At 44.5% G+C, this 60,743-nt stretch overlaps 2 protein-coding genes across 3 annotated transcripts; both read left to right on the forward strand.

Moving 5' to 3' along the window:
• The first annotated feature begins 6,189 nt into the window (after nucleotides 1-6,189).
• On the forward strand, nucleotides 6,190-11,496 carry IGFBP6 (insulin like growth factor binding protein 6). Its single transcript, XM_043967818.1, has 4 exons — nucleotides 6,190-6,720; nucleotides 9,687-9,826; nucleotides 10,197-10,316; nucleotides 11,117-11,496. The coding sequence occupies exons 1-4, from the start codon at nucleotides 6,393-6,395 to the stop codon at nucleotides 11,237-11,239; spliced, it is 711 nt and encodes a 236-aa protein (XP_043823753.1). The 5' UTR covers nucleotides 6,190-6,392; the 3' UTR covers nucleotides 11,240-11,496.
• A 421-nt stretch (nucleotides 11,497-11,917) lies between these two features.
• SOAT2 (sterol O-acyltransferase 2) lies at nucleotides 11,918-28,758 on the forward strand. Of its 2 annotated transcripts, XM_043969401.1 has the most exons (15): nucleotides 11,918-12,598; nucleotides 12,939-12,994; nucleotides 13,338-13,474; nucleotides 13,657-13,716; nucleotides 13,966-14,073; nucleotides 14,931-15,207; nucleotides 18,210-18,279; nucleotides 18,986-19,070; nucleotides 19,333-19,378; nucleotides 19,615-19,744; nucleotides 20,026-20,123; nucleotides 22,137-22,235; nucleotides 24,676-24,808; nucleotides 27,752-27,897; nucleotides 28,295-28,758. In XM_043969401.1, the coding sequence occupies exons 1-15, from the start codon at nucleotides 12,523-12,525 to the stop codon at nucleotides 28,343-28,345; spliced, it is 1,572 nt and encodes a 523-aa protein (XP_043825336.1). In that variant the 5' UTR covers nucleotides 11,918-12,522; the 3' UTR covers nucleotides 28,346-28,758. The 2 variants fall into 2 exon arrangements, with proteins under 2 accessions (XP_043825336.1, XP_043825337.1); XM_043969402.1 differs by lacking the exon at nucleotides 11,918-12,598 and having other exon boundaries at nucleotides 12,943-12,994; nucleotides 13,330-13,474.
• Nucleotides 28,759-60,743: the final 31,985 nt, after the last annotated feature.

Genomic DNA, 60,743 nt, shown 5'->3' on the forward strand with positions numbered 1-60,743 from the left:
AGCAATATTGATTAATGAAGAATTGTGAATGACTTAACTATTCTCAACAATACAATGATTCAAGATAATCCCAAAAGACCATTGATGAAACATACTATCCACTCCAAAGAAAGAACTGATATTGATGGAACACAGACTGAAGCATGCTATTTTTCACTTTCATTTTTTTCTTTTATTCAAGTTTTCTTGTACAAAATTACTAATATGGTAATGTTTTACATAATCATACATGTACCCATATCCGATTGCTTTTCGCCTCAGGGAGAGGAGAGGGGAGGGAGCGAGGGATAAAAATTGGAACTCAAAACTATAAATAAAAATGTTTATTACTAAAATATATATAGGGGGCAGCTAGGTGGCGTAGTGGATAAAGCACTGGCCCTGGATTCAGGAGGACCTGAGTTCAAATCCGACCTCAGCCACTTGATGCTCACTGGCTGTGTGACCCTGGGCAAGTCACTTAACCCCCATTGCCCAGCAAAAAAATATATATATATATATATATATATATATATATATATATATATATTGTGCACATCCTCAGAATTCGTTTTGCTTAGGACTAATCCCTCCCCTAATCTATCTTCCTTTAATTCCCCCTACCTCCTCCTCCCCTTTTCCTCCTATTTCTCTGTTAAATGAAATGTATTCCTGTACCCAAAAGCGTATGTATTTTCTTCCTTCTTTTGACTAGTTCAGATGCAAATGAAGTTTGAGTGTCAAGCACTCCCCCATAGCCCCTCCTTCTTGTGTGTGTATATGTATGTGTGTATATCTATATACATACACTTATGCACCCTGATTATGGGAGATAATTATCCCTAACCTTGCCTTCCCTCTTCCTGCACCCCCAGTGTATTTTTCTCTCCCCCTCTTTCCATTCTTTCCTTTAGATCATCATGATATAAGAGAACCACTCCCAGGTCTTGTCTAATTGGACTTCCTCTATGCACCCTGATGATGGTAGTGTTCAGAGAGGACACACGTATAATCTCCCCATAGTTGAATGTAAGCAGTTTATCCTTATTCATGTTTTATCCACATTTACCTTTTTATGTTGCTCTTAGCTCCTTTTTACACTTCAAAGTTTCTTTTTAGCTCTGGTCTTTTCATCAGTAATGCTTGAACATCCTCTATTTCATTAAAAATCCATTTTTCCCTTTAGAGTATTATACTCAGTGCTGTTGGTTAAGTTATTCTTGACTGTAAGCCAACCTTCTGGAATATTATAATCCAAGTTCTCTGCTCCTTTAGTGTGGTGGCTGCTACATGGGTGGCTTTGGTGATCCTGACTGTGGTTCCTCAGTACTTGAATTCTTTCTTTCTGGCTGTTTGCAGTATTTTTCCTTTGAACTGGAAGCTCTGGATTTTGGCTATGATGTTCCTGGGAGTTTTCACTTTGGGGTTTCTTTTAGCATTCTTTCTATTTCCATTTTGGGCACTGATTCTAAAAGATGTGGGTAGTTTTCTTTTAAGATATATTGAAATATGATGTGTAGGCTCTTTTTTTGGTCATGGCATTCAAATATTCTTAAATTTTTTTCTCTTCAATCTGTTTTCCAGATCAGTTGTTTTTGCTATGGATAATTTACGTTTTCTTCTATTTTTTCAGCCTCTCTTTGTTTTAATATTTCTTGTTGCCTTATGGAGTCATTGGCTTTTATTTGGTCTATTATAATTTTGAGATAGTTTATGCTTGGGCAAGGTTTTATACTTCTTGTGCCAAGCTGTTAATTCCCTTTCCAATTCTTTCTTCCATAGTTCTCATTTCCAAATTTTTCCTCAAGAACTCTCAAAACAAAACAAAACATTTTTAACTCCTTCATCTCTTCTAAGAATTCTAGTTAAGCTTCTGTACAAGCAATGTTTTTTTCCGAGGCATTGTTTATAGATATGGAGTCATCCTCTTCTTTGTGTCCTAAGTACCCCTGCCACCATAATAATTCATTTCAGTGGGTTTCTTTTTGTTTGTTTGTCCATTCTTTCAGTCTGCTTCCTGACTTCAGACTTGATGTTAAGGCTACTACTATTCTGGAGGGAAGGTCTGGGCTGGTTCTGTTGCCACTTCCTTGGGGTATTGTGTGTTGTGTTATTCCAAGAGCTCAGAGATAGTCTGGGGACCTGCAAGCTTTCAGTGCTCCCAGAGTGGTCTGATCCAGGCCAAAGTCTGATTGCTGCCCCCCTTGAGTAGAGCTCTGCAAGTTCTTGACCTGGATTTGGGTCTGAGCAAGAATAGATGCTGCTGGATTCAGTCCCTATCAGCCATCTGGAAAGCTCTGTTGGTTCATCAAGGCAGAATTATTGGCTCACCTTTGGTCTGGGTTTCCTGCCTTAGTTATTCCTCTGCAGGATAGGCTAGACAGTAGAAGTTAGATCCTACTCTGACTGTGGGATCTGAGCCACACCACCGCTACTGCTGCTAACTGGCTTCTGAACTCCCTCCCTCCTCCATATACCAACCCAGTCCTCCCCACTCAGCAACACCACTGCTGTGGATGGGTCTCCTTCTCACTCTGCCGTGGGACTGGGTAGTGAGTGACAAAGCTGACAGTTGGCACTTATATCTTTCATATATAAGATATATGGGTCCGAGGGTGCCCCAGTATGGGTCTGAGTCCTCTTGCCCTAGTACACAAATCTCTCCCTCAGCTCTGGAGTACTCCAGCTTAGAGTGCTTCTGGCCCAACCCCATCCTCAATATCTACAGACCTCCCCATTTGTCTCTCTATGCCAAACTGGGCTGGATTAAGGACTCGCTGTGCCTTTTTCTAGATTTCCCCATCAGAATTCAGTCTGGTGCATTTCCTAGATTTATTTAGAGAAGTTTGTGAACAGGAGACCACTTCACTACTTCCTACCACTCAACCATCTTGACCCAAGCTCATGTGCACATCAGGTTGGATTGGGAAGTAGTTTACACTCAGGGAAGCTCTCAGTTCCTAAGGTGGCAACAGTGAAATGGCAGTGGTCACCACACAATGTTCCCATTCTCCAACCATCTTTCACTCAAGTCTTTTCCCTTCTGGACATCTCTAGGCTCTCTTCTCCTCCTGGCCTTCCCCTCACCCTTTCTTTCCCCAGCTTTTACAAGTTTTGCCCAGGTATTACTCCCATCTCTGCTTCTGGCTCTGTGCTGTAGCTGTAACCGAGTTGTGGGATGGCTTGGAGTGATGATCCCATAGTCCTAAACCCTGATCCCCATCACTGGGCTGAGACTGTATTCCTGAATGAATTCTGGCACAAAGGCAAGAAGCCTCAAGGACTGGAGCCATGTCACAGAGTAGAAAGCCTAGACCTCGACTTCACTGGTTCTGTGAGCTGTGTGGACTGTGTGAACTGAGAGAGTCAATTCTTTAATCAACTTTGGGTTCCTCTTCCTTTCCAGAAGGCCCCATCCAGAGTTGTACTGTAAATCTGGAGGACTATCCAAGTCCCTGGGAAAGTGGGGCTCACCAGGAGGAAGAGGGGTTTGACTCTAGCAACTCTTAGTGCTTTTTCTTTCTGAGAGGTGATGGAGTGGGGTCAGACCTAAAGTAGTAGTATAAATCTGGAGGGTCATATAGGTCCCTAGGAGAGGTGCTAGTCTACATGAGAAGAGAAGACAGCTGTTTTGATCATCTGTGGACTTGGATGTGAGCTCTTGGAAAGGCTCAGTGGTGCAACGTAAACAATGGATTGGGAGTCTTGGAGAGCCTATATTAGAATACCACCTGTCACTTATTACCTCGGACAAATCACTTAGCCACCCTGGGCCTCATGTGTACGATGATGATGTTAGATTAGATCACTGGGGCAGCCAGGTGGCACAGTGGATAGAGCACCGGCCCTGGAGTCAGGAGTACCTGAGTTCAAATCTGGCCTCAGACACTTAACACTTACTAGCTGTGTGATCCTGGGCAAGTCACTTAACCCCAATTACCTCATTAAAAAAAAAAAAAAAGATTAGATCATTTCCATAGCTCTTTTCTCTTCCTAGCCAATGATCCCATGGTCTTTTGGGGTTGCTGGGAGGTGAAATAAAGCCTGTCCTTTAGTCTGTGTCTTTCTAGGCTACATGAGACCTGAGGGCCCTTTTCTGTCCTGTAACAGAAAACCAAGACATGTGCCAAGTTCTGATGTTTCTCAGGTAGGGGTCACGTCCAAAGAGAAATTTCTGTAAGAAATCCCCAGAATTGAACCAGGTCTGTGGTTCTGGGCAAAGCCTACATCTAAAACAAACAAATTTTTTAAAACCTTAATTTTTTAGTCAGCAGCTGGGATCCCAAGGGGGACATGGCCATTTCTTGCCCAAACCCCTCCTCTAACTTCCTTTCTCTTTCCCTTTCTCAGGGTCAGAGGGTGGGGCTGGAGCTCCCCGGGGGTGGGGGGTGGGGGGGAAGGCCTCAGTAAAGAACATAGGAAAACAGAAATAAATAATGTTGAGCATTTGGGAACAAGAACACAGCTCCTCCCTCCTCCAGTACTGACACCTGGGATAAGACAATTATTGGGGGGAGCAGAAGGGATAGATGAGAAGCGCTCAGGTTTCAGTTAATGCCATTTGTTGAATTGAATTGAATTCCAAGTTGATGACATTGGCTGTTTCTCTCTGGTTGGGTTGGTGGTGAGTGACAGCTACCTCCTGAGCAGCTGACCAGAACTCACTTGTAGGTCAATACAAAATTGCTGAGGCCCTGTGTTAGAGTGGAAAGAGAAAATCTTCTGCAGTCAGAATACGGTACTGACAATCATTGCACCCTGGTTCTGTTCCTGTAGGACTTTGGGGAAGTGACTTAACCTCAGTTTCCTCCTTTGTAAAATGAGGGGTTGGCCTGGACTCTTTTTGGTCTCTAAAGTCCTTTTCAACTCTTTAAGCCTCTGGACCACATCTTCAGGCCTCCTCTTCCTCCATCCCTACACTCTTCCCCAAACTTTGGGGAAGGGTGGGAGAAGCGACTTCTCCAAAGGACTTCTTTTGTGATTAAGGAGTACTTTGAAGGCCCTGGCTGACATTCTTGCTTGGGGGCCCAGAATTTAAACTTAGTCACAGCCCTGAGCCTTGTTTTAGGAAAGAATGAGGTGGCTGTTGCATAACCAGGAGCTGGGAGGGTGTGGGCAGAAGAAGGAAATGATCCTGTCTTCCTGTGGCCTGGGCAGTGAGTGCTGAGGGTGTGTATGTGTGAGATTCGAGAGGAGGGAAGCCAATAGAGGGTGGGGAGGGGGTCGAAAAGGGAATATGAATTTCTGAGCTGAGGCAGAATAGATGGGCTTTTGACTAGTTCTTGCCCTGATCGACCCCTAGCCCCAACCTTCTCCCTCAAAACAAATCTTCATTTCTAACGCAGTTAGTTCCAGAAGTTCTCTGGGAAATAAATGAAGTGGAAAGCCGATGAGTGAACTTAGGGAGCTGGTTATGAGCAGATGCAGGGGAAGCTCAATTATACTGGATGGTATGAGATTCTCTCTCTTGTCTATCCATCCCCTAACACTCCCCCGACACACACACACACACATACACACTTCAGGGTATTCCCTCAACTTCCATCCTAGGCTCAGATTCCCAGATCCTCCGCCCCCCTTCCACATACTCTGGCTCACTGCCCTATCCCAACCCCCACATGAGATGAGCCTTCCTATCCAGCCCACAACTGTCCCCATTGTATACCCTTTATCCCCGACAAGCTCTCCTCTGCCCTTTCTGAGATAATATACCTCCTTCCCATGGACACTCCTCGGAGTCTCCGTTCAGCCCTGCTATCTCTTCCTTCCCTAACCTTTACCCTCCAAGCGTTTCTCATTCCTGCTTAGATGGCTCACTTGCCTCTCTTTATTCTCCATCCCCATCAGCCTTTTCCTATTCCAGCCTTCAGCTCTCTCGTCCCGTTTAGCCCTATGCCCTATCTCTACTCCCGAGCCTTTTTCTGATTGCCCCAATTGTCCCATTCTTTCTCTTCAGAGCCTCAGCTCTACCTTTTCCATTCTTCTTTCTCTCCTTCAAAATCCCCACCAACCTTAGGCTGTCCTCAGTCTCCCTCCATACACGCACTCTCTCAGGTCCTCGCCCCTTCATCCCAATTCCCCGCCTCCCCTTCCCCCACACCCTCCTCCCACTCCCCCAACCAGCTGCCCTGTTCCCAAATTCCGGGCGAGATTCCCAGGAACAAAGCAAAAAAAAAAAAAAAAGATAATTTGGGAAGTAAACAGAGAATGGGAAGGGGAAGGAGGGAGCGCCCAGGTGGGGGGGGCCTCTCGAGTCCCACCCAGTTTGGGGAATGCCCCTGCCCCCCCCCTTCACCTGGCTCTTAAAGGGGCCGGCCCGGGGCTGGTCGGCTACTTAAGGCAGAGGGGCTGCGGGAGCTTGCAGATGCGCTCCGACTCTTCCAGGAGGGTGCGAAGGGGTGGAAAACCAGGCCATGACCCCCCGCGGGCTCTTGTTGCTGCTGCTGTCCCTGCTGCTGGGTACCCGTCTGGGTACCTCGGCACGGTGTCCAGACTGTGGGCAGGGGGCGCCGGCGGGCTGCCCCGGGGGCTGCATGGAGGAGGAGGAAGGGGTAGTGCAGCCGCAGTCCGAAGGGTGTGCAGAGACCGGAGGGTGCGTCAGGCGGGAGGGGGAACTGTGCGGGGTCTACACCCCTAACTGTGGCCCAGGGCTACAATGCCATCCCCCAGAAGAGGATGAGACACCACTCCGAGCTTTGCTGCTTGGCCGGGGTCGCTGCCGAAGGTCCAGGGGGCCATCAGGTGAGTTCCAAAGCCCGGCCCCACCTCCTTCCAGGTGCCCTCCGAAGGAGGGCCAGAGAGAGTCTGGCCCCCTTCGCAATTGTGAGTCTGCACCCCCCCCCAACTCTACCCCCTCATTCTTTGCTCTAATCATTGTCTTTGCACCCATTCTCCCGGCCCTGGAGTCTCTCCCTACCAACCAGCAGCACTCCCTTCTCCCAGGTTGAGTGCTGGAGAACTAAGTATAAAGGGGAACGTCTAGGGAGATGTAGCTAAAGTGGGGGCAGAGCTAGAAAAGGCAGAGTCCCCCACCTTACTACCATTACCTACAATCTTCTACTACTCCCTTGTCCGCATGGAGTAAGGGAAAGAGGAGGGTGGAAGACTCAATGTCTGAGCCCTGGGTGCCCAGAAAAGAGTTGAGAATACATGCAGGATTTTTATTTCTTTATTACGAGGGAACTCCTAATGTCAGAATGCCCAAGTCCTAGGAAGTTACCAGAGACACCCCAACCCCCCCCCAAAAAAAAGTTGTGCCTTGCCCAGTCAGATGGCCAGTAAGTACCAGAGGAGGAATCTGAACCCAGGTCTTCCATGACTGAGCTCCAGCACTCTTCATCTATCCACTATTTCACATTGCTTCTTTAGGATCACAAGCCCTCATTCCTTTCTCCTTGTTTCACTGAGAAATTGGGATGGCTGGTTGAGTTGGGGGTCTAGACAACTACAATATCCCAGCTCAATGTGACTGAGGACTCAGGAACCAGGGAAGGGACCAAAATTCCTGCTTCCCAGTTTCCACTTCTCTGGGATGGAAAGAAAGACAAAAAATCCCTAGTATTTTCATAAGTGTTCTCCTTCCCCTATTCCCTGTGTAGTCAGTCACCCTAGGTATGGAAGAAAACAAGAATCAGAATAGCAGTCCCTATATTTCCAACTTCCAGAAAAACACACTTGGAAATGGCATGGAGAATAAACCCAGCCTGCAGGTTATCTCTATCTAATAGCACTGAACAGAGAAGGTCTGTCAGTTTATAAGCATTTTTTAAAATGCTTACTAGATGCCAGGCACTGTGCTAAGTGTTGAAGATACAAAGAAAGGCAAAAAACAATCCCTGTTCTCCAGAAGCTCAGGGTAATGGGCGATACAACATAAAAGTAACTGTGTACAAACAAGATATAAACAAGATAAATTGGAGATAATCGACAGAGGGGAGGCACTAGCTTTAAGGGGGATCAAGAAAGACTCCTTGTAGAAGGGGAGATTTTAACCAAGATTTAAAGAAAGCTAGGGAAGCCAGGAGGTGGACATGAGGAGGGAGAGAATTCCAGGCCTGGGGGATAGTCAGTGGAAATGTAGTGTCAGAAGATGGAGTGAGTATGTTGTTCTAGGAACAGCAGAGGAGGTCAGTGTCAAGATCAAAGTAAATGAGGGTGAGTGAAGTTTAAAAAGACTGGAAAGTTAAGGGGCCCCAGGTTATCAACAGGATAGAATTGAGTCAGAACTTTAAGGAGCATCAAAGGGAAAAGAATAGAAGAAAACTTCAGGGAAAGAAGGATAAAGGCAAGGGTGTCACCAGGTTGAGTCAGGGGGTTGGACAGAAGGATAGAGTCAACCCAAAGAAAGTCAGAGGGACAAGAAAGTGATGGAGAAGAAGATAAGAAACCCTCCCCTCACCCCAAGTACATGTGAGCTTTTAGTGGGTGTTAGGACAAAGTTTGCAATTACTTCATGATACAAACTGGTTAGGTCTAGGATGTCCAGGATCCAACCAGAAACTGACTGCAAGACTTGGATTGAGCTGATCACCCAGTAAACCTAGTTAGCTGTTTGGGGTATTTGGATCCCAAGGAAGTAGCAAGGTAGACTACTGTTTGCCAAATGCCAGCATTATGCAGTTCAAGAACTTTGAGATTTACAAAGAAAGATTTAAGAACTAATGCTGGGAGGTAGAAAAGGATGGTGTTCCACAGGAGGCTTTCTTATTGGCCACAGAGAGATGGAAGAAAGGTCAGAGAAGAGAAATAGATTTTTGTCTTGGGGGCAAGGGGGACATAGACCTTTCTGAGCTAGTGAGGAGATATAACTGACTATTATTCTTTTACCTGGGATAAGTTCCAAGAAGTACACAGTACCCTAACTCTTTGTCCTCTTTTGCCCAGTACTCCAGTGCTGCCCCCCATCATCTTGAGTATCCTGTCCCCCATCACTTAAATCCTTTCCCACCAATTTCCTTTCCCGGACCCTTCCCAATGATGAGAAACAAGTCTACAGATCAAAAGGCATTCCCTGCACCCCTTTCTTCCCCATTCTATTCATCCAAGAGCTACTGTACCCCTCTTCCACCCCCTGGGGACTGGGCTAAGGGACCAGACAGAGATCCAACGGGGACGCCTCCCCCACCCCCTGCTGGATTTCTGAGAGTAACCAAACCTCAGGCACCAGGAGGAGTAGGGGTGAGTCACAAGCAGGGTCAGGAAAGGGACACACATTCCTTTTCTGTCCCTGCTGACCCCCTCCTCTCTCCCCCGCAGCATCCCATTAGCTCCTGGGCTTGGGACTCCCCCTTCTGGTCATTTGTGGAATGCCCATTAAGAAATTAGCCGAAGTGAGAAAGTTCCCATGTCAAACATAGGAATGAGAACAATCTCTCACATTTTTATAGCATTTTACATTTTTCAAGATTGGATTACATCTATTTCCTCATCACTTCAGCCTAATAAGGTAGTTAAGGTAAATAGTATTAAGCACCATCTGACAAATGAAGAAATTAAAGCCCTGAGAGTTATTAGGACCCAGCATTTCTGGTCCCAACATTTGAGCTCTACCCAACTCAACTAAAAGCCTCTCTCTTCCTCCCATTTAAGAGGGAGCTAAGTACTAGGGGCCTCCATCTCTTTTCCACATCTGGGAGGAGGGGTCTCCTCTCACCTCCCATCCTGGTTATAGATCTCCCCTCCTCACCCTCCACCATGTCTATCCACAGGGGAGAGTCCTAAGGGGACCAAGCCCAGTCCAGGGGGCTCCCAACAACAGGATGTGAACCGTGGAGGTCGAGAGAAGAACTTGGGCACCCCCTCCACTCCTTCCCGAACCAGTCCTGGGGGTGGACAAGACAGTGAGATGGTGGGCAAGGGGAGTGGCAAGGGGTGGGGTGGGTTGATGACAACCCCATGGAGAAAGAAAAAAAATAGTAACGATAGAAAGACCCTGGAAACAAGCACCCCTGAACCTGCCTCTTAGGGGAGGGCTCCTCGGGTCAGCTATCAGCTAACCCCTTAACCCATAACAGGATAAGCTTAAAGGGTAGAGGTAAGCCCCATTGGTAAGGAATGAACCCCTATCTAGGACAGAGTGGTACCAAAAAGAAGAGATGGAGGGAAGCTGAGCCTATGCAGGGGTGTTAGGGAGGAAGGGGCAGATAAAACTCTGGGATTTAGTCCAGTTCCCAGAATCTTCTTCTCTCCCCACCATCACACTGACTATGTTCCCCCAGGGTCCATGCCGCCGCCACCTAGACACAGTGTTACAGCAGCTCCAGGCTGAGGTCTACCGTGGGGCCCGGACTCTCTATGTGCCCAATTGTGACCACAAAGGCTTCTACAGAAAGCGGCAGGTGAGGACTCACTTTTTGTGTTTTGTGGGGGTTTTTTTGGGGGGGGACAATGAGGGTTAAGTGACTTGCCCAAGGTCACACAGCTAGTAAATGTCAAGTGGCCGAGACCAGATTTGAACCCAGATCCTCTTGAATCCAGGGCTGATGCTTTATCCACTGTGCCACCTAGGAGGACTCACTTTTGTCCCCTTCCCCACTTTCTTCAATCAGCCCATAGATATTTATTGAGCTTCTATTACTATACATGCAAGATATGGCATTAATCACTGGGGGTGAGTGCATATGACAAGCACAGGGCACAGTGGCCTCTCCCAAGGAGCTTATCAATTAGTTAAAGAGATTGGAGATTACATATGTGTGTGTGTGTGTGTGTGTGTGTGTGTGCTCCCATATATGGGCATGAAAAGAGAACTAATGAATCAAGGCAGCATTGATTAATTGCCAAGTGACTGATCAACCTATTAAATACTAGGAAGGAGGGAATGATCACCAGGGGGAATCCTAATGGTCAGGGGACTTGAACTAGGCCCTGAAGGACAGGAAGAATTCAGATAGTGAGAGAGATGGAGAAATTAAGGCATGAATGGAAAAAACGGAGGTCATGGGAGAACCTGGAGAGCAACTTAGACCCACTAGCAGATCTGCCCTCTGCCTTGCTCAAAAGCCTAAAACAGGAACCAGGAGTCTAGCACCCCCTTCCCCTGACTACCCTCCCCACTGGCATACTGATAGTCATCTCCTGCCAGCCTCCCCTGTGTGAGGCAAGACCCATTCACTTCCATCTCTGTGTCTCTACCCAGTGTCGGTCATCTCAAGGGCTGCGCAGGGGACCGTGCTGGTGTGTGACCCGAATGGGACAACCCCTGACTGGCCCCACCGAATCTGATGCAAACTCCCTCTGCCTTTCTGAGCCCAGTGGTTGAGGCAGAGGCAGGGAAGAGCAGCTGGGGCCACTGATCGAGCTGGTCAGGGGGGGGTGTCATCATGGGCTATTTATTGAGTGATGAAGAACTCAAGGAAGAAAGCCCTGGGTTCCCCCTCCCCCTTCCCCCAGCATCTCTATCTCCCCCTGGTCCTTCCTCCAACTGGGCTGTGTGTGTGTCAGTGACTCAACTACATGATAGTTGGGAAGACTGTTGGTGTTGGCTTGGGTTGTTAATAAAGCTGAGTTGGAGTCTTGGTGTCTGTGTGTGATTACCTCTTTCTCCTACCCGCCCCCCCACGCACATATCTGTAGCCCCCTGGCTTATTCTATCATCATTCCGACCCACTCTCCAATTTCTTACTACCCCACCCCCAAGCTGGTCTTTAGACTCTTCCTGTTGCCTAACCTCCATCCTTCCCAAAGCATTTGGAAGTCCTTTGGTTGATGATGTTCCAGACCAACCCCATTCCATCCCCAGTGCAAAGGGAGATAGGGTCAGAGGGAGGAACAATACCTGCCTTCTGTCATGTTCTCTATCCTACCTTGGGGACTTTGTCCCCAACAATGATCTCTGAACACCGTGGCGAAACAGAAAGGTTAATAGTTAATCTCCAAAACTACCTCCCCCCTCCCCTACTCCATCCTCACAGAAGAGAGGATACAAATGGAGTCCAGGTGTATCTCAGGGAAAGTGGGACCTGCACCCTCTGGGACTCAAGCTCAGTGGCTTCTTTTAACTTGCTTGAGGGGGTGGGAGTGGGAGAATAATCTCTTCCCTAGAGAATATCCAAATATTCATATCATCTTTAGTGTTTCTAGTGCCACAAAACTAAGGCAGGGGAGTTGGTACGTCTGGGGAGCCGTGAGTAAGCAAGGAGACAGGCATCGGTCTCCTACTGATTTCACAAACACGCTTCCCGTCTTTTCTTGACCTTCAGTCTTCTGCATGGGAGGCAGCCGGGAGGCAATCAGGTTAATAAAGGCAAATAGATAGGCAAAGTCCTATGGGACCAACACAGACACCATCAGCAGACAACATATAGAGGGGTGGGAGAAAGTAGACAAGACAGGCAGCTGAACTGGAGTGGGATGGACTCCTAGATCCCTCTGACAGGTGCAAAGTTCATTCTTAGGAACCCTCATCCTCATAAGATAACCTTATCAGGGGCCTGACAGGCCCCCTCCTCCAGAGAGGACTTTAGTCCACACTAGTCACACAGTGCACGGGCACTGACTGGGGCAGGTACTGTGAGGGGAGCCACTTATCTGCTCATACACATCATGGAGTCAAATGGGGCCCGACTTCGGAGGAGAGAGGGACTGGGAGAGAAACGAGGAAACAACTCCCCCCTCGATGGTGAGTCCCCAAGAGAGGACAGGAAGACCTATCGGGGACAGGACAGGGAGGGACTAGGCAATGTGTTGCTGAAAAGGATGGAGCCTATAGCTTCAGAGCTTGTCTGCCCAAGAGGAGAGAAATAGCTAATATTGGAATCTTTACCCAGCTAGTCTAATCCCATCTTTGTCACTGGCCCTGAACTCCTGTGGAAGGGAAGCTGGGGACGGGAGCAGAGAGAGAGAGGGGGGAAGGGACACAGGGATCAGTGTAGGTGTCTGAGGCTTCCCTCGGATCAAAGACAACACAGCCCTGATACTTCCTACCTCTCGGATGTGGCCAATGGCCCTCTCTCTCCTAGAAAGTACCAAAGGACATGAAATTCCTGACCTGGTGCAATTGACAAGGCACATGGAGGTGAGTGGGCTGGAGTGGGGCTGGGTTAGAGGTCAGAGATAAGATCCCAGTGTCAGAGCTCCAGTTGTACAGGTCCTGAGGTGAAGGGGAAATGATGAAGACTGGTTTAGAGGTGAAAGTCTTGTATTGGGGTTAAAAAATCAGTCGTGGGTCAAAAGGTCAGTAAGGAGGCAGCCTCCAGTAACCCTGAAGTTTGGATCACAGGGTCAAGAAGGAGGATGGGGGCGGGGCAAGGATGGAGGTCCAGAATCAAACTGTGAGGAGTCAGAAGTCAGTGAACAGCCAGACTGGGAAATGAAGGAATCTGGGGTGGTCTGCTTTACTCTGGCTCTAAGTCCCTCAGGCTGTGAAGGCAGAGTTGCTGGAGAAAGCCCACCAGCAGCTGGCTGAGCTGTTTGATCGGGCCATGTGGGAAGCTGTGCAGTCCTACCCACCTCAGGGGAGGGGCCTAGCCTCCAACTCCCCGGAATCCCCCAAAAGGTAAGGACCAGAGGGGTCCTGGGAGACTGGCGGACAGCTGGAGCCCTCCCATTCTGGGACCTTAAACATCTCCCCACCAACCCTTTACCCCATCTTGGCGATGAATGCCTTCTGAGTCTTCCTTCTGTTCCCCGGCACCAACTCTGTCCTCTGGAATTTCTCTGTTCCCCAACTTCATTTAGAGCCCGGGAACCAAATCTGGACAGACGGAAAGTTTTCATTCAGCGCAAGTCACTGCTCGAGTGAGTGAGGGTGAGGGCAGGAGTTAGGGGTAGGGGAAGGGATGAGGGCAGCTGGGAACCAGGAATCCTGACCTCCAGATGTAGGTGGACCAGGGGAGATGCTCTCAGTCTAGGTTTTCCCACATATCCCCCCAGAGAGGAGAGGAAGGGGAAGAAGGGACGGCAGGATGAGATATGATCGAGTCAGGAAGCGGTTTGGACAGAGCAGTGACTGAACTCCTTAACCCCACCCAACTCTGGTCCTTCCAGCGAGCTGATGGAAGTCCAGCATTTTCGAACCATTTATCATATGTTTATTGCGGGATTATTTGTCTTCATCATCAGCACACTGGCCATAGACTTCATTGATGAAGGAAGGTATGGATGCTCTGGGTACCACACCATGGTAACAGCCCCTACTCCCTCCAACACCAACTATTTCAACCCTTCCTTCAGCACTCCCTCCCTCAGATGTGTCCCATTCTGTCTTCAAGTTCTTCATGATTTATACCTGGAGAGAGAGAACACAAGGGCTAATTAGGTTGGGAGGGGCATAGGTGAGAAACCAAAACCTTGGGGAAGATAGCTTCAGTGGGAAAAACACCTGACCTGAAGTCAGGAGTCCTGGGTTATAATTCCAGCTCAGTCACTTACTATTTGTGTGACTTGTCATTTTCTTAAATGTAAGTTTCCAAACGGGTATAATAACACTTTCACTAAAGGGTCAGTATAAGGAAAACAGTATCATTAGAAACATCAATATCTAGACAGGGGATATCTGGGAGAAGATAAATAATACTCGTACAGTCTGGATAGATCATTTCCAAAGTGTCCCTGGTGAAATTCTCCCTCTCCCAAGAGCCCCTACTTAAGTCAGTCCATAGGCATTTGTTAATTCCCTAACTATATGTCAGCCACTGTGCTGAGCAATAGAGATAAAAAGAAAGTCCCTGCCCTCAAGGAGTTTACAATCTAATGGAGTGACAGCATGCAAACATCTATGTACAAACAGGCTATATGCAAGATAAATTGGAAATAATCAGTGGCATTAAGAGGGAAGGCAGGGCCATGAAACACACAGTATTTCATGTAGTCCAGGTTGGATCAGGATGATGGGGCAAGTCAAAGGGTGTCTCTGAGGTCCAGGTCTTGTCGGGGCAATATGCAAAAAAGAAAATAAAGGATGGCTGTTGACTAGAGTGTACCCTCCCTATATCTCCTCTTTCTACCCCAAGGCTAGTGCTGGAGTTTGACCTCCTGATCTTCAGCTTCGGACAGCTGCCCCTGGCCCTGGTGACCTGGCTGCCCATGTTCCTATGCACACTCCTAGCCCCATACCAGGCTCTTCGGCTATGGGCTAGACCCAGGGGCCAGGGGACCTGGTATGCAGGGGTGGGGCTGGGAGTGGGGCTTCTAGCCATCCAATCCATGGTGTTGGTTGCCCTCCCAGTCCACGTGGCCCTTGTGTACCAGCTGTCTCCTGCCTCACGCTGTGTTCTAGTCTTTGAGCAGGTGGGGGCTGAACCTGGGGCATAAAGGGGTGGGGTGGGGAATTTGGGTGGGTGGGTAAGGTTCCATAGGGACAGTTAAGTCTGCAAGGGTTGGGGGCAACCTTGAGAGAGAAAAGGAAGATTAATGAAGGAGAGGTCAGACTGAAGTCACTTCCAAAGAAGTCAACTCAGAGGTGGCCCAACCAGCCCAGGGACACTGGGAGGCTGCCTACTGAATGATTAGGTAGGACTAGAGAGAACCCAGTTCTGACCTGCAGTGCTCTGCCATCTTCACCCCCTGCCTTCCCCCCAGGATCATTCAGTGTTTTAGGTACTATGAAGCACAGTATAAGCTCAAAACAGTGTGGCGAAGAGGAGAGCATTTTGTATTTAGTGTCAGAGAACCTAGGTTTGAAACAATCTATTAATCAATCATTATTTATTAAGTCACTGCTGTGTTCTAGGCACTGTCCTAGGTGCTGGAACCAAGCAGTCCCTTTCCTCAAAGCACTTACATGGGGTGGAGGGGAGGGCTGGAAAGATGTATATAAATAGACACATATAAGATAAATCAAGATTGGGACAGCTAGGTGGTGCAGTGGATAGAGCATCGGCCCTGGAGTCAGGAGGACCTGAGTTCAAATCCAGCCTCAGACACTTGACACTAGCTGTGTGACCCTGAGCAAGTCACTTAATCCTCATTGCCCTGCCAAAAAACAACAAAAAATAGGTTGGGAAGGAAGATAGGGGCCAGGTTGTGGAGCACTATCGAAGAGCCAGAAAGAGAATCAGTCTGGAGCTATTGGAGTATTGAGTAGGAAAGTCCCATGGTCAGATTGAACTGTAGAAAAAATCACCTTGGTAGCTATTGAGGAACAAGGACTAGAGAGAACTAGTTGAACCAGGAAGATTAATTAGGAGGCTGTGGCAGGAGACCCAGGGATAGGGGCACTAAAATAATGGCTGTTCAAGTAAGGAAGGGAAAGAGAATAAGAATTTTCATAGAGCACCTACCACATGCCAGGCACTGTGCTAAGCACTTTTCTTTCCCAAATATTAACTCATTTGATCTTCACAACATCCCTATGAAGTAGATGCTATTAATATCTTCATTTTATAGTTGAAGAAACTGAGGCAAATAAGTTAAGTGACTTGCCCAGGGTCACACAGGTAAGGAAGTATCTGATGTCAGATTTGAACTCAGGTCTTCCTGACTCTGGGCCCAGCACTTTATCCACTGCACCAAAAGCTGTCTTTAAAGAAAGGGGGGCGGGGCAGCTGGGTGGTGCAATGGATAAAGGACTGGCCTTGGATTCAGGAGGACCTGAGTTCAAATCCAGCCTCAGACAATTGACACTTAACTAGCTGTGTGACCCTGGGCAAGTCATTTAACTCTCATTGCCCTGCAAAAATTAAAAAAAGAAAGAAAGAAAGGGGGACCTGCTGTCTGACCTTGGGCAAGTCACTTAACCCTCATTGCCCTGGAAAAAAATAAAGAAAGGGGAACCCAATATGAGATATATTGGGGAGACCAAAAGGACAAGATTTGAATCCTGTCTCCAATACTTAATAACCTGTATGACCTAGCACAAAGCTTCTTAAACAGTGGGTCTCAATCTCATGTGGGGGTCAAAAAAATTTAGCAACAGTAAAACATTATGCATAACTATTTTATACACCTATAAACCCGGGGTCACTCAAAAATTTCTTGGACTTAAAGGGATCATGAGTGGAAAAAGTTTAAGAAACCCTGACCCAGCACAGGGAAAGTTGCTTCCCCCAGAATGGATAGGACTAAACCCTAGCTTCTTAAACTATGGGTCTCAACTCCATATGGAGTCATATAACTGAATGTTGAGGTTAAGAAAAATTGGGCAATAGTAAAAGGTTGTGGATACCTATTTTATATACATATATACCCAGGATCACATAAAAATTTCTCAGGTGAAAAGGGGTCGAGAGTAGAAAAAGTTTAAGAAGCCCTGGACTAGAATTCCTATGTTCTTTCCAACCATGACATCTAAGGGTTACTTCAACTCTAAAATTTTCTTTTTTCTTTGCCATCTTAATGGTATTTTTTCCAGTCACATGTAAAGATAGTTTTCAACATTCATTTTTGTAAGATTTTGAGTTCTAAATTTTTCTCCCTCCCTCCCTTCCCTGTCCCTTCCTGAAGACAGCAAGCAATCTGATATAGGTTATACATTACAATCATGTTAAACATATTCCACATTAACTCTAAAATTTTCACAGATTTTTGTTTTTGGGTTTTTTTGCGGGGCAATGAAGGTTAAGTGACTTGCCCAGGGTCACACAGCTAGTAAGTGTGTCAAGTGTCTAAGGCGGGATTTGAACTCAGGTACTCCTGACTCCAGGGCCGGTGCTTTAACCACTGGGCCATCTAGCTGCCCATACAAGTTACCTTTTTTTTTTTTTTTTTTGGTGAGGCAATTGGGGTTAAGTGACTTGCCCAGGGTCACACAGCTAGCAAGTGTTAAGTGTCTGAGGTCAGATTTGAACTCAGGTCCTCCTGAATCCAGGGCTGGTGCTCTATCCACTGTGCCATCTAGCTGCCCCACAAGTTACTTTTAAAACAGACATTAAATACTAGAGAGTGCTACTCCCCTTCCAACTTCCCCTACCCCCTTGCAGGAAGGACTAGCCTGGGTGTCACAAAGCCTGGGTTCTAATTTTGGTTGTACCACTCATTCCTTTTGTGTCAGACAACTCCTCTCAGCCTCAATTTCCTCATCTACAAAATGGGAATAATACTCCTAGTACCTGCTTGATGGCATTGTCATGAAGATCAAATGAAATCATGGCTATAATAGTAATAGAATGTAGTGGATAGAATATCATGGCTATAACAGTAACGTGCTGTGTCTGCACTGTCTTTATTCTTTCACACTTGTATCCCCTCTAATTAGCACGGGGCCTTATACACAGTAGGTGTTTAGTAAATATTTGTTGAGTTCAAGTTCTAACATCTCTTTCCAGTATTAATATAATATGACTCTCTCCCAGGTCCGGTTCCTGATGAAAAGTTACTCCTTCCTGAGGGAAGTCACACCTGGAATCCTCCATGTTAAAGGAGGTGAATCCTCTGATAGGTGTTTCTGCTCTTCAGCTCCCTCCCTGCCTCCCTGAAACTCCTGGCCCATGCTTCTCTTTCCTTACCACCATCAGCTCTGCAGAGGCAGAGACAATGGTCTTCCTGCATAGGCTTAAACGCAACAACCTCATTAGGCATTGGCTAGCCCTCCACCTTGACTTAGAATCACCACTGCGATCCTGGGACGGACAACAAAGGTGGTGGCGTTGCCTCCAGAAGGCCCCTGTGAAAAAATGACACACTCAGAATTGTTAGGAAGATAACTTTGGGCGTGAGATGATAAATGAGACAGCTTTCCTCTAAAAAGAAGGAGGCTAGGAAGCCTGAAGACAGAAGGGTGCCCTGGGTGGGCCCCTGATCTCAGAAGATAAAATGCCTTCCAGTAAGGGGAAAAGAGATACTTACAAAGAGGTCATGAAAAATAAGATTGCCTTGGAACAGACATTATTTTGTATATTCCTCCCCTACAACCATCATCCCCTTGTGCGTCTAGGTCCTTCTCTCATTCCTTGTATCCTCGGTCTCCCAGACTTAATCCCCTTATCCAGCTCCTTCTGTATCCCCAATGAGTTCAGTACTTCTCCATCTCTCCCCACATTAATCCATTAGTCTTTAGTACCCCCTTGCTCCCCCAACTTCGACCCTTCCTCCTTCTTCACTTTGCCTCTGTCTCCAACACCACTTACAGGGGAGGGGGCACAAGCTCCCAGTTTCTCCAGCTACCTCTACTTCCTCTTCTGCCCCACACTCATCTATAGAGAGAGTTACCCCAGGTGAGAGTTTTCTGCCCCGCCCTACTCTACCCTGAGTGCCCAGTACCACCTAAAGTCCATTTCCCTTTCTCCCTGGAGTCCTTGCCCCTGCCCTGAGGCTCCGGATCCCTCCTTCTATCTGACTGTGTCAGATATCTCAGATCCCAGTCCCTCAGGTGGCCCCCTACCCATGGATTGAGCAATGGAGGGAGAGGGGATTCTAGGGGTTCAAAAGTAAGACCTCTTGGGAAGTCTGTGACACTTCCCCCAATTACTGCTCCAGGACAACCCATATCAGGTGGAATTATGTGGCCAAGAACTTTGCCCAGGTCAGAGGATGGGAAGCGACGGAGGTGGTGGGAGGGAAGCTACATGTTATTGGGGGGAAGGGGAGGTACTAGGGAACTGGATGGGGAAAAGGCCTGGTGGAAACTTTGGGCAGAGTAAAGATGGGGGTTCAGGGAGCAGGATTCAGAAGCGGGGTGCACAAGTGAAATATATGATATTCAAGACAGTTGGAGACTAGAGGTAGATGCCAATGGTCTCCTGTTCATCCTCTCTCCAGGCCCTGGGGTGCCTGTTCTATGCCTGTTTCATCCTTGGCCGTCTCTGTGTGCCAGTCTTTGACAACATGAGTCGGGAGCCCTTCAGCACCCGGGCCCTGGTGCTCTCCATCCTGCATGCCACACTGCCTGGTGGGTCCATCCTAGAGGCTGTGGAAGCAAAATGGGATGCGGGGCACAGGATGCTTCCCTTGGCCTAGTGCGGAGACTCTGGCTGGAGGGGGAGGACACAAGCAGCTCTGAGAACCAAGAAGATTACTTTGGGCAAGGAGAGAGCTTCCCAAAAGAGGGAAGGGCAAGAAGCCTAAAGGCATAGGGAAGCTCTGAGTGGGGCAAGACCTGACCTCAGAAAATGGAATGACCCAAGGAGAGGGGAGGAGGAATCCCGTCTGACCTCCTGCCATCACCCCCAGGTATCTTCATGCTGCTGCTCATATTCTTCGCCTTTCTTCATTGTTGGCTCAATGCGTTTGCAGAGATGCTACGGTTTGCAGACCGAATGTTCTACAGGGTAGGTAGGAAGATGGGGATTGGGAAATAGAAGTGGAGGGAAAGGAGCAAACCACCAGTAAATGGAGGTGGTCAACTGAGGGGTGTGATTTCAGGTAGTGGCAATGTTCCTCTTTCTTTTCTTTTTTTCTTTTCTTTTCTTTCTTTTCTTTTTTTTCTTTTCTTTTCTTTCTTTTCTTTTTTTTCTTTTTGGTGAGGCACTTGGGGTTAAGTGACTTGCCCAGGGTCACACAGCTAGTAAGTGTCAAGTGTCTGAGGTCGAATTTGAACTCAGGTCTTACTGAATTCAGGGCTGGCGCTTTATCCACTGCACCACCTAGCTGCCTCAGCAATGTTCCTCTTTCTCAAAAAATTCCTTCCCCACCTTGGAAATGCTTTTTCCTCCCACTAGAAGTGTTGTTGAACTGTTAGGACAAATTTCACAAGTCAGAAAGCCCAAAGTTCAAGGTTTGTCTTTAATACATACTAGCTACATGACCCTTAACCTCTTAGTTTTCCAGGTAACCCTAGTACCTCCCATCCCTAAGGCCTGGTTGCAAACAGCTCCTCTGCCCTGAGGGAATTTCTGACACATGTACAAATCAAAGTAATAAGAAAAAAAGTAATTCATTCTCTTACCAAAATAAGACTTTTTCCCTCATTGTTGTTGATGTTCAGTTGTATCCAACTCTTCCTGACCCCTACTGGGGTTTTCTTGGCAGACATATTGGAGCTATTTCCTTCTCCAACTCATTTTACAAATGAGGAAACTGAGGCAAACAGGATCCTTGTGTGACCTTGCCCAGGGTTACTAAGTGTCTGAGGCTGGATTTGAACTCAGGAAGATGAGTCTTCCTGACTTCCAGGCCCCACACTCTCTATTCACTGCACCACCTAGCTGCCCTAATTAAAAGTACAAAATCCCACAGTGAGAAGTAAACTGTTATCAAACTTTACCAATCATCAACACCTTAGTGTAAATTACCTTATCATATCCTTTAAAAATAAATAAATAAACAAATGTCCCCAGTTACACATAAAGACAATTTAAAACTTTTTTTTTTGGGGGGGGGCAATGAGGGTTAAGTGACTTGCCCAGGGTCACACAGCTAGTAAGTGTCAAGTGTCTGAGGTCAGATATGAACTCAGGTCCTCCTGAATCCAGGGCTGGTACTTTATCCATTGTGCCACCTAGCTGCCCCTTAACATTTTTTTTTTTTTTAGTGAGGCAATTGGGGTTAAGTGACTTGCCCAGAGTCACACAGCTAGTAAGTGTTAAGTGTCTGAGGCCAGATCTGAACTCAGGTCCTCCTGAATCCAGGGCCGGTGGTCTATCCACTGCGCCACCTAGCTGCCCCCCTTAACATCTTTTTAAAATTTAGGTTCCAAATTTTCTCCCTCCCTGTCTCACCTCCCCCCTCCCTGAGACAGTAAGCAAGTTGTTATAGGTTATACATGTTCAGTCATACAAAACCTATTACCATATCAGTCATGTTGGGAAAGAAGACACAGACCCAAAGAAGAAAAACAATAAATAAATAAATAAATAAATAAATAAATACTGAAGGTGAAAAATAGTATGCTTCGATATCAGATTCTTTTCCAAGCACAAATTTGGATGGGGAACTAGGAATGGGGGAGGGCATTCAGTTGCTTCTCCCAGAAAAAGGTGAGGTTTTGCCCATTTCAAAGTCATATGGGGTGGGGGTGGGGGGCAGCTAGGTGGTGCAGTGGATAGAGCACCAGCCCTGGATTCAGGAGGACCTAAGTTCAAATCCGACCTCAGACACTTGACACTTACTAGCTGTGTGACCCTGGGCAAGTCACTTAACCCTCATTGCCTGGCAAAAACAAAACAAAACAAAACAAACAATCAAAGTGATACAGGGAGCACAGGGACGAAAGGGGACGGACAGGAGGGTAAGGGGGATTCTGGGACCTGGAGAATCCATGCAATCCATGCTGGGACTGAGGAACACTAAGGCAGAGTCATGGTGGATAAGGCTCTCTGAGCAATACTAATGTCTGTCTTCAGGACTGGTGGAACTCCACATCCTTCTCTAACTACTACCGGACCTGGAACGTGGTGGTCCATGATTGGCTCTACAGCTACGTCTATCAGGATGGACTTCGGGTAAGGGGGAGCTGCAACACCTCCTGTTTCCAGAACCCCCCAGAACTCTCAGACCTTCTGAGAGATCTCTCCTCATCCCTAGCCAATAAGGTTTCCCTGCAAGCATCCAAGAAATGAGATTGGCCTTCTTAACCTAAATCACTTTAACCTTCCTAGAGCCCATGAATCTCATCTGTAAAATGAAGGGGTCGCACTGGGCAGCTTCTGAGGTCCCTAGCAATTTGGGGGCCACATAACCTCCTTTTACTGACTTACTTCCCTCAGACTCAATTGTTGGAAAGGCCTTGGAGATTTCTAACTTCCTTTCCCCTCTGCTGTTATTTATCCAACACCATGTTCTTCAGCCTCCTCTCTCCCTGACCTATCATCCCTCGCTCCATTTTAGAACAGACTGTACATGTATAACTCCTATTGAATTGCTTGAGTTCTTAACAGGGGAGGGGGGAGGAAAAGAATTTGGAACACAAAGTTTTTCAAAATCACTGTGAAAATTTGTTTTTACATGTAACTTGGGGGAAATTCTAAATAAATAGATGGATAAATGTGAACAGACTCATAAAAGATGAGGGCTAGAAGGGACCTCAGAAGCCACCAAGATCGACCTGTTCCTTTTTCCTTTTTTAAACAACTTTCATTTTACAGATGAGGAAATTCAGAGGCAGAAAGGGACCTTAGAAACCATCTAACCCAACCCTCTCCCACCCTTTTTGTGTGTGTGTGTGTGAGGCAATTGGGGTTAAGTGACTTGCCCAGGGTCACACAGCTAGTAAGTGTCAAGTGTCTGAGGCCGGATTTGAACTCAGGTCCTCCTGACTCCAGGGCTGGTGCTCTATCCACTGCGCCACCTAGCTGCCCCTCCCCCTCTTTTTTTTTAAAGAACCTTCATTTTACAGGTGAGGAAACTGAGGCAGAACTGGACCTTGTTGCTCTCCTCCCCCAGTTCCCTACACAAGAACTCTGGCTCTGTTCTAGGTCCATTGCCCCTCCCCCCATATACCTCATGATTTTCTGCCTTCTGTCCCTCACTTGTACCATTCCTTCTCTTACAAGTCTCTAGAATTGGAAAGGATCTGAGACTACAGAAAATTGGGACTATAGAAATCGTCTAGTGCCTAGCTTCCTAAACTGTGGGGCATGACCCTATTTGGGGTCCCATAACTGAAGGTGGGGGTTGAAAAATTTTGGCAACAGTAAAAGGTCATGTGTACCTATTTAATATACCTATATACTGGGGGCAGCTAGGTGGCTCAGTGGTAAAGCACCGGCCCTGGATTCAGGAGTACCTGAGTTCAGGTCCGGCCTCAGACACTTGACACTTACTAGCTGTGTGACCCTGGGCAAGTCACTTAACCCTCATTGCCCTGCAAAAAAAAAATATATATATATATATATACCCTGTCATAAAAAGTCCTCAAGTAAAAAAGGGTCTCGAGTGGAAAAAGTTTAAGAAGCCCTGCTCTAGGGCAGGAGTTCTTAACATTTTTGTGTGTGTGCCATGACCCTTTTGCCAGACTGGGAAAATCTTCTCTTAGGATATTTCTTCAAATTTATTTTTTTAAGCAGAGATTTTTTTATTCTTTTTTTTTTCCAGTTCCAAATTTTCTCCCCTCACCCCACCCCATCTCCCATTTAATGAGAAAGCAAGAAAAACAAAACCTGTCATAAATTATTTTTTTTAAATATTTTTTCCAATTGTTTAGAACTGTCTTTATTTGTGTGAAAAGTGTTTGTTTGGTTTTGGGGTTGGGCAATGAGGATTAAGTGACTTGCCCAAGGTCACACAGCTAGTAAGTGTCAAGTGTCTGAATCTGGATTTGAACTCAGGTCCTCCTGAATCCAGGGCCAGTGCTCTATCCACTGTGACACCTAGCCGCCCTGCCTGTCATAAATTATAAACAAATAATGTTTTAGTTTTTTTTTTTTCCCCTTTTAGTGAGGCAATTGGGGTTAAGTGACTTGCCCAGGGTCACACAGCTAGTAAGTGTTATGTGTCTGAGGCCGGATTTGAACTCAGGTACTCCTGATTCCAAGGCTGGTGCTCTATCCACTGTGCCACCTAGCTGCCCCCAACAAATAATGTTTTAAATGCATAAAATATATAGGATTATAGGGGGAAATCCATTTTGTTTAAATAGTTATCAAAAAATTTTTTTGAAAGTTCATGGCCTCTAGTGCTCGTCCAACCTCCTGATTTTTGAGATGAGGAAACTGAGACCCAAGAGAAAAATGACTTGTTTAAGGTCACTTAGCTAATCCATATCAGAAAACCAAGTTCTTCTGATTGAGTCCAATGCCTCTGTCTCCCCCAGTCCTTCAGCTCCTGTCACTTTTGCCTCCTGGCTCCCTTAGGGAGGTCTTATGGGGATAGTGTCCAGGGGAAATGAAGGAGAGAGAGTAACTCTTGAGGAACTGACTACCCTGCGTTCTCTCCCTCCGCTAGCTCCTGGGCGTCAGGGCTCGAGGGCCAGCCATGCTCAGTGTGTTCCTAGTCTCTGCCATTGTCCACGAATACATCTTCTGCTTCGTCCTGGGATTCTTCTACCCAGTTATGTTGATTCTCTTCCTTATCGGAGGTAGGTGGAGCCCTTGTCATCTACAGTTTAGTGTGGTTTAGTCATTCATATTTTCCATGTGGCATCCTTGCCCTTGGTGAATCACTGGGGGGGGGGGGGGAGAAGAGTACACATGGATCCCTTATAAAACAAGCCATGAGAGGCAGCTAGGTAGTGTAGTGGATAGAATACTGGCCCTGGAGTCAGGAGGAGCTGAGTTCAAATTCGACCTCAGATACTTACTAGCTATGTGACCCCAGACAAGTCACAACTCCCATTGCCAAAAACAACAACAACAACAACCAAAAACCAAAAAACACCTAACCATAATCTGAAGCAGCAAAGTACAATAACAAGATGGTGGAACTTAGAGTCAAAGCACTTGGGTTTGAATCCTATGGAACCTCAAGCATGTTATTTCACCTCTCTAGACCTCAGTTTCCTTATATATAAAAATGAGGGGGAGGAGTGTTGCACTAGATGACCTCAAATGTCCCTTCCAGCTCTAGATTTATGATCCTATGACAATGTTCAAAAATCATAACTCAGGGGCAGCTAGGTGGCACAGTGGATAAAGCACTGGCCTTGGATTCAGGAGGACCTGAGTTCAAATCCAGCCTCACACACTTGACACTTACTAGCTCTCTGACCCTAGGCAAGTCACTTAACCCTCATTGCCCCACAAAAAACAAACAAACATACAAAACCAAAAACCATAACTCATTAGCCCCCACCTCTTACCAGACAATCAGGACACAGTTCAAAGAAGGGAAAGGGAATAAGTATTTATATAGTGTCTACCATGTATATAAGTATTTATATAGTATACTATGTGTATTAAGTACTTATTTATATAGCCCCTGTGTGCTAAGTGCTTTTACAAATACTATCTTGTTAGGTCCTCCCAACAACTGTAAGAGGTAGGTGCTATTATTTATCCCCATTTTACAGATGGGGATACGGAAGCAAACTGAGGTTTAGCTGCCTTCCCCAGGGTCACACAGCTAGGAAGTGTCTAAGGCTGGATTTGAACTCAGGTCTCTGACTCTGAACCCAGTACTCTATCCACTGAGCCACCAGCTACCTGGTACAAAAGACATTATAAACCATAGCAAAATAAGTGACAAGCCCCCACTCACACTCCTAGAGTGACAAGTTATCATACACCAGCATGAATGGGCAGGAACACAGGTAGAGGTAGCATATGTATAAGGAATGCACATCAATGTCTCCCAAAAAGTCATTAATGTCTGATAGAGACATGAGTGGGAACTCGTCATTTACTTTGCGCTGGTTTTTAATTTGTCTCTGTGTGGTCACTTGGAGTCCTCAGACTCTGTTTGCTGCCACTTGATGGCTTTTCTCCTGACTTATTGTCAGTTACACCTCCTCTTTTACAGGTTAAAACTTCTTTCCCTTTTTTATTTATTGGGCAGGAAGTGGATAGTGGAGGAGGAGTCAGGAAAGAGAGGGTTCCCAAGATTCCGGGGATCTTCTAAATCCCTCTTTGAATTATAGTCAGAAAATTCTATCTTCTACCATGTTTCAAGTTGCCAGTCTGAGTCCTCATAAATCACTTTGGAAGTTCGATTTAGCAAATACTTCCCCCCCAAATCCACCCCAAACCACAACTAGATGGAGCTGTGACATGGAGCTTCCCATCATGCCACTGATTCAGAAAGAGATTGAGTAAAGCAGATGGAGTTCCCCTACTTCTCCCTATCAGCCACATTCCATATGCTAGGCTAATGCAACATGCACATACATGCAGACACACACACACACACACACACACACAGGACACAATCATGAGCACAGACACAAGTTATTGCTGTTGTTCCTCCTTTGTTCTCAGAGGACCAATGATGTAGCAAGGAGAAAGTCAAATTGACTGGCTATGGCCCAGCATAAACACAAGTGTAGAGAAAAGAAGATAAGGATGGCATAGAGAATAATCAGACAGATCTTGGAAGGGCATTGTAGCAAGGATGGACAGTTAGACAGAGGATGAATCAGACTAGGCTTCTTAGAGGAGGAAATTGTGGAGTAGAGTTTGGAAGGCAGAGAGAGACAGGACTGGGGGGAAATGGTTTCTGAATGGTAGAGCATCAGCTGTTCAGGTTTTTGTCGTTCAGTCAAAGTCATTGTGTCTGACTTTTTGTGATTCCATTTGGTGTTTTCTTGGCAAAGATACTGGAGTAGTTTGCCATTTCCTTCTCCAGCTCATTTTACAGATGAGGAAACTGAGGCAAACAGAGTTAAGGGACTTGCCCAGGGTCACACAGCTAGTAAGTGTCTGAGGTTGGATTAGAACTCAGGAAGATAAGTTTTTCTGACTCTATCCACTGAGCCACCTAGCAGTCCCAAGCTAAGTGACACACATCTTAGCTAAGAATGCTTAACTTTACTTCTTCCCAGCATTGGAAAGAGAGAAAGGAAATGAAGTGAGTTCTCTCCTTCTGCTTCCTCCCTTAGCAGGTATATCACCTGGACAAAGACAGAAGCTTGGTGGTATATAGGGAAGCACAAGTGCTTGTCTTATAACAGCTTGGGAAGATGGTGTCCAGGAAATGTTGAGGGGTACCATGACAATACATCTGATAGCTAGTAACTGTCTGAGGTCACATTTGAACTTTTTTTTCTTTTCCGGAGCAATGAAAGTTAAGTGACTTGCCCAGGGTCAAGTGTCTGAGGTCAGATTTGAATTCAGGTCCTCCTGAATCGGGAGCTGGTGCTTTATCCACTGTGCCACCTAGCTGCCCCATGACAATACCTCTGGGCTGGCTCTGATGGTGCCTGGGGCCAGGAAAGAGTGTCTGGGAGGAGTTAGAGACACGATTAAGGGGGCGATTTGGGAGGGGACTGCCTGGGAGAGACGTTGAAAGCCAGGGAGAAAGAGCACCAGCTGGTTGGGGAATGGTGAGGGGAATGGAATCCCAGACCCACCTAATCTCTTCTCTCTAGCAATACTTAACTTTATGATGCACGACCAGCACACTGGGCCTGTGTGGAATGTCCTCCTATGGACGATGCTTTTCCTGGGCCAGGGAATAATGGTCAGCCTGTACTGTCAGGAGTGGTATGCCCGGAAGCAATGCCCATTGCACCAGGTGAGGGAACGCTTGCCCAGCTCCTCCCTTGGCCTAGGAAGGCCAAGGCCCTCAGATTTTCCCACATGTAGCCAGTCGTTCTAGGTGAATGGGGAGGCATCTCTCTCACCAGCCAGTTTACTTTTCCCACCCCTATTCTCAAATGTCTTGACCTCCCCCCAACTCCCACCCCACCCACATACACTGGCTCTCTAGCCAGTGAACCTCCTTTCCTCCAATTCTCATACGCTTAGGGCTGGATTTTGTATTGGGGAGGGGAGGGGGGGGTATCTGTCTCCCCACTGCCAAACCAAATTCACTTCAGGGTGGAAGAAGTTCTCTTGGGTCATACTCATTCACCTCCCCCTCATCCCTAAGGGAAGGGGCCTTTGCTCACACTCTCCCTTCTCCGGAACAGGTGACCTTCTGGGGATGGGTTACCCCACGATCCTGGTCCTGCTACGTCTAAAGATCAACGTGCTGCTTTGGCCAAAGTCTAGTCCTGGGCTTTTACTTCCCAGAGTCCCAGCTCCACCACCTGCCCCTTTCCCTGAAACCAAGGCAGTACAGTCCTCAGTGCCACCCCTGTGGCAAAAACCAGCGCTACTACATGAAACCCATCAGCGGGGGGCCGGGAAAGAAAGCAGGAGGCATATGGACAGCTGGGCGGAAATAAAGGTCGTCTCTCTTCCTCCGCCCCAGGTTTCAGACACAGGACTCTGCCCATTCTATACCTCTCTAGAGTGGAAGGCACTTGGAGGGACCTTGGAAGGACTTGGGAGCATAAGGGAACTTGAATGAACTGGGTGGGGAGGGATTGGGAGGGGAGGGTTGTCTGCTGTTCCTCTTCCTCCCAACAATAAACTTCCCTTTCTGAGTCCATTCATTGTAAAATTGTCCCTGCAGAGACAGGCTAATTAACTCTGTGGCTGGGAGGACAAGGATGGGAGCACCCTAATGAGTGAAAACTCACCCTCTGGCCTTTGTCCCATAGATACACATTCTCAGATTCTCCCGCCCCTAGTCCTGCAGCTCTGCTACCCCCTGCATCCCTTCTGTGACCCTTCTACTCTCAGCCCATGGTCTACTCTCCCAACCCCTGATACCATTTCCTGGCCAGATACATATGCAGGACTCAAGAAATACTTATTGAGGGGCAGCTAGGTGGCACAGCCCTGGATCCAAGAGGACCTGAGTTCAAATCCAATATACGTCCATGCCACAGAACATATTGGAGGAAACTGAGTCAGACTTAATCAGATGCATGGGATTGAGACGTCCATAGCATCAGGCATATAGGAGGGGGCATAGAAGCCAGGTGTAGAATGAAATGAAAACTTCCAGCCATCTGTACATCTGGCCCTAGAGTCAGGAAAACCTGAGTTCAAATGGAGCCTCAGACACTTACTAGCTGTGTAACTCTGGGCTAGTCACTTAATCCTGATTGCCTCCAAGATCCAGGGTCATCTCCAGTTATCCTGATGTATATCATGCCACTGGACCCAGATGGCTCTAGAAGAGAGAGTGAGGTTGGGGACCTTGCACAACCCTGCCTTACTTAAATCCAATTCAGTGCAAGTCATGATATCATCTCAATGTCAGAGTCCTTTTTGAGAACTAAGGACAAACAACAACAATGTACCATTTTTTAATATATTGATGTACTGCTTTAAGATTTCTAAAAAGCTTTGTATATCTTATTTTATCTTCACAATACCACTGGGATCTGGTGATATTATATAATAATATCACCCATTGGGGCAGCTAGGTGGCACAGTGGATAGAGCACCGGCCCTGGATTCAGGAGGACCTGAGTTCAAATCCAGCCTCAGACACTTGACACTTATTAGCTGTGTGACCCTAGGCAAGTCACTTAACCCCAATTGCCTCACCAAAAATAATAATAATAATAATAATAATAATAATATCACCCATTGAGTGATATTATTTCCATTTTATAAATGAGAAAACTGAGGCAGACAGAAGTTACATGACTTGGCCAGGGTCATACCACTTATGAATGTCTGTATGCAGGAGTTGCACTCAAGTCAACCTGATGCCAAGTCAAGGGTTCTCTATCTACTATTCCACGCTGCTCCCAAAAGGATTCCTTTGTCCAAGACTTCTTACTTCCTATGTTGAGTCTTTCCTCCATCAGTGGAGATCATAGCTCATGGGGCAGCTAGGTGGCATGGTGGATAGAACACTGGCTCTGGAGTCAAGAAGATCTGAGTTAAAAAAAAAAACTCTAAGTAAATAAATAGAACTGAGTTAAAATCTCATCTCAGACACTTACTAGCTGTGTAACCTTGGGCAAGTCACTTAACCCCAATTCCCTTAAACATCTGGGGCCATCTCCAGTTGTTCCAATAACATATCTTGCCACAGGACCCAAATGGCTCTGGAAGAGAAAGTTAGGCTGATGACTTTGCATAGTCCTTCCTCACTTAAAAAAATCCAGTTTATTACAAGTCATGACCTTGGTCACTGTCACTGTCCTCATCCCGTGTCCTTTTTGCCTGTGTACCCAATGCAGCCTCTGAAGTTGAGATGCAACAAAAGATGGATCGCTTTTCTGCAGCTTGTGCAAATTTTGGCCTGACAATACCATCGGTTACAGCAAATAGAGAAATTCTGAATGCTATGCACTTACCTTGACAGTATACTTTCTTGGGGGGGGTGGCAGCAGAAGAGGCAGAAGGACCTGCCCCCCAAAAAAAAATAGAAAGAAAAAGACAGTACACTTTCCAGAGATGTCCACATAGATGATGGCCACATTGCCAGAGGTAGCTCAGTGTTTGGGAGGCTATGAAGGAAACTGTGGGAGAGAACAGGTATTAGACTGCCTACCAAACTGAAGAGCCACTGTGATGACCTCATTATTGAATGCCTGTGAAACCTGAACAGTCTACCAGTGCCATGACAGGAAACTGAAGCACTTCCATTTGAACTTTCTTAGGAAGGTTCTGAAGATCACCTGGAAGGATAAGGTACCAGACACAGAGGTCCTTTCTCAGGCTAAACTGCCAAGCATTCAAACTCTACTAAAGAGAGCACAGCCCCAATGGGCTGACCACAATGTTTGAATGCCAAACCTATGTTTGCTTAAAAAACTATTTTATGGAGAATTCACACAAGGCAAGTGCTCACATGGAGGTCAGAAGAATTGATTGTGTGACATGTCAGACACTTGCAAAGGACCATCCAGCACAGCGCATTAAAGAAGGTGCTGCGCTCTATGAGCAAAGCAGAATTCCAGTAGCTCAAAAGAAACATGAGATGCGCAAATTTAGAGACATCTCCACTCCAAATGTTCATGTGGATTATCTGTGCCTGACCTGTGGTATAGAGTCTGCTGAGCTTGTATTGGTCTGATCAGTCACCCACAATCAGATATACTAAACCTTGACTCCAACATAGTGATGTCATTTTGATCTTCTGAAAACAAAAACCAAGAACCAATCAACCATAGACTCTCCACAAAACATCCATCCAATGTACTGGAAGTGTTCCTTCAAAATGTTTTTATATTCCATCAGTAACAGTGGAGCATTCCGGCTGACCATCTATTATCTTTGGCTCTTACCGTGTGCCCATCTCCTTTTGTTATCATGCATTTCCTCAGTGGGCTCCCTGGTGCCAATTCTTTTTTTTTTTTTGGTGAGGCAATTAGGGTTAAGTGACTTGCCCAGGGTCACACAGCTAGTAAATGTTAAGTGTCTGAGGCTGGATTTGAACTCAGGTCCTCCTGAATCCAGGGCTGGTGCTCTATCTATTGCACCACCTAGCTGCCCCTCTGGTGCCAATTCTTGTTCTTTTTTTTTTTTTTTTAGTGAGGCAATTGGGGTTAAGTGACTTGCCCAGGGTCACACAGCTAGTAAGTGTTAAGTGTCTGAGGCCGGATTTGAACTCAGGTACTCCTGACTCCAGGGCCGGTGCTCTATCCAATGCGCCACCTAGCTGCCCCCTCTGGTGCCAATTCTTACATGCAATTCATCATTGGAAGCAAGCTACAGCCTATTGATGCCTACCATTCAGACTCCCCATCACCCTTTGGCTTACCTATAACTTTGATTCTTTGGATATTTTATTCCAAGTTTCACAACCATGCAGTGCTTCAGGAAGTACATTCATACTGAGCAGTGGTCCTTGTGCTGGGGAACAGCATGAGATCCTGAAAAGCATCGTTCATACGTCCAAAAGCAATTCATCCCATTCTCTTCTTGCTCTAGAATTCTGGAACTCAATTTATTGTCCATCTATGTGCCAACTTCAGGTGTATATACTGATATTCTCACTCAGAACTGTTATGGGATATTTGACAATGCGCATCTTTAGTTCTCTTCATTGAGAACTTGTCATCTTGAACATTGCCATAACTAATGAACTAAATTCTTTTGGATGATGCTGATTTTCCTTTTTTTTTCCAATATCTTGTTTTTTCAATCACATTAAACATTTCCACATTAGTCATGTTGTGAAAGAAGAATCAGAACAAAAGGGGAAAAGCTCAAAAAGAAAAAAAAAGTAAAAGTAGTATGGTTCAATCTGCATTCAGAACCCACAGTTCTTTTTCTGGATGTGGAGAGCATTTTCCATCATGAGTTCTTTGGAAATGTCTTAGATCATTGCACTGCTGAGAAAAGCAAAGCCTATCACAGCTGATCATCACAAAATGTTGCTGTTACTGTGTACGATGTTCTCCTTGTGGTGCTCACTTCACTCAGCATCAGTCCATTTAAGTCTTTCCAGGTTTTTCTGAAATTGACCTGCTTGATGCTTATTTTTCTTTGGGCTATCCAAGTCATAGTGTAGGCAATAGGCTTTCTACTATATCCGTTTGCTTTTTCCTATATAGATGATTATGCCATTTTTTTTAGTAAATCACATGTCTTGTTAAGGAAACTAAAATATTAAGTTGAAGCTGCCACAATTGTTCACAATATATTCTTTTTCACTTTGTGATAAACAAAGGATAATAAAAAATATTTATTTTAGCTTTATTGGGAAAAATCAGGACATCAAAGAAAAGATAGAATGGTTGTTTGGGGGTGGTTTTGCTTCTTTTTTTCCTCACTGTGACATCATACTTGGTGAGGGTGAAGTTGCTGTCACACTGGTAAAAATTCAGGCAAGAGATTTGAGGTAACTCGGGGTACGATATCTGAATTAACCACTAGGTGGCTCTTCCTTCCTGTTCTGGACACGCATATGGTACAAGTCAACTTTTTAACTGAATTATTCCCCAGCTAGATGGCGCTCAAAGCCTACAAAAGCGTTAATTTCATTTTCTAGTTTGTTTCAAACGCAATCTCTCCTCTTGGGCAAATTACCATATCGGAGTTGTAGTATAGAAGATAAAATATGATATTAAAACTATGGAAATTACTAGTTATCCGTCTTGGCCCCCACCTTTTTCCTCCCCCTATACTCACTCACAGGGCAGCTGGGTGGCATAGAATAGACTAGCAGGGCTTAAACTTTTTCCACTTGTGACCCCTTTTACCCCAAGAAATTTTTACACGACCCCAGGTATATATGTATATAAAATAGACATACGTAACCTTTTACTGTTACCAAATTTTTCATGACCCCACATTTAGGTGACCCCATATGGAATTTCAGTCCACAGTTTAAGAAACCAGGGAATAGAGGACTGGGCTTGGAATCAGGAAGACTCATCTTCATGAGTTCAAATCCAGCCTCAGACACTTACTAGCTGTGTGAGCCTGGGCAAGTCACTCAATCCTGTTTGCTTTAGTTTCCTCACCTGTAAAATGAGATGGAGAGGGGCAGCTAGGTGGCGCAGTGGATAGAGCACTGGCCCTGGAGTCAGGAGTACCTGAGTTCAAATCCAGCCTCAGACACTTAATTACTTACTAGCTGTGTGACCCTGGGCAAGTCACTTAACCCCAATTGCCTCACTAAAAAAAAACAAAAACAAAATGAGATGTTGAAGGAAATGGCAAACCATTCCAGTATCTTTGCCAAGAAAACCCCATCTGGGGTCATGGAGAGTTGAACACAACTGAAATAACTAAACAACGACAAAAATACATTGATTCAGACATCCACTATATGAATCACTGGAGCTTTACAATACATAGAATTAAAAGGGAAAATTATAAATCCACCTTCCTCCCTTAGACCTGGGATTTATTCCCTATCTGGAGACCTTTCATACTCTCCATCTTTTGAGATCTATTTTTTTTTTAAGTGAAGCAATTGGGGTTAAGTGACTTGCCCAGGGTCACTCAGCCAGTAAGTGTTAAGTGTCTGAGGTCAGATTTGAACTCAGGTACTCCTGACTCCAGGGTCGGTGCTCTATCCACTGCACCACCTAGCTGACCCTGAGATCTATTTTGATTGGGGAAAGTCACTTAAGTAAGTATATCCCAAGCTCATAAAGAATAGAGGTGGGGATGGGAAAGGGCTTTTGCTTCTTCCCTCTAAGGAGCAATGAAATGTCAGAGTCATTGCTCTCCTCTGATCACTAGCTTGGTTCTTGGAAGGATGGCTCAGAGGTCATAGTCCTCATCAGACTCTGTATTGTAAATGGTCTTTTCCCCCACAAGATCCCCAGTCTGCCCTCACTGCTGTATATACCACCTTGTTTATCTCTTGATCCAAGAAATTACAAAGCTGAAGAGCCCATAAAACCAACACAGCCACTGTTCCCTTATGCTATCCTGCTACCAGGAAGACAGCATGATAGGCACTCATTTCTGATACAAGGGTCATGGGATCTGCTCTCTTGGAATCATCCATCACTAGTGCATGGAGTGCTTCCAAGAGGCTGTGAAAATGAAGAAAAACTCCTTCAAGATTCATACACCAGCAAGGAGAATGATCTGTAGCCTAGAAATTGGAGAACAAAAAGGGCTAAGTGAATTGATAGCTAAAGATAAGTAGGGAGTCAGTAAGAGAGTACTTCAAGGGGCAGCTAGGTGGCGCAGTGGATAGAGCACTGGCCCTGGAGTCAGGAGTACCTGAGTTCAAATCTGGCCTCAGACATTTGACACTTACTAGCTGTGTGACCCTGGGCAAGTCACTTAACCCCAATTGCCTCACACACCCACACAAAAAAAAAGAGTACTTCAATGCCCTGGATAAGTTCAAGTCATCAGAGCCAGAGGCACCAAAACCCAGGATGCTGGGAGAACAAGGCCCTGTGATTACTGAGCCACTTATTTAAAGCACTGAGTCAGTGCTTTAAATAAATTTTTGTCCAGTGGCCAATGACTTGAAATACTATTGTGTGAACTGAAATGAACATTAATATTTATATTCTTTTTCCTCTCTGGACCATTTATATAGCCAGTCAAGTCTGGGAGAGAAGCTCCTTCATGACACTTTTTTTTTTGGGGGGGGGGGGGTGAGGGGAGGGCAGTGAGAGTTAAGTAACTTGCCCAGGGTCACACAGTTAGTAAGTGTCAAGTGTCTGAGACTGGATTTGAACTCAGGTTCTCTTGAATCCAGGGCTGGTGCTCTATCCACTGTGCCACCTAGCTGCCCCCCTTCCTTACTCTTCATGGGTTGACATTTTTACCTAGATAACTAGGAAACTATGTCAGGATGGTCCAAGTCTTAGGCCTTTGAACCAATTAAGTCCTAAGAACACTTATAATACTTCCTAAAGACAAAATAGTAAGAAATTAAAGATGACAGAGTATATGAAGCAACCCAGCTAAACACTCCCAACATTCTTCTCCAACTTTAATATAACTCATATTATTGTTGTTCAGTTGTATCTGACTCTTTGTAACCCCCATTTGGGATTTTCTTGGCAAAGATACTATAATGGTTTGCTATTTCCTTCTCCAGCTCATTTTATAGATGAGGAAGCTGAAGCAAACGGGACTAAGTGACTTACCCAGGGTCACACAAATAATAAGTGTCTGAGGCCAAATTCAAATTCAGGAAACTGAATCTTCATGACTCCAGGCCCAGTACTCTATCCACTGTGCCTCCTAGCTGCCCTATAATAATAATTTTTGGGTACAGTTGTTTTTTTGTTTTTTTTTCCTAGTGAGGCAATTAGGGTTAAGTGACTTGCCCAGGGTCACACAGCTAGTAAGTGTTAAGTGTCTGAGGCTGGATTTGAATTCAGGTACTCCTGACTCCAGGGCCAGTGCTCTATCTACTGTGCCACCTAGCTGCCCCTACAGTTGTTTTAATATAAGTCTAATAATGAGTAAAACAGAATTGGGGGGGGGGCAGGAATAGTATTTTGCTTAATTGGAGTTAAAAGTGTTCCCTTTCATCAAAATTGCAAATGTTCATTAGTTAATGCTGATCTGTAATGAGATTTTTATGTATTTCATCTTTTGAAAATGTATCTTCGGGGCAGCTAGGTGGTGCAGTGGATAGAGCACCGGCCCTGGAGTCAGGAGGACCTGAGTTCAAATCCAGCCTTAGACACAACATTTACTAGCTGTGTGACCCTAGGCAAGTCACTTAACCCCAGTTGCCTCACTAAAAAAAAAATGTCGAAAATGTCTCTTCACAAACATTGTGCACAGAGACAGCAATATCGTTTGTTGGAGAACTGTGAATGACTTGACTATTCTCAAGAAAACAATGATCCAAGACAATCCCAAAAGACTATTGATGAAACATACTATCCACCTCTAAAGAAAGAACTGATATTGATGGAACACAGACTGAAGCATGCTATTTTTCACTTTCTTTCCTTTTTTCTTTTATTCAAGTTTTTCTTATACAAAATGACTAAAATGGTAATGTTTTATATAATCATACATATATAACCTATATTTGATTGCTTATTGCCTCAGGAAGGGGATAGCGGAGGAAGAGAAAGAAGGATAAAAATTGGAACTCAAAACTACAAATAAAAATATTTATTACTTTAAAAAAAAAAGAAAATGTCTCTTCACACACATCATTATAACATTGCTGTTACAGTACACAATGATCTCTCTGTTCCTCTCACTTCACTTTGCATCAGTTCATATAGGTCTTGCCTTGTTTTTTCTGAAACCACCCCACCCTGTCATTTCTTAGAACACAATAGTACTCTATCACAAGCATGCCACAACTCATTCAGGCATTTCCCAACTGATGAACATCTCCTCAATTTCCAATTCTTTGCCACTACAAAAAGCTGCCATAAATATTTTTGTACACATAATTCCTTTTCCTTTTTCTTTGATCTCTTTGGGATACAGACCTAGTAGTAGTTTTTCTGGGTTAAAGGGTAGGCATAGTTTTGTAGCCCTTTACAAAAGGGATATATAGTTTCAAATTGTTCTCCAGAATGGTTGGTGCTTGCATCAAAGACACTGTGCTCTGTGAGCAAAGCAGAATTGCCGTAGCTTAAAAGAAACCTGAGATGTACAAATTTAGACACATCTCTACTTCAAATGTTCACATGAGCTATTTGTGCCTGACCAGTGGTTGTGCCTTCTGAACTGGCATTAGCCTGATCAGACAGTCAGACACATTGCATCTTGACCCTGATGTAGTGATGTCATTTTGGTTCTCTTTGAGCACAAAGGACAACCCACCGCCACCACCACCATGCCCATTCTTTGTAGACTCCTGCTAAGTACTCTAATAATGATAAAGTTCTTAGGAGTTACATGTATCATCTTCCCATATAGGAATGTAAACAGTTTGATTTTATGGAATCTCTAATGCTTTTTGGTTTTGTTTTTGTTTTAAGTGAGGCAATTGGGGTTAAGTGACTTGCCTAGGGTCACACAGCTAGTAAGCGTTAAGTGTCTGAGACTGGATTTGAACTCAGGTCCTCCTGAATCCAGGGCCGGTACTCTAGCTGCCCCTCTAATGCTTTTTCATGTTTACCTTTTTATGTTTCTCTTGAGTCTTGTGTTTGGATATCAAGATTTCTATTTAGGTGGCACAGTGGATAGAGCACCGACCCTGAAGTCAGGAGGACCTAAGTTCAAATCTGACCTCAGACACTTGACACTTACTAGCTGTGTGACTTTGGGCAAGTCACTTAACCCCAAATGCCTCACCAAAAAAAAAAATTTCTATTCAGCTCTGGTCTTTTCTCCAGGAATGCTTGAAAGTCTTCTATTTTATTTAATATCAATTTTTCTCCCTGAAGGATATTACTCAGTTTTGCTGGGTAGGTTATTCTTGGTTATAATCCTAGTTCCTTTGCGTTTCAGAATATCATATTCCAAGCCCTCCAATCCTTTAACATGGAAGCTGCTAAATCTTGTATGATCCTGACTCCATGATATTGAAATTGTTTCTTTCTGGGGCTTGCAATATTTTCTCCTTGATCTCAGAGCTCTGCAACTAGGCTATAATATTTCTGGGAGTTTTCAGTTTGGGATTTTTGTCAAGAAGCAATTGATAGGGGCAGCTAGGTGGCGCAGAGGATAGAGCACCAGCCCTGGAGTCAGGAGTACCTGAGTTCAAATCTGACCTCAGACGCTTAACTAGCTGTGTGACCCTGGGCAAGTCACTTAACCCCAATTGCCTCACTAAAAAAAAATAATAAAAAAAAAATCAATCACTAAGAAGCAATTGATAGATTATTTCAATTTCTATTTTACCCTCTGGATATAAGATATCAGGGCAGTTTTCCTTGATGACTTCTTTTTTTTTTTTTCAGGGCAATGGGCCTTTAGTGACTTCCCCAAGGTCACACAGCTAGTAAGTGTCAAGTGTCTGAGGCCGGATCTGAACTCAGGAACTCCTGAATTCAGGTTCGGTGCTTTTATCCACTGCACCACCTAGCCGCCCCCCCTTGATGACTTCTTGAAATATGATGTCTTCTAAGATCATTTTTTTTATCATGGCTTTCAGAGAGTCAAATAATTCTTAAACTATCTCTTCTAAATCTACTTTTTTGGGGGGAGCAGGGCAATGAGGGTTAAGTGACTTGCCCAAGGTCACACAGGTAGTAAGTGTCAAGTGTCTGAGGCCGGATTTGAATTCAGGTCCTCCTGAATCCAGGGCTGGTGCTTTATCCACTGCACCACCCAGCTGCCCCCACTAGATCTCCTTTCTAGGTCAATTGTCTTTTCAATGAGGAAATTCACATTTTCTTCTATTTTTTTCATTCTTTTGACTTTGTTTTGTTGTTTTTTGAAGTCTCATGGAATCATTAGTTTCCACTTTCTCAATTCTAATTTTTAAGGAATTACTTTCTTCAGTGAGCTTTTGTTCCTCTTTTTTCCATTTGGCTAATTCTGCTTTTTTTTTTTTTTGCGCGGGGCAGTGGCGGTTAAGTGACTTGCCCAAGGTCACACAGCTAGTAAGTGTCAAGTGTCTGAAGCCGGATTTGAACTCAGGTACTCCTGAATCCAGGACCGGTGCTCTATCCACTGTGCTATCTAGCTGCCCCCCCCTGCTTTTTGTTTTTTAATAATAAACATTTTTAGGAGCAGCTAGATGGAGCAGTGGATAGAGCACCAGCCCTGGAGTCAGGAGGACCTGAGTTCAAATCCGGCCTCAGACACTTAACACTTACTAGCTGTGTGACCCTGGGCAAGTCACTTAACCCCAAGTGCCTCACCAAAAAAATTAATAATAATAAACATTTTTACTTATAGTTTGGGGTTCCAATCTTTATCCATCTTTCCCTCCCTCCACTACCCCCTCCCTGAGGTGGCAAGCAATCAGATATAGGTTATACATGTACAATTATGTAAAACATTTCCATATTTGTCATTTTACATAAGAAAACTTGATTAAAAGAAAAAATGAAAGTGAAAAAATAGCATGCTTCAGTCTGTTCTATCAATATCAGTTCTTTTTTTGGAGGTGGATAGTCCTTTGGGATTTTCTTAGATCATTGTATTGTTGAGAATAGTCAAGTCATTCACAATTCTTCATCAAACAATATTTCTATCTCTGTATACAATGCTCTCTTGGTTCTGCTCACTTCACAATACATCATTTCATACATGTCCTTCCAGGCCTTTCTGAAGTCATCCTGCTTGTCATTTCTTATAGCACAATAATATTCCATCATCATCATATACCACAGTTTGTTTAGCCATTCCCCAATTGATAGGCATTCCTTTGATTTCCAGTTCTTAGCCACCACAAAAAGAGCTGCTATAAATATTTTTGTACAAATAGGTCTTTTTCTCTTTTGGGGGATGTCTTTGGGATATAAATCTAGCAATGGTATGGGTGGATCAAAGGGTATGCACAGTTCTGTAGCCCTTTGGACTTAATTCCAAATTGCTCTCCAGAATGGCTGGATCAGTTCATAACTCCACCAACAGTGGATTAGCATCCCAGCTTTCCCACATCTCCTCCAACATCCAATGTTTTCCATTTTTGTTATATTTGCCACTCTGACAGGTGTGATGTTGTTTTAATTTGCATTTCTTTGATCAATAATGATCTAGAGCATTTTTTCATATGATTATAGATAGCTTTCATTTCTTTGTCTGAAAACAGCCTGTTCATATCCTTTGATCATTTATCAATTGGGGAATGACTTGTATTTTTATAAATTTGACTCAGTTCTCTATATATTTGAGAAATGAGGCCTTTATCAGAGATATTTGTTTCAAAAATTCTTTCCCATTTTTCTACTTCCCTTGTAATCTTGGTTAACATGAATTTTGTTTGTGGAAAAACTTTTTAATTTTATATAATCAAAATTATCTATTTTACATTTAATTTTATTCTCTAGATCATCTTTGGTCATAAATTCTTCTCCTGCCCATAAATATGAGAGATATATGATTCCATACTCCATTAATTTGCTTATGGGATATGTTTTCCATGTAAATCATGTAGCCATTTTGACCTTCTTTTAGTATATGGTGTGAGATGCTGGTCTATACCTAGTTTCTGCCATACAGTTTTCCAGTTTTCCCAGCAGTTTTTGTCAAATAATGAGTTTTTGTTGCAAAAATTTGGATCTTTGGGTTTATCATATACTAGATTACTATAGTCATTTACTATAGTGTAATTTCTATCTATTCTATTCCACTGATCTACCTCTCTGTTTCTTAGCCAGTACCTGATTGTTTTGACAATTACAGCTTTATAATACAGTTTGAGATCTGGTATGGCTAGACCACCTTCTTTTGTATTTTTTTCATTAATTCCCATGATATCCTTGAACTTTTGTTTTTCCAGATGAATGTTGTTATTTTTTTCTAGCTCTATAAAATATTTTTGATAGTTTGGTTGGTATAGAACTAAATAAATAAATTAACTTAGGTAGGATTGCAATTTTTATTACATTGGCTCTGCCTACCAATGTGCATAATTCTGCTTTTTAAGGAATTCTTTTCTTCAATAGATCTTTGTGCTTCTTTTTTTTTTTTTTTAGTGAGGCAATTGGGGTTAAGTGACTTGCCCAGGATCACACAGCTAGTAAGTGTTAAGTGTCTGAGGCCGGATTTGAACTCAGGTCCTCCTGACTCCAGGGCCGGTGCTCTATCCACTGTGCCACCTAACTGCCCCCTTTGTGTTTCTTTTATCATTAGGCCAATTATGTTTTTTAATGTATTATTTACTTACAAGTTGTTATATCTCTTTTCATAACTGTCTTGCATCACCCTCATTTCTTTTCCCAATTTTTCCTCTACCATTCATCTCTTTCTTTAATGCTTCTAGGAATTATTTGGGGGGCTTTGGTCCAATTAGAATTTTTCTTTGAGGCTTTACTTGTAGCTATTTTCACATCATCATCTTCTGAGTTTATGTCTCGGGCTTCCATTCTGCAGTAGTAACTTTTTCTATTTTTTGTTGTTGTTGATTACTCATTTTTCTGGTCTAATTCTTTGAATTTTATGTTAAATTTGTGTTCTGTTTGCCTAGCGTTGGCTAGGCACTGTCCCAAGATTCAGGGTTTTTTTGAGCTGCTAGTTTCAGAGCTAGTTCTGGGGATCTGAAAGTTTTTGGTGCTTCCAAGGTGGTTTGATGGGAGGAGAGGTGCTTTCTTGGACTGCGCTCTGGTCTTTACCCACGAAAGGCCTCTCTGCTCTCCATCGGCCACAAGCACTAACACTTCTCTCTGCCTTGAAACTATGACCAGGGTCCCTGCAACCTGGTGACAGATCACAAGTGCTTCTCTCAGCCCTGGAACTTATACCTGGAATTGCATATGGGCAATAGGGTTGCCAATCAGCACCAGTTCCACCCAGTGCCAGCAAAGGGTTGCCTGTAATCTCTTTCTTACCATTTGTCTGACCCCCTTACTATCTTTGGATTGAGAGATCCCAAAGCTGCTACTGTTACTGCTGCTGCCACCACCACCACCACTACCACCAATGCTGTTTCTGATACCTCCAAGGCCCATGGCAGGTGCTGCTGCCTCATTTTGGGTCTGCCCCAATCCTGGTGTCACAGATCTCTCCTGCTGACCTCCTCAGTTGTCTTAGGCTGTAAAAAAAGTCTCACTGACGTTTTGCCCCTCCAAAATTTGATTTGAGAAGTTATTTTTTGTGTTTTTGTGTTTATTTGTTTGTTTTGTTTTTGGAGGGAAATGGGGGTTAAGTGACCTGCCCAGGGTCACACAGCTAGTAAGTGTCAAGTGTCTGAGGCTGGATTTTAACTCAAGTCCTCCTGAATCCAGGGCCAATGCTTTATCCATTGCACCATCTAGCTGCCCCTGAGGAGTTATTTTAAAGTTGTTTAGATGGGAAGATTAGGAGAGCTCAGCTGGGTTGCTGCCTGTACTCTGCCATCTTTAATTTCTTGTATTTTATCTTTAGGAGGCATTATAAGTATTCTTGAGACTTAACTGGTTCAAAGGTCTAAGGCTTGTATGATTTTGGGGGGGGGGGGCAATGAGGGTTAAGTGACTTGCCCAGGGTCACACAGCTAGTGTCAAGTGCCTAAGGCTGGATTTGAACTCAGGTCCTCCTGAATCTGAGGCCAATGTTTTATCCACTGCGCCACCTAGCTGTCCCAGGCTTGTATGATTTTGACATAGCTTCCTGGTGATCTAAATACAAAAGTCAGCCCATGGAGAGTGAGGAAGGAACTATTCTCCCAGACTTGACTGGCTATATAAATGATCCAAAGAGAGAGAAGAACAGAAATATTTATGTTCATTTTAGTTCTTCTAATAGTTGACCAAAACATTTCAATTTCTCCTCTGCCTTTTGGGTGACAGGAGAGTAAGGTAAGAACATTTTGGGGGCATCCTGTTACAAGGGAAAGAATACTCACTCTGGAGCCACAGAATCTGGGTTCAAATCCTACCTCTGACAGTCACTTTTTTTTTTTTTTGCGGGACTATGGGGGTTAAGTGACTTGCCCAGGGTCACACAGCTAGTACACGTCAAGTGTCTGAGGCCGGATTTGAACTCAGGTACTCCTGAATCCAGGGCCGGTGCTTTATCCACTGCGCCACCTAGCTGCCCCTCTGATAGTCACTTAACCTCCAAAGGTCTCAGTTTTCTCATCTGTAAAATGAGGGAGTCAGATTAGATGGGCTCTGAGATCCCTCCCAGTCCTACATCTGTGATTCCATGGTCTTCTGAAGTATCATTGCCACTTCTTCACATAAAAGAATCAAAATGTGGGAGATTCAACATCATTGCTGTAAGGATCATAGAAAAAGGAGTGGGATTTGGGTCTTGTCATCATAAAAGGAACACTCTGGAAGCATCCTCAAAGTGACCCTACGGAGGAGGAAGGTGTGACAAAACTCACATGAGGAGTTGTGTTTGCAACTGCAAAAGACAGGATGCTTCAAGATTTTCACTACTGTGGAAGAAATAGTAGGAATGGAGTGGAGCAAGTCTCAGAAAGGGTGAAACAGAGGGTTGTAGGTTCAAAGGGAGGATGGCATGATGTGAAAGTAACAAAAGATAAAGGAAAAAGCAAAAATTTAGATTATAGAACAGTCCATAATACATCCTACTGCTTCTGTTTAGAATAAACATCCCAAGGAGTAAATTCTAGATTTTTCTCAAAGAGGAAAAAGAGGGGTGGGACAGCTGAGTGTCCCAGTAGATAAAGTGCCAGCCCTGGAATTCCCCTTGATAGTCCAGTGATGACATTATGGGAAATGGGTCTCCTACACAGGGACACAGCATGTACCAGAGTGAAGACCTATTTAACAGCTCCAGCCCGAGAGGGCAAAGGTCCTATAAAGTCCACTCCACACATTTGGTGAGGTGCCTGCTCCTTAATAATGCTATCCTTAAGACCTTTTTAGCCAGCCAATGCTGTTTTCCATGGAATACCCAGATCGCTGCACCAAATGAATTGGTCATTAATTTATAGAATAGAATGGGATGAGTGGGAGGCAGGTACACCTAATTCTTTGGATACTTGACAAGAAAGACCATAATGGCAGATGCAGAGAGTAATACTTCTATCACCTTTTAATTAGGCACATAAAGTACAGACACAAATGACATGGGGGTGGGATACAGAAGCAGACAGCATGGGGACAGGGATGGGGTGGTGAAGGAAAGCACACAATGTGAGGAAGAGAATGGGAAAGGGAGGATCAGAGTTGGGATCACTCAGGCACCATGGACCAGTTTGAAATAGAGGAGTGTTCGGTAGGTGGGTGGGGTCTCATTTTTTCAGAATTTTGATGAGAGACTAGCTCTTATCCATTTATTAACATATCTATATTATCTCAAAGTTATCAGCAACACCATAGGGTGAGTTCATTAACGTATCTACATCCTCTCAAAGTTATCTGCAACATCTGGTGTTCTGCTGGTAATGCTGCAGATGTCTGGACACTCCATGAGCAGTTAGTAGGACTAAAGGGGGGCAGCTAGGTGGCACAGTGGATGAAGCACTGGCCTTGGATTCAGGAGGACTTAAGTTCAAATCCAGCCTCAGACACTTGGCACTAGCTGTGTGACCCTGGGCAAGTCACTTAACCCTCATTGCCCTGCAAAAAAAAAAAAAAGAACCTTAGTAGGACTAAAGGGTCTTTATAGCTCACTTCCCCTAAGTGAGCACATAGTCTCAGGATGTGGCTTCTAGTTAATTTATGAGACAGTTTGCAAGTAACTTTTATGCTCCCTTTATCTATGAGACAATCTGTGAGTGACTTCTAGGTTCCCCTTTGCAATCTTACTTCCTGCTATCATTACCTTGTCCTGACTACTTATAAACTTATTCACTATACTAACTTGGGGAGAAGGGAAAGATCATCAGGGAGACTTGAATAAAATACAATTTTAACACAATCAAGTCATCTACCACAATGCCCTGGTGAAAAAATGCTGAAGGTTATGGCTCACATCTAGGATTTCCCCAAAATGAGGGAGCAAATAATGATAATAATAATAAATGAATGGAGTGTGGGACAGGATAATTTATTCCTATATATATAAAAGAAAGGCTAAACATAAAAAATTCACAAGCACACATTAACAGAACAAGATTTAATCATTTAACTTTGAACTACTGATACAATTTTCTGAGGTTATTATTGCTGTTGTTGATTGTCCTTTGTTTTCAAAGAGGACCATGACATGGGGTGATGTCATGACTTGCAGTGAATTGGATTTAAGTGAGGAAGAACTGTACAAGGTCACCAACCTCACTCTCTCCTGTGGAGCCATCTGGGACCAGTGGCAAGCTATAGATCAGGACAACTGGAGATGGCCCCAGATGTTTTAAGGCAATTGGGGGTTAAGTGACTTGCCCAAGGTCACACAGCTCTGTCTGAGGTGAGATTTGAAAACTCAGGTCCTCCCTACTAGGGCCAATGCTCTACCCATTGCACCACCTAGCTGCCCTCTGAGGATATAATACTTTATTAGAAGATAAAAATAATTTGTATGATTTTTGATTAGGCATTTTACATTTCACCTAAGCTCATAAACCTGAACCTCCTCCAAGTTTCACATTTAGTTGATTACACAGTCAACACCTCCTGTATCTGCTTTGAGCCATGGCTCTTCTCATTGGATCCTAGCATCTATGTGTCTTTTGAACTCTCAAGGTAATCTGAAATCCTGGACACGTCCACTTTGAATTTAAAGTCCTGTCACCTACTCAGGAAAGAAAAACCATATCAGGAAAAGTCAGGGGGACATAGGCACAAACTGACCTGGTTGAATCCACACTCCATGAGGGGCTGGGGAGTCCCCCGCTTTCCCCATTAACTTAAGGGGAGAGACAAAGGAGAGAATCGCCCACTTGCCACACTACACAGAAAGTTAAAGCAGTGAGGGTAGAGCTTTAAAAATATACAACTTGCGGGGCAGCTAGATGGTGCAGTGGTTAAGCACCGGCCCTGGATTCAGGAGTACCTGAGTTCAAATCCGGCCTCAGACACTTGACACTTACTAGCTGTGTGACCCTGGGCAAGTCACTTTACCCCCGTTGCCTGCAAAAAAAAAATATATATATATTTTTAAAAAATATATATACAACTTGCTATCTACATGTCACTGTCATAGCGTGGGGGGGTGACCCGGGAATCTCTCAGGGTTTCATGCTAAAAAACTGGAGCTCTTGCCTCTGGGCCCCACGTGGTTGGAAGCACACACCAAAGCTCCCAGAAACTCACCTGGAATCAGGAAGGGATGCTCTAAGTATATTCCATGTTGGAGTGGGGAGGAGGGCATTAAGTAGGGGAAGGGAAGGAATGGGCAGCAATGTACACATATTTAAATGCAGTTGCATATGTCGGCTATAGAACTGTGTGGTTATTAGCATCTCTGCCCTGCTCTATCATTCTATCACCTCTACAATGGAAATGGAAGCTAATGCATTGGGGAACAAAGTTAGGATCCAAAAGACCTTGACAGGCTAGAACACTGCACCATATCAAATGAGCTAAACTTTAATAAGCTCAAATGTAAAATCTTACATTTGGGTTCAAAAAGTCAGTTTCCCAAATGTTACAATCATAGGCTATGTGTATGGCCCTTTGTAGTTACTTTTGTAATATTTGAAGCAGTAGGCAAGCCCCAGATAGACTTGCCTACTGCCCCAAGTTAAGCCCATGATGGACTTGTGTGCTATCTTCTTCAAGCCCGTGAGAAAGCAGAATGTCATTGAATAAACCAGCAAAAAAGTGTTATATGGCAAGATCCTGATTAGTGAGAATAATGAATCCCTTTGTGTTGTTTAAAAATCTAAATGGGGGGGGGGGGCAGCTAGGTGGCACAGTGGATAAAGCACCAGCCCTGGAGTCAGGAGTACCTGAGTTCAAATCCTGCCTCAGACACTTGACACTTACTAGCTGTGTGACCCTGGGAAAGTCACTTAACCCCCATTGTCCCGCAAAAAAAAAAAAATCTAAATGTGGGTTCTAATCTGTCCCCCCCGTTTTGGGGGGAAACTGGCTAAAATCACTAATAAATTCACCAAGAGTTTAGGCTTTTATAGGTTTATTAAAAGATATAAGATAGTAAAGAGAGAGAAAGATTGAGAACAGAGTCCTTATAGCATGGAAATTCTAGCCTTCCTAACCACTCACATGAAGTCCTGCCACCAAGTCGCTGTCTCAAACCAAAAAAGGGAAGAAGCCCTCCACCAGAGTCTGCTTCCTATTTCCTGTCCTCCTCCCAGAAATGGGAGGTTCTTCAAGTTGACTGACTGAGAGCAGTCTACTAAGTCAATCAAGTCAGACCCCTGGGCTTCTACCAAATTCCATTATTTTAATACACCCTGAAGTGGTCACATTATTTGAATTTGCATTATTAAGTATTTGTAAGGGGGCAGCTAGGTGGCACAGTGAATAAAGCATTGGCCCTGGATTCAGGAAGACCTGATTTCAAATCCAGCCTCAGATACTTGACACTTACTAGCTGTGTGACCCTGGGCAAGTCACTTAACGCCAATTGCCTCACCAAAAAAAAAAAAAAATTAAGTATTAGTAAGGATGTGTCCTTTTCAGACTTGGAATAAATATATTTGTACTTTTGAAGTATGTTCATCAGTGCCACACCAATCAGACTACCTAAAAATTATTTTATAGAGCTAGAAAAAATAATAACAAAATTCATCTGGAAAAACACAAAATTAAGAATATCCAGGGAAATAATGAAAAAAAATTCATAGGAAGGGGGATTAGCGGTACCAAACCTGGAGTTTTATTATAAAGCGGCAGTCATCAAAACTATCTGGTACTGGCTAAGAAATAGAGTGGAAGATCAATGGAATAGGCTAGGCACAGGAAATGCAGTAGTAAATGACACTAGTAATGTAGTGTTTGATAAACCCAAAGACTCCAGCTTCTGGGATAGGAACTCAGTATTTGACAAAAACTGCTGGGAAAACTGGAAGATAACATGGCAGAAATTAGGCATAAACCAACATCTTACACCTTATATTAAAATAAGGTCAAAATAGATACATGATTTAGACATAAGAGGTGATACCATAGGTAAATTAGGAGAGAAAGGAATAGTATACCTATCAGATCTTTGGAAAGGAAAACAGTTTATGACCAAACAAGAGATGGAGTATACTATAAAATGCAAAATGGATGATTTTGATTACATTAAATTAAAAAATTTTTGTACAAACAGAAACAATGCATCCAAAATTAGAAGGGAAGCAGAAAGCTGGGAAACAATTTTTATGGCCAGTACTTATGATAAAGGCCTGATTTCTAAAATATATAGGGGGGCGGCTAGGTGGCGCAGTGGATAAAGCGCCGGCCCTGGATTCAGGAGTTCCTGAGTTCAAATCCGGCCTCAGACACTTAACACTTACTAGCTGTGTGACCCTGGGCAAGTCACTTAACCCCATTGCCCCGTAAAAAAAAAAAAAAAATAGCATCCTAAAATATATAGGGAACTAAATCAAATTTATAAGAATCCAAGTCATTCCCCAATTGAGAAATGGTCGGGGCAGCTAGGTGGCTCAGTGGATGGAGCACCGGCCCTGGAGTCAGGAGTACCTGAGTTCAAATTCGACCTCAGACACATAACACTTACTAGCTGTGTGACCCTGGGCAAGTCACTTAACCCCAATTGCCTCACTTTAAAAAAAAAAAAGAGAGAAATGGTTAAAGGATATGAACAGGCAGTTTTCTGATAAAGAAACCAAAGCTATTCATTCCCATATGAAAAAATGCTCTAAATCTCTAATGATTAGAGAGATGAAAATTAAAACAACTCTGAGGTACCACCTGACACCTATCAAATTGACTAAAATGACAAAAAAAGAAAATAATAAATGTTGGAGAAGCTGTGGGAAAATTGGAACACTAATGCATTGTTGGTGGAGCTGTGAACTGATCCAACCATTCTGGAGAGCAATTTGGAATTATGCCCAAAGGGCGATAAAGCTATGCATACCCTTTGACCCAGCAATACCACTTTTGGGTCTTTTCCCCAAAGAAATCATGGAAAGGGGAAAGGGACCCACATGTACAAAAATATTTATAGCTGCTCTTTATGTGGTGGCAAGGAATTGGAAGTCGAGGGGATACCAATCAATTGGGGAATGTCTGGACAAGTTGTGGTATATGAATACAATGGAATACTATTGTGCTGTAAGAAACGATGAGCAGGAGGAGTTCAGAGAAACCTGGAGGGTCTTGCATGGGTTGATGATGAGTGAGATGAGCAAAACCAGAAGAACATTGTACACAGTATCATCAACATTGAGTGTTGATCTCACCAATGCAATGGTACAGAAGAGTTCCAGGGAACTCATGATAGAAGAGGATCTCCAAATCCAAGAAAAAAAAAGAACTGTGGAGTAGATGCTGAATGAACCATACTATTTCTTTTGTTTTTGGTGCTGATGTTTTTCTATTTTGAGGTTTGTTGTCATTGCTCTGATTGTTCTCTTATAACATAACTAATTGGGGGCAGCTAGGTGGCGCAGTGGATAGAGCACTGGCCTTGGAGTCAGGAGTACCTGAGTTCAAATCCGGCCTCAGACACTTAACACTTACTAGCTGTGTGATCCTGGGCAAGTCACTTAACCCCAATTGCCTCACTAAAAATAAATAAATAAAATAACATGACTAATGCAGAAATATGTTTAATGTTATTATGTGTATATATATATATAAAACCTATATCAGATTACCTGCTGTCTAGGGGAGGGGGGAGGGAGGGGAGAGAGGGAGAAAAATCTGAAATTGGAAAGTTTGTATAAACAAAAGTTGAGAACTATCTTTACATGTAATGGGAAAAAAATAAAATACTTTATTAATTTAAAAAAATAAAATAAAATAAAGTATGTTCATGAGCAGCTACATGGCACAGTAGATAGACCATAGGACCTAGAATCAGGAAGACCGGAATTCAAATCCATTCTCACACTTACTAGTTATGTGACACTGGGCAAGTCACTTAACCCTGGTTTCCTCATCTGTAAAATGAGCTGGAGGAAAAAAAATGGCAAACTCCTGCAGTATCTTTGCCAAAAAAACCCAAATGGGGTCGTGAAGAATCGGACATAACTGAAAAGACTCAACAACAAAAAGGATGTTCACTTTTCAGATTTAAGATTCTTTTTTTTTAATCTAGTAAAAGTTGTAAAATTTGGACAAATGTGGTAATAGTCTTTTGAATTAAATTTTATTTTTTCAATTATCAAGCATTTGTTGGGTTTTTTCCCCCTCTCATTTCCCTTCTCCCACTGAGTGTGGGGGGAACCCTTATAAAGAATATGTCTAGTCAAGCAAAATGAACTTCCATATTGATAATTTCTAAAAACATGTATTTCAATCTACACCCAAAGTCCATCACCTCTCTGTGAGAAGATGGTGTGAGGCTACATGCTTCACAGTGGTAGACCTCTGCTCTGCCTTTTTCTCCATAGCAGTACATGAAGACTTCCAATATTTATTTGCTTTCACCTGGAAAAATATGTAGTGGACCTGGATTAGACTCCCACAGGGATTTGTAGACAGTCCCACATTATTTTCCCAAATTTTACAGCAGGATCTGGCCTCCATTACCTTTACTATTTTTTTTTTTTTTGCGGGGCAATGGGGGTTAAGTGACTTGCCCAGGGTCACACAACTAGTAAGTGTCGAGTGTCTGAGGCCAGATTTGGACTCAGGTCCTCCTGAATTCAGGGCCGGTGCTTTATCCACTGCACCACCTAGCTGCCCCCTCCATTTCCTTTAAAGGCTCCACATTAATACAATATGTTGATGACTTACTTTTAGCCTCCCCTAATGCTGAAATTTGTCAGGAAGATAGCTGTCAGTTACTAGTAGAGCTGCACAAGAGAGGCCACAAGGTATCCAAGTCAAAAGTACAATGGTGTTTGCCCCAGGTAGAATACTTAGGATTTATTCTGGCTGCTGGAACTTGCTCTGTCTCTTCTAAGCCAGTCCAGGCCATTCAACAACTTTCTGCCCCCACTACGAAGAAGCAGTTAAGAGCCATTCTGGGAGCAGCTGGGTACTGCAGACAACGGATACCCTCTTTTGGTGAAATTACTAAACCTCTCATAGCTCTAACAAAAAATTCTGTCCCAGACACATTACAGTTGGATCCCCAGCATCTCTCAGCCATAACAGAATAAAAACAGGCTTTGCTATCAGCACCTGTCCTAGGACTGCCAGATTACAGCAAGCCTTTCACTCTCTTTGTGCATGAACAAAGAGGGGTGGCTTCTGGAGTTCTGACTCAATCACTGGAGCCTAACCAACACCCTATAGCCTACTATTCAACCCAACTGGACCCTCTAGCGTCTAGGGCGCCACCTTGCCTTAGGGCAGTGGCGGCCACAGCTCTTTTGGAAGGAAAAGCCTCTGATTTGGTCCTAGGTAACCCTCTAATTCTGCAATGCCCTCATCAAGTAGAGGCTCTCTTACTACGTCACAGGACACAAGCCTTTTCAGATCAAAGGCTGGCTAAGTATGAAGTAACCCTGTTAGGCAATGAGAATATCACTCTAAAATGCTGCAGAGTCCTTAACACAGCAGCACTACTCCCTAACTTACCACTCTCGGGGGAACCATTGCATGACTGTGCTTCTTTAGTTGATATGGCTGAGAAACCCCACAATGATCTTTTTGATACACCTTTAGAAAACCATGATCTTGTCCTCTATACAGATGGTTCTTCATTTATGAGAGAGGGGACCCGTTTCACTGGGGCTGCTGTAGTTTCTGATTATGAAGCTGTCTGGGCAGCTTCTCTGCCTTCCCATTTTAGTGTGCAGGCTGCTGAACTTGTGGCTCTTTCACAGGCCTGTAATATAGTTAAAGGGAAGAGTGCCACCATTTTTACTGACTCGAAATACGCCTTTGGTATATGCCACTTGATTGGTATGCTTTGGCTACAAAGAGGCTTTTTAACATCCTCAGGCAAGGTTATTGCTAATGGGGACCTTATCAAGGATCTCCTAGATACCCTGAAACTGACCTCTTCCCTAGCCATTGTACATTGCCCTGCCCACACAGGGAATAGTGATCCTGTTTCAAAGGGGAATGCACGAGCTGATTCTGCAGCCAAGCTTGCTGCATTAGAAGCTCCTGAACATGTATTTAACTTCTCACCTTTTGAGGATACCCCTTCCAACCTAACCTATGATGATTCTGAAGTAGAAAGGTAGAAAAAGAAATTTAAGGCAAAACAGATCAGTGGAGTCTGGATGTCTTCGGAGGGAAAACCACTTCTCTCCCTGAAGTTCTATCACCAGGTATGTTTCTCTATTCACAGAAAAGGTCATTTTGGCACACAAGACATTGTGGACTCTATTAAGAGAACCTGGATAGCACCAGGTGTGACTAACACAGCATCTCGAATCTGCTTGGGCTGCTCTACATGTCAATCTTATAATCAGTATGCTTTTAAGGCCAAAGCTTATGGAGGACGTCCTCTAGCATATACACCCTTTGAGCACTTGCAAATTGACTATATTACAATGCCAAAAGCAGGACATTATAAATTTTGCCTTGTTATAGTTGACCAACTCACTAGGTGGGTGGAGGCATTTCCCAGCCCCAGAGCCACAGCTGCCTTTGTTGCTAAGACTCTTCTTAAAGAGATAGTCCCTTGTTTTGGCCCACCAGCCTACATTGATTCTGACAAAGGCACACATTTTACTGATTCGGTCTTATCCCAAATCTACTCTTTCTTGGGAGTAACTTCAAATTTCCATACTCCCTACCACCCACAAAGTTCAAGCAGGTTGAACGTATGAATAAAGAGCTTAAGAGTATGATTGGTAAATTATGTACTGAAACCCATTTGAAATGGACTGATGTTCTACTATTGGCATTATTCTATCTATGCAGTACAAGAGGAGAACTTCATATATCTTCTTATGAAATTGTCATGGGGTGCAGAGCACCCCAGAATTTCTCTGGGGCACACCGAGGAATCTTCTCCTTGAGAAGCTAAACCAGAGGACAGATACACCTAGAGAGATAAGCGGAACCAAATAGGACTGAGCTAGCTTCATGTAATGGGGGAAAATGGGGTACGGGTTGTGTAGGGGTTGGGGTTCTTAGGAATTCCTCTTTAAAGAATTACACCCTCTTGCACACAAAACGTAGTTAGAATAAGGTGATAGTTTATTTAGGAGCAAGGGAAGGGAAGGGTGGGGGGAGAGAAACCATGAAAGAAATCCTTGGACTTTTCATGGGGAGACAGGCATAAAGCACATGGCTCAGAGGTACCAAATCTCCTCGAACAGGAGACTGAAAGGTACTTTTATAGAGGACTGATGGGGGTGGACCATCTGCCTGTGAAAAGTTCCTTTAGTGAGAGAGGACCATCTCCCACTGGTGGTAGCTGGGGGAATTGGGTGAGGAGTGGAGGACCATCCCCCACTGGTAGTGACTAGAGGAATTAGGTGAGGGGTGGCTATGGATCCCTCTTCAGAACACAAAGGCCACAGCCACACCCAAATTTATCTCCCCAGGGTAAGGGAGACCAGAATGAAGGGTAGGAATCCGAAGCTAGCTCAGTCCAATTTGGATCAGCTTATCTCTCTATCTGTCCTCTGGTTTAGTTTCTCAAGGAGAAGGTTCCTTGATGTGCCCCAGAGAACTTCTGGGGTGCTCTGCATCCCATGATATTCGGATTCCCACCCTTCATTCTGGTCTCCCTTACCCTGGGGAGATAAATGTGGGTGTGGCTGTGGCCTTTGTGTCCTGAAGAGGGATCTGTAGCCACTCCTCACCCAATTCTCCCAGCTACCACCAGTGGGATATGGTCCTCCTTCACTAAAGGAACTTTCCACAGTCAAATGGTGACCCCTCCCCCCATCAGTCTTCTATAAAAGTACCTACTAGTTTCCTGTTCGAGGAGACTGGTACCTCTGAGCCATGTGCTTTGTGCCTATCTCCCCATGAGAAGTCCAAGGATTTCTTTCATGGTTTCCTCCCCCGCCCCTTCCCTTCCCTTGGCCCTAAATAAACTACCACCTTATTCTAACTACTTTTGTGTACAAGAGGGTGTAATTCTTTAAAGAGGAATTCTTAAGAACCCCAACCCCTGATCCAAACCCATACCCCATTTCCCCCATTACAAAATGTTTTTGGTCACCCTCCTATCCAAGCTAAAACTTTTCCCCCAGTTTATACATCACTGGTGGGAGGTGATACTTCTATTGCCTCCTATATACAGGAATTACAGACTAGGCTAAGTGAACTCCATGAGGCAGGAGCTGTTTTACAGGATGGTCCTTTAGATTTTTCTTTGCATGATTTAAATCCAGGAGACAAGATATATATAAAGAATTTCCAGCAAACCAGTGGAACCCAGCCCTCTTGGGAGGGACCTTTTCAGGTATTATTAACAACTCCTACTGCCATTAAAATTGGTGAAAAAGACTCTTAGATTCATTGTTCTCATGTAAAGCCTGCACCATTCATAGGTAAAGAGATTTCAGATAAAACTCAAGTAGATGCTAAAGAGGAAAAAACCCTAACAATAGCAGCTGTTAAAGAAAAAAGAACCCTAACAGAGCCCAGGGACAATAGACAGTTCCCATTTGATAATCCTACTAATCAGTTACTGCCTTGGGACTCAGTCTTCATAAAGTAGTGGGAGATGGAAATTGCCTTTTTAGGGCTTTAGGGGACCAGCTGGAAGGCCACCCTAGGAATCATCTCAGACACAGACAAGAATCTGCTTCTTACAGGCTGATTTTGAGTCTTTTACAATGAATGACTCTCCTTTTGAAGAATGTTTATGAATTGAAACAACCTGGTAGGTGGGGTGGCAATGATATTGTCATGGGGTGCAGAGCACCCCAGAAGTTCTCTGGGACACATCAAGGAATCTTCTCCTTGAGAAGCTAAACCAGAGGAGAGATACACCTAGAGAGATAAGCAGACCCAAATCAGACTGAGTTAGCTCAGACCTCCACCCTTCATTCTGGTCTTCCTTACCCCTAGGGAGATAAGTTTGGGTGTGGCTGCAGCCTTTGTGTCCTGAAGAGAGATCCATAGTCACCCCTCACCCAATTCCTCTAGCCACCACCAGTGGGGGATAGTCCTCCCTCACTAAAGGAACTTTCCACAGGCAGATGGTCCACTCCCATCAGCCCCCTATAAAAGTACCTGCTGGTCTCCGGCTCAAGGAGATTGGTACCTCTGAGCCACATGCTTTGTGCCTATCTCCCCATGAGAAGTCCAAAGATTTCTTTCATGGTTTTGATATAGTGGGAAAATGGGGTACGGGTTGGGGTTGGGGTTCTTGGGAATTCCTCTTTAAAGAATTACACCCTCTTGCACACAAAACTTAGTTAGAACAAGGTGATAGTTTATTTAGGAGCAAGGGAAGGGAAGGGTGGGGGGAGGGAAACCATGAAAGAAATCCTTAGACTTTTCATGGGGAGATTTGGCATAAAGCACATGGCTCAGAGGTACCAAATCTCCTCGAACAGGAGACCGGAAGGTACTTTTATAGAGGACTGATGGGGGTGGACCATCTGCCCGTGAAAAGTTCCTTTAATGAAGGTGGACCATCCCCCACTGGTGGTAGCTGGGGGAATTGGGTGAGGAGTGGAGGACCATCCCCCACTAGTAGTGACTAGAGGAATTGGGTGAGGGGTGGCTACGGATCCCTCTTCAGAACACAAAGGCCGAAGCCACACCCAAACTTATCTCCCCAGGATAAGGGAGACCGGAATGAAGGGTAGGAATCCCAAGCTAGCTCAGTCCGATTTGGTTCCTCTAGGCGTTATCTGTCCTCTGGTTTAGTTTCTCAAGGAGAAGATTCCTCGGTGTGCCCCAGAGAAATTCTGGGGTGCTCTGCGCCCCATGACATTCCCCACTTCTCTCTATATAAGGAAAGGGGACGAAGATTCTTCTGAAACTGCTTCATGCTGACCGGGGGTCGAAGAATCATGGCGCAAGGGAGGGGGAGGGGAGAGAAGTGGAGAAGGCCTGGAGTGCGTGGAGTTGTGAGGGGCCCAGAGAGTCCAGAGGCAACACATAGGCACAGTGTCACGAATCCTTGAGCCTAGATGGAACAGACTTAAACAAAAAATTAAAACTGACCAGAGCAAAAAAAGGAAAAGGGACTTTATCAGATCAGGAGTCAAGTGGGACCTTTTTGCAGGACAGGGTGTGGCCTGCTTTACAGGAGGGAGTTCAAGCCTAATTCTGTGATAGGCAGTGTCTGTCTACATTAAGGGTCCTTTTATCCCATCCCCACTTTGTGCCTTGATTGCATGCTAGGACCTGAACCAGAGAGTAAGACAGAGGTCGCCCCAAAACCATTCCTAGGCTTGCCTCCTATGTCCAGCTTGGCCATAGGCCTGACACGATGCTGGTCAGGAGAGCAAGCTGCAGAGCCGATCTCTTGGGTGCTGCCCTGGGGACAAAGAGGTAGGAGAGCAGGCCTCACCTTCGTGTGGCGTCCCCCACTTCTGTGTCCCGGTTTACTGCAGCTGCCAGAATCTCGGCCAGCCAGAGTTCTGCTGGTAGCAGATGTGGTGATGGCTGCTGCTATTATATGAGCTTGGTCTATGGAGTGGGCACGAGCCATCTTTTCTCTCTCTTTGGCTACTGCAAGGTCCCTGTTATTAAAAATCTTAAAAGCAATGTCAAGGAGTTGTGAGGATGGGATCTGGGGACTCCAGTCTAACTTCTGGAGCTCTCTCCTAATGTCAGGAGCAGACTGGCTGATAAAATGAATATTGAGGACAGTAATTCCTACATCTCTTTGGGGGTCTAGGTTGGTATATTTCTTCAGAGAGTCCACTAAGCGGCTCATGAAGACAGCAGGATTTTCGTCAGACCCCTGTGTTATCTCCCTCACCTTTCCATAATTGACTTGTTTCTTAACCCCCCTTCTCATTCCCTCAACTAGGCAGGTGATCATGTGATTTCTACGAGCTCTGTCTTCCCTGTTATCATAGTTCCATCTCGGTTCTATGACTGGGACAGCTGTAAAACCAGGGACCCCAACCCAATTTCCAACCTGCGAGTGTTCATCCCCAACTTGTACAGCCAGGTCCCAAATCTGTTTTTTCTCATCAGGGGTACAACAGCTGGCAAGAATAATTTGCAAATCGGTCCAGGAAAGGTCAAACTCCAGTGTCACAGACTTAAAGCCATCTATGAACTTTGTGGGGTTCTCTGAGTAGCTCCCCAATTTCTCTTTAATCTGAGATAACCTGCTTATAGAAAAAGGGGCATGCCTTACTGTTGTGCCCTTCCCAATGGGAAATTCCCTTAATGGAAGCAGGGAAGTAGTGGGAGACGCTGGTAAGGACCTGGGTTGGGGAGATAGCTCAGGTGGAGACAGAGGATTGGGCGCAGGGCCCAGTGGGGGAGGGGTGACAGCCTTTGGCTGTGGAGTAGGTGGGGGAGGGGAAACAGTCTTTGGCTGCAGCATGGGTGGAGATGGGGAAAGGGAGATAGCCGTAGGTGACTGCAGATTAGGTAAAGCAGATGGGGTTGGCTGAATGGAAAAAACAGGAGAAATGGGAACATATTGGAGTTCCCCCCGATTGTAAATGGGGTAGAGCAGGATAGAAGGAGACTGATATCCACTCCCCGTGTGACACAGGGAATTGGTTCTGAGATCAGCCGGTGGGCAAGGAGAGGTTTCAGTCATAGAGTGATATGACTGTGGTTGACCCATAGGTACGGAAGCAGGCGGAGAAGGAGTGGAATGAGAAACAGGTAGGGAATGAGTTTGAGGAGGAGGGGAGGCTGAGGTCTCAGAGTAGGTGCCCAAAGAGTTAGCGAATTGCTTGGGCTTGTGGTGATTCTCAACCGGCAAGGGGACCTCATCCTTTCCCTTTGACTTCTGGCTCAAACTCATAAAAGCCGATACGTATGGAATCTCTGTCCATCTCCCTTCACGCTTGCAAAACTTGTCCAATTGCAAGATGGTATTATAATTAAGGGTGCCGTGTACAGGCCAATTTCCTTCACTTCCTAGAGGATAATGTGGCCATAAATTGTTACAAAAATGTATCATACATCTCTTTCTTAGGTTTTTAAGTTCCAGTCTAGTCCAATCTCTTAGGATGCACCCCAGAGGTGAATTTTTCGGAACACTCCCTTTCTGTCCCATAACTACTGTCTAAGGAGAATAGTCTGAACCAAGAGCAGAGAGCTGGTAAGGGATAGACACATAAGCATAAATGTTCTTACCCAGAAACGTGTAGTCTGAGAGTCCGAGCGTGGTTCGGACATCTAGGAGTCCCAGGCTGCTCTCTGCTGTCCTGCAGACGCCGACCGTCTCTACCTCTCTGTGACTCAAACGGGAGGTTGAGTCCGGTGGGAGAGGGAGAAGAGAAACCCAGAAGGTAGGGTGTTACCTCCAGGTTCTGTGCCAAGTGTGGTCCAGACGTCTGTTTGAGCTTTCAGCGAGGGAGGGAGACTCAGGCTGCCCTCCACTGTCGCGTGCGAAAGCTGACCCTCTCTCTACCTCTCTGTGACTCAAACGGGAGGTTGAGTCAGGCGGGAGAGGGAGAAAGGAAACCCAGAAGGGAGGTTCCCACCCCCCAGTTTTGTGTGTTAAGAGGAAAGAGGAGAATCCCACGTCCCTACAACGTTCGGGCGCCAGATGATATAGTGGGAAAATGGGGTACGGGTTGGGGTTGGGGTTCTTGGGAATTCCTCTTTAAAGAATTACACCCTCTTGCACACAAAACTTAGTTAGAACAAGGTGATAGTTTATTTAGGAGCAAGGGAAGGGAAGGGTGGGGGGAGGGAAACCATGAAAGAAATCCTTAGACTTTTCATGGGGAGATTTGGCATAAAGCACATGGCTCAGAGGTACCAAATCTCCTCGAACAGGAGACCGGAAGGTACTTTTATAGAGGACTGATGGGGGTGGACCATCTGCCCGTGAAAAGTTCCTTTAATGAAGGTGGACCATCCCCCACTGGTGGTAGCTGGGGGAATTGGGTGAGGAGTGGAGGACCATCCCCCACTAGTAGTGACTAGAGGAATTGGGTGAGGGGTGGCTACGGATCCCTCTTCAGAACACAAAGGCCGAAGCCACACCCAAACTTATCTCCCCAGGATAAGGGAGACCGGAATGAAGGGTAGGAATCCCAAGCTAGCTCAGTCCGATTTGGTTCCTCTAGGCGTTATCTGTCCTCTGGTTTAGTTTCTCAAGGAGAAGATTCCTCGGTGTGCCCCAGAGAAATTCTGGGGTGCTCTGCGCCCCATGACAGTTTCCTTCCCCCCGCCCCTTCCCTTGCCCCTAAATAAACTACCATCTTATTCTAACTACTTTTGTGTACAAGAGGGTGTAATTCTTTTTTTTTTTTTTTCCTTTCCGTAAGGCAATTGGGGTTAAGTGACTTGCCCAGGGTCACACAGCTAGTAAGTGTTAAGTGTCTGAGGCCGGATTTGAACTCAGGTACTCCTGAATCCAGGGCTGGTGCTTTCGCCACCTAGCTGCACCCGGTGTAATTCTTTAAAGAGGAATTCCTAAGAACCCCTACCCCTAACCAAACCCATACCCCATTTCCCCCATTACAATATGATTGTAGCTTTTGCTAAACATCACCAGCTGAATCAGTTGAATCATCCCCTATGGCAAATCAGTGGCACAGACAAAGATGATGCTAAAGAACTCCACATTTTCTACAATAGAAAACATTATGACAGCATCAGAAAAACAATGGCAATTCGGAAACCCGGACACTTTGGCGTGCAGAGAATTGGGGAACCAGTTAAAACAATGTGGTGTACCCCAAATTCTAGCAGTTTAAATACTTTAACCTTAACAAGCTTTTCCTTCTGCATGTAAACCACTGAAGCACATGGCCTTATTTTCTGGCCCACCTCAATCTCCTCCACCCTTTCCCCTCCCCTTACTTATCCTTTAATCCCATCTTTTCTGTTTTGCTTTTGAAAGGCATTGAAAAGGCCTGGAATTCACCACACCTTTAAATTCTTTAAGAGCCCCAAACCTTGAATTTTTAATGAGTTTTTTTTTTTAATGGGATTCTGTTTTTTAAAAAAGGGTTATTGGGAAGCTAGGTGGCACAGTGGCTAGAGTCTGGAGGACCTGAGTTCAAATCTGGCCTCAGACACTTAACACTTACTAGCTGTGTGACCCTGGGCAAGTCACTTAACCCCAATTGCCTCACTTAAATAAAAAAAAAAATACAGGGGCAGCTAGGTGGCACAGTGGATAGAGCACCGGCCCTGGAATCAGGAGTACCTGAGTTCAAATCTGGCCTCAGACACATAACACTAGCTGTGTGACCCTGGAAAAGTCACTTAACCCCAATTGCCTCACTAAAAAACAAAAAACAAACAAACAAAAAGGGTTATTGAAACCTATTACTTGGTTTATCACTGAACATATTGAATATTGAATCTTGCTGATTGAGTCTTATTTCTTTTTGATAAATTGATTATCACTTTATGTATCTGTTACTGTTATACTAGATAGAGAGTTCAAGTCTAAGAGACTGTTTACTTGCTCAAAGAAGATTATGTAATAATGTCTAATATAATCAGCTATTTACATTCATTTATCATTTATATATCATTATACTCTGGGTATGGTTTGGAATTATTGTATATATTACTAGTATATCCTCAGTTA

The sequence above is a fragment of the Dromiciops gliroides genome, chromosome 5 (genome assembly GCF_019393635.1).
Source record: "Dromiciops gliroides isolate mDroGli1 chromosome 5, mDroGli1.pri, whole genome shotgun sequence".
NCBI classification, from domain to species: Eukaryota; Metazoa; Chordata; class Mammalia; order Microbiotheria; family Microbiotheriidae; genus Dromiciops; species Dromiciops gliroides.

Excerpts from the sequence above, each read along its gene's own strand:
- IGFBP6 (XM_043967818.1), top strand. The coding sequence starts at position 6,393 with ATGACCCCCCGCGGGCTCTTGTTGCTGCTGCTGTCCCTGCTGCTGGGT. Across the intron at positions 6,721-9,686 it reads AAGGTCCAGGGGGCCATCAG|GGGAGAGTCCTAAGGGGACC; the intron begins GTGAGTTCCAAA and ends GTCTATCCACAG. Across the intron at positions 10,317-11,116 it reads GCTTCTACAGAAAGCGGCAG|TGTCGGTCATCTCAAGGGCT; the intron begins GTGAGGACTCAC and ends GTCTCTACCCAG.
- SOAT2 (XM_043969401.1), top strand. The coding sequence starts at position 12,523 with ATGGAGTCAAATGGGGCCCGACTTCGGAGGAGAGAGGGACTGGGAGAG. Across the intron at positions 20,124-22,136 it reads CAGACCGAATGTTCTACAGG|GACTGGTGGAACTCCACATC; the intron begins GTAGGTAGGAAG and ends GTCTGTCTTCAG. Across the intron at positions 24,809-27,751 it reads GATTCTCTTCCTTATCGGAG|CAATACTTAACTTTATGATG; the intron begins GTAGGTGGAGCC and ends TCTTCTCTCTAG.